At 52.5% G+C, this 66,962-nt stretch overlaps 9 protein-coding genes across 19 annotated transcripts in view; 4 read left to right on the top strand and 5 right to left on the bottom strand.

The window, feature by feature from the left end:
- Positions 1–6,339: 6,339 nt before the first annotated feature.
- GP1BA (glycoprotein Ib platelet subunit alpha) lies at positions 6,340–8,763 on the top strand (the record flags this gene model as incomplete). The annotated part of the gene is made up of 2 exons (XM_084239261.1): positions 6,340–6,511; positions 6,748–8,763. Exon 2 carries the CDS (start codon positions 6,754–6,756, stop codon positions 8,761–8,763), a length of 2,010 nt encoding a protein of 669 aa, XP_084095387.1. The 5' UTR covers positions 6,340–6,511; positions 6,748–6,753.
- Positions 8,764–11,608: 2,845 nt separating this feature from the next.
- On the bottom strand, positions 11,609–14,079 carry SLC25A11 (solute carrier family 25 member 11). Its single transcript, XM_084238513.1, has 9 exons — positions 13,877–14,079; positions 13,141–13,293; positions 12,845–13,051; positions 12,575–12,665; positions 12,409–12,499; positions 12,223–12,322; positions 12,083–12,134; positions 11,801–11,961; positions 11,609–11,682 (listed from the first exon to the last, which is right to left on the bottom strand). The coding sequence occupies exons 1-8, from the start codon at positions 13,969–13,971 to the stop codon at positions 11,806–11,808; spliced, it is 945 nt and encodes a 314-aa protein (XP_084094639.1). The 5' UTR covers positions 13,972–14,079; the 3' UTR covers positions 11,609–11,682; positions 11,801–11,805.
- An 894-nt stretch (positions 14,080–14,973) lies between these two features.
- RNF167 (ring finger protein 167) lies at positions 14,974–18,858 on the top strand (the record flags this gene model as incomplete). Of its 5 annotated transcripts, none has more annotated exons than XM_084238210.1 (9): positions 14,974–15,057; positions 15,142–15,222; positions 16,370–16,495; positions 16,601–16,688; positions 16,878–16,968; positions 17,166–17,271; positions 17,415–17,508; positions 18,137–18,214; positions 18,292–18,858. In XM_084238210.1, 9 exons carry the CDS (start codon positions 14,974–14,976, stop codon positions 18,591–18,593), a joined length of 1,050 nt encoding a protein of 349 aa, XP_084094336.1. In that variant the 3' UTR covers positions 18,594–18,858. The 5 variants fall into 5 exon arrangements, with proteins under 5 accessions (XP_084094336.1, XP_084094335.1, XP_084094333.1 ...); XM_084238209.1 differs by having other exon boundaries at positions 18,134–18,214; XM_084238207.1 differs by having other exon boundaries at positions 17,415–17,544; positions 18,113–18,214.
- Positions 18,859–19,263: 405 nt separating this feature from the next.
- PFN1 (profilin 1) lies at positions 19,264–22,123 on the bottom strand. Its single transcript, XM_084237528.1, has 3 exons — positions 21,881–22,123; positions 20,250–20,442; positions 19,264–19,628 (listed from the first exon to the last, which is right to left on the bottom strand). Exons 1-3 carry the CDS (start codon positions 22,010–22,012, stop codon positions 19,531–19,533), a joined length of 423 nt encoding a protein of 140 aa, XP_084093654.1. The 5' UTR covers positions 22,013–22,123; the 3' UTR covers positions 19,264–19,530.
- A 2,074-nt stretch (positions 22,124–24,197) lies between these two features.
- Positions 24,198–29,723, top strand: ENO3 (enolase 3; the record flags this gene model as incomplete). The annotated part of the gene is made up of 12 exons (XM_084237016.1): positions 24,198–24,213; positions 25,441–25,527; positions 25,797–25,892; positions 26,063–26,121; positions 26,283–26,352; positions 26,745–26,878; positions 27,824–28,046; positions 28,154–28,351; positions 28,559–28,760; positions 29,179–29,287; positions 29,443–29,501; positions 29,586–29,723. The coding sequence occupies 12 exons, from the start codon at positions 24,198–24,200 to the stop codon at positions 29,653–29,655; spliced, it is 1,323 nt and encodes a 440-aa protein (XP_084093142.1). The 3' UTR covers positions 29,656–29,723.
- Positions 29,724–31,239: 1,516 nt separating this feature from the next.
- Positions 31,240–35,803, bottom strand: SPAG7 (sperm associated antigen 7; the record flags this gene model as incomplete). Of its 2 annotated transcripts, none has more annotated exons than XM_084236440.1 (7): positions 31,240–31,349; positions 31,461–31,617; positions 31,703–31,792; positions 31,893–31,977; positions 32,103–32,191; positions 32,717–32,784; positions 35,719–35,803. In XM_084236440.1, the coding sequence occupies 7 exons, from the start codon at positions 35,801–35,803 to the stop codon at positions 31,240–31,242; spliced, it is 684 nt and encodes a 227-aa protein (XP_084092566.1). The 2 variants fall into 2 exon arrangements, with proteins under 2 accessions (XP_084092566.1, XP_084092567.1); XM_084236441.1 differs by having other exon boundaries at positions 32,103–32,161.
- Positions 35,804–36,760: 957 nt separating this feature from the next.
- On the bottom strand, positions 36,761–53,101 carry CAMTA2 (calmodulin binding transcription activator 2; the record flags this gene model as incomplete). 6 transcript variants are annotated; one of them, XM_084239062.1, is made up of 23 exons in its annotated part: positions 36,761–36,824; positions 36,940–37,014; positions 37,191–37,378; positions 37,541–37,561; positions 37,678–37,749; positions 37,952–38,135; positions 38,384–38,580; positions 39,613–39,917; positions 40,147–40,369; positions 40,554–40,632; positions 40,974–41,158; positions 41,803–41,918; positions 43,826–43,960; positions 45,798–45,924; positions 46,621–47,564; positions 48,136–48,270; positions 48,620–48,773; positions 49,030–49,116; positions 49,696–49,831; positions 49,904–49,971; positions 51,384–51,487; positions 51,689–51,778; positions 53,065–53,101. In XM_084239062.1, the coding sequence occupies 23 exons, from the start codon at positions 53,099–53,101 to the stop codon at positions 36,761–36,763; spliced, it is 3,726 nt and encodes a 1,241-aa protein (XP_084095188.1). The 6 variants fall into 6 exon arrangements, with proteins under 6 accessions (XP_084095188.1, XP_084095189.1, XP_084095190.1 ...); XM_084239063.1 differs by lacking the exon at positions 53,065–53,101 and having other exon boundaries at positions 49,030–49,101; positions 51,689–51,719; XM_084239064.1 differs by lacking the exons at positions 37,541–37,561; positions 51,689–51,778 and having other exon boundaries at positions 49,030–49,101.
- Positions 53,102–53,839: 738 nt separating this feature from the next.
- Positions 53,840–62,168, bottom strand: INCA1 (inhibitor of CDK, cyclin A1 interacting protein 1; the record flags this gene model as incomplete). The annotated part of the gene is made up of 6 exons (XM_084239259.1): positions 53,840–53,986; positions 54,206–54,371; positions 56,560–56,744; positions 57,019–57,058; positions 57,279–57,392; positions 62,086–62,168. The coding sequence occupies 6 exons, from the start codon at positions 62,166–62,168 to the stop codon at positions 53,840–53,842; spliced, it is 735 nt and encodes a 244-aa protein (XP_084095385.1).
- A 4,378-nt stretch (positions 62,169–66,546) lies between these two features.
- KIF1C (kinesin family member 1C) overlaps positions 66,547–66,962 on the top strand; it is a gene marked incomplete at its 5' end in the record, with an annotated part of 22,591 nt that continues 22,175 nt past the window's right edge. Inside the window, one exon of the mRNA XM_084238630.1 lies at positions 66,547–66,652. Within this exon, the coding sequence (XP_084094756.1) occupies positions 66,547–66,652 (106 nt within the window). The remainder of the gene's footprint in view (positions 66,653–66,962) is intronic.

Below are 66,962 nucleotides of genomic sequence, written 5' to 3'. Positions count from 1 at the left end.
AGAATGCCCATCCTCGCTCAGCAGTAAAGAGAAGGTTCCCCCAAACAGATGTCAACTGAGACTGGGGAACTTGAACACCTACCTCCCCCTGGATGTAAAGCCAGGCTGTACCTCCCCTTGCCCTGCTACGGCAGTGTCAGAAAAAGTCAGCTAAAACATATGGTCTAGATAAGATCCAGAAACTCACATATTCATACACAAATGTCTATATTTTCACAGAAAGCCATTCATCATACCAAGAACTAGGAAGGTGTCAAATTGAATTTTTTAAAAAAAAAGATTTATTTTTATTTATACAAGAGCTGGGGTACAGGCCAGAGTTGCGGGAGGGTGAGAGGATTCACCACAGACAGAGCGGAGAGCAGAACAGGCAGGTGGACCGAAGGCACTGCTGAGGGGAGCAGCAGGCAAGACAGTAGAGGTCTGCTGCGCCATGTGGTATTCTCCCTGGCCCGCCAGGAATCAAACCGGTGCTGTGGTTGCTGCGGACAGCTTCACAGCCTTGCGTTCAACCCGCTGAGCTACCGGGGAGCCCACAAATCAAATTTTAAAAAGACAATAACTCCCAACCCCTCAAGGGCAGAGATGTTAGAATTATCAAAAAATATTTTAAAGCAGTTAAGGTAAAAATGCCTTAATAGGAAACTATAAATATCTTCCAGATGAAAAAGTAGAACGCTTTAGCAAAGAAACAGAAGATCTAAAGAAGAACCAAATGGAAAATTTAGAGCTAAAAAATATAATAACTGAAATTAAAGCTCAGTGAATGGTCACCAAAAAAGAATGGAGGGAACAGAGAAAAGAATCGGTGAACTGGAAGAGAACAACAATATAAAGCACACATTCTGAACAACAGAGAGAAAACAGACTTAAAAAGTCTCAGGGATCTGTGGGACTGTAACAAAAGATCTGCCTTTGTGTTTGCAAAGACCCAGAAGAGAAAGAGGGTGGGGCTGAAAGAGTTCTCAAAGAATTGATGGCTGAAAAAATTAACCCCATTTGATAAGAGACATATGCTTAATAGAGAGAAATACACCCTTAAGAGGATGAAAAGACTAGTTACAGACTGGGAGAAAATATTTGCAGCCCACACATCTGACAAAGAACTAGTAACTAGAATAAAGAATTCTCCAAAATCATGCAAGAACCTGAACAAATCTCAAACAGAATAAACCCAAAGAAATCCATACTGAGATGCGTCGTAATTACACTTGAAAAACAGTCAGAGAAAAATGCCATCTTACTTATAGGGAGGAGAGCAATTCAAACAGATTTCTCACCAGAAACCATGTAAGCCAGAGGAAATGGCACAGTATGTTTCAAGTGCTAAAAGAAAAGAAAAGAACTGTCAACTGAGACTCCTATACCCCTCAAAATTTCCTCCAGGAAAATTAAGATTTATCACCAGCAGGTCAACCCTAAATAAATGAGTAAAGGCAGTTCTCTGAACAGAAAAGGAATGCTAAAAGAAGCTTACTGGAACAGGAGGAAGGGAGAAGGAACATCTAAGAGAAACTGGTACATACAACAAGTTTTTTTCCTTTTCTTGAGTTTTTGAAGTCATGTTTGATGTTTGATGCTGGAAGCAAAATTTATCTTCTGATATTGTTCTAAGTTTATCTAGAGAAGCTATGACAGCACTGTCTGACTGTGACAAGTTATGTATATATAATGTAATGTTTTGGGTTGTAATAAAAATGTTATGTAAAGAGGTATATTCAAGAACATGATCACGTGCTGCATAACATTCAGTCAATGATGAGCACACACACGAGGGCGGCCCGTCAGAGCCCAGGTGCGTGCAGGCTGTGCCAGCTGGGTCTGTGTGACGCCGCTCTGACATTTGCACAAGGAAGAAATGGTGACTCATTCCTCAGAACTTAATCCTATCCTACTAGTATCACATGACCGTGCTACAGCTCACTGAAAGTTGAATTCCAAGAGATGTTTAAGCAGGCCCCAAGAAGGTAGGAAAACAAAAACAGAGAAATGGAAAACCAAGAGAAAAAAAAAAACAGAGAACAAAATGCCAGACGTCAGTCCTAATATACCAACAATTCTCCTCCAAGTAAATGGTCCAATTGCATCAACCAAAAGACACAGATTGACAGAGCGGATTAAAAAAAACATGGAGACAACACATGCTGTCTCGAAGAAACTCACTTCCCCTGCACCTACACAGGCAAGCTAAAATTGAAAGGGTAGAAAAAAGATACAACAACTGAATAGGAATCAAAGGAAAAAAAGCATCTATTTTAATAACAGATTGACAGACTTCAGAGCAAAGAAAAGAACTAAATTACCAAAAACAAGGGGACATCATATAATAAAAGTTTCCATCCACCAATAAGACATTAGCAACCCCATAGTGTCTGTACTAGACAACAGAGATGCAAATCTAGAAAGCTAAAACTTTATAGTTTAGCTCCCCAGTGGCGCAGCGGGTTGAGCGCAGTGCTCTGAAGCTGTCCGCAGCCTCTGCAGTGCTGGTTCGATTCCCAGCCAGCAGGGAAGAAACCCACATGGAGCAGCAGGCCTCTCCTGCCTTGCCCGCTACTCCCTTCAGCAATGTCTTCAGTGCTCCCCGCTCTGTCTCTGGTGAGTTCTCTCACCCTCCCTCACATCTGGCCTGAACCTGAGTTCTTGTATAAATAAAAAAATCTTAGAAAAAAAAGAAAACTCTAGAAACAGAAATTACATTTGAACTTCAAACTTCAATGCTACTCTATCAACAATAGAACAACTAGCCCAAAAACTTACATAGAATGGAAAATTCCTATGATCTGTAAGTGGACCAGAAATATAAAACTTCCTACTTTATTTGATAAGCATAACTCTGATAACAAAACAAACAGAAAAACAGACAAAAAGAAATCCTTCAAAAGAAATCTATGGGCCACCCCTATTTTTTTTTAAGATTTATTTATGCATACAAGAACTGGGGTACAGGCCAGAGGTGCAGGGAGTGAGAGGATTCACCAGAGACAGAGTGGGGAGCAGAACAGGCAGTGACTGAATTACACTGTTGAGGGGAGCCACAGGCGAGACAGGAGAGGTCTGCTGCACCATGTGGGTTGCCCCCTGCCCGGGGATCAAACTCGTGCTTCAGTGGCTGCGGATAGTTTCATAGACCTGTGCTTAACCCCTTGTGCCACCAGGGAGGCCCGGGTCACCCCTATTTTCTAACTTAGATGTAAAAATTCTTACAAAAAATCTAAATAAAACCTGGAATTATTTTAAAAGAGTAATTCATAATTATGAATGTAATTCATAATAATTCACATTATGACCAGGTAAAGTGAATTCCAAGCACTCAAGATACAAAATCAGAAAATGTATTTTTTTAAAAAATATTTATTTTGTAGAAGAACTGGGGTGTAGACCAGAGGTGCAGGGGCTGAGAGGATTCACCAGAGACAGAGTGGGGACAGAATAGGTGGAACGACTGAAATACACTGCTGAGGGAAGCAGCAGGTGAGACAGGAGAGGTTTACTGTGGGTTAGCTCCCTGGCCAGGGATGGAACTCACTCAGTAGAGGTGATTGCACTGAGATGTAACCCTTAGGTCACTAAGAGGCCCCCAAATCAGGAAATGTATTTACATAATTCAGGACAGGGCCTCCCTGGTGGCTCAGCAGGTTGAGCGCAGCACTGTGAAGCTATCTGCAGCCTCTGCAGCGCAGGTTCGATTCCTAGCCGGCCAGGGCGATACCCACATGGCACGGCAGACCTCTCCTGTCTTGCCCCGCTGCTCCCCTCAGCAGTGTCTTCGGTCCATCCGCCTATTCTGCTTCCCCACTCTGTCTCTGGTGAATTCTCTCACCTTTCCATGCCTTTGGCCTGTACCCCAGTTCTTGTATAAAATAAATAAATCTTAAAAAAAAAAAAAACATGATTCAGGACATTTGAAGAAAGTAAAGCACGGGATCATTTCAGTAGGTACCAAAGTGTATGACTTCTACACTTTGTAAAATCCTTCACTCTGGATCTCATGCAGAATCTCCCTCCTGTTACAGAAGCCCCCCCCCCCCAAAAAAAAAAAAAAGCCAGATACCTGCTTTTCCTTTTTTTAATTCATGTGAGGCAGGGGCACAATCTAGCAAACCCTCACCTAGACCTTGAATCAGGAGCTGATGTTACAGAGGATCAGGGATGGTGCAGAATTCTCTCTGCCGGGGAGGTCATGGAAATGGAGTTCTTGGCTCAGCAGCCCAGAGGTGCAAACTTCATGACTCACCTGGTGCTGCCCAGACGCTGAGCTCTGCTTGCCAGACTGGTTCTGCAGCCTGGTTCTGAGCACTGGTCCTGGCTACACGGTTCCATACCTGGTTCACTAGCCCTCACTAGAAGGCTGTGAAGTAGACAGTGTATTTTCTTCTGTGTCTTTATTTTTTGATTAAGGACTCTCTGACATACAGCATTATATGGTTCCAGGTGCACACATAATGGTATATATTGTGAAATGATCACCACAATAAGTCTGGTTAACATCCATCACCATATGTAGATTTCTTTTTCTTGTGATAAGAACTTCAGATTCGGGCCTCCCTGGTGGTGCAAGGGGTTAAGACACAACCTATGAAGCTAACCGCAGCCTCTGCAACACCAGTCCGATCCCCCACCAGGAAGTTACCCACATGGCACAGCAGACCTCTCCTGTCTCGCCCGCTGCTCCCCTCAGCAGTGTATTTCAGTCAGTCTGCTTGTTCTGTTCCCCAATCTGTCTCTGTGAATCCTCTCACACACAACAACTTGTCCAACAATCCTCTCCCCACTCCTTGGATGGCCTGAGTCGTCTCCACAAGCTCTACCTGCGTGGCAATAAGCTGAGCACTCTGCCCCCTCGGCTGCTGGCGCCCAAGCACAGCACAGTTCTTTCTTCCTTTTTTAAAGATTTATTTATTTATGCATACAAGAACTGGGGTACAGGCCAGAGGTGTGGGAGGTGAGAGGATCCACCAGAGACAGAGTGGGGAACAGAACAGGCAGACTGACCGAAATACACTGCTGAGGGGAGCAGCGGGCAAGTCAAGAGAGATCTCCTGCGCCATATGGGAACTCCCTGGCCCGGAATTGAACTCATGCTGCAGTGGCTGTGGATAGCTCCATAGGTTGCATTTAACCCATTGCGCACCAGGGAGGCCCTGTACCCCAGTTCTTGCATAAGTAAATAAATCTTAAAAAGAACTTGACAATACTATCAGCAAACTTTCAAAAGGCAATACAGCATTTACTATGGACACCATGTTGTATTCCATGTATTTGTAACAAATTCCTTTCCATCCTAAACTTGCCAGACCATCTTCTGTTTACAACCATTACCTGAACTGATACCAACTCAGCAAAAACAACAGCCTCAGGGGCCCTGTCCCACATGGTGGCCTCTCTAGGCAACTTTCCACCGCACTTCCTGCTGCTATGGCCTCATTTTCTCCACATTTCCAGTCCTTTTTGCAGCTGGCAAATTATACAGACAAACAAACAAACAAAAAAAATGCAAACAGCAAGTCTGTGGATTACCTTCATCTGGCTCAAGTGCTACCCCTTGTCCAGTCACCACTGATGAGCTGAGGGGCCTACTTTTGTGGCTACAAGGTGCCCCTTCCGGGGGACAGCAGGTGGGATATTTTGTTATTAGAAGGTGCACTTGACCAATAGACACGTGGTTGACTTCTGAAATAGGCCCCTAACCTAGATTTGGGAAGTCCTAGAAGGTTTTCCCAAGGAAGAAATTCAGGGCTGGAAGTTCACAGATAAGTAAGAGTTAGGTAGAAAGGGATAAGAGGTGAGAAGAGAGTTCAGGCACAGGAAAGAGAATCATCGAGAGTGAAGAGTGGAGTGTAAAGAAATGTGGGTGGGCAAGGGTCAGATCACACAGGACCCTGCAGGCCATGTGAGAGACCTTAGACTTCCGAGCACCATAAGGAGCCACGGATGAGTTTCAGGCAATAGAAGAATATGGGTAAATTTCCACTTCCAAAAGGTGCTCCAGTGGGTGGGGAATAGGGAGAAGGGAAGTCAGAAATTTGGGAACAACTTGGGACATTATGAGAAAGATCACAATGGACATGTGTCCAGAGGGTGCAGAGGGCACTGGCCACCTTGTCAGTGGTGTCAGGGTGGGGTGGGAGGTTGCAGAAACCAGCCTAGAGCGGGGTGAGAAAGCAGAGGCAGGTGAGGTTTAAATTAGGCAACATCTGAGAATGTGGCTGTGAAGGGGAAGTGAACGTGTCAGCTGGAGGGGTTTATAGAGGCTGAGTGGGGATGGGGGTTAGAGTGGGAGAGAGAAGCGAGCCTAAAGGAGGGCTTGGGGGAAAGTGGTGGAAGGAGGTGATAAGGGCCTGTGTCCGGGAATTCCCGGGTCACAGGAGTCCCTATCAGGCTGGCACTTCCTCCCCATGCCCACCGCCTTCCTGCCCCAGACCAGGCCCTCCTCGAGAGCTGGAACAGAGAAGAACTGAGTCACACCCTGGAAGAAGCTCTGTGCCTGCGGAGGTCTTGCTGCCTGCCTGTAAGCTGAGTTTGGGGCTGGGGGAGGAGGGGGTTCTAAGGGTGGGATGGGAGCCAAGCAGTTGAGGAGCTAGCAGTTTAGAGGGGTGTGGAGAGCACTGGTGGGAGGTCAGTTTCTGGCAGGGATCCTGGAGGCTGCAGCAGAGTGGGTGGGCAGGGGGTAGGTTGGGGTCTGGGAAATAATGCCAGGGATGGGAGGGCGGGGGGGGGTGCCCACTCAAGCCCCCTCGCCCACAGGTCCCCATGCCTCTCCTGTTCTTGCTGCTCCTGCTGCCAAGCGCTTCACACCCCCACTCCATCTGTGAGGTCTCCAGAGTGGCCAGCCAGGTGGAAGTGAACTGTGAGAATCGGGGGTTGAAGGCCCTGCCTCCAGGCCTGCCAACTGACACAACCATCCTCCGCCTGGGTGAGAACGCCCTGGGCACCTTCTCCACGGCTTCCCTGTTGCCTCTGACTCGCCTCACTCAGCTGCACCTACGTGAGAGTCAGCTGGCCGAGCTGCAGACTGACGGGACCCTGCCACTGCTGGAGACCCTGGACATATCACACAATAAGCTGAAACGCCTGCCCCCGCTGGGACAGGCACTGCCAGCACTCACTACCCTGGACGCCTCCTTCAACCAGTTGGCCTCCTTGTCTCCCCACTCCCTGGATGGCCTGAGTGGGCTCCACGAGCTCTACCTGCGTGGCAATAAGCTGAGCACTCTGCCCCCTCCGCTGCTGGCGCCCACACCACAGCTCAGGAAGCTCAGTCTGGCTGATAACAAGTTGAAGGAGCTGCCCCCTGGGCTCCTGGATGGGTTGGAGGAACTCGACACACTCTACCTGCACCAGAACTGGCTGCGCACCATACCGAAGGGTTTCTTTGGGAATCTCCTCCTGCCTTTTGTTTTTCTACAAGGCAACCCCTGGTACTGTGACTGCGAGGTCCTCTATTTCCGTCGCTGGCTGCAGGACAATGCCAACAATGTCTATTTATGGCAGGAGGGTGTGGATGTCAAGGCCATGACCCCCAATGTGAAAAGTGTGCAGTGTGTGAATTTAATCAAAGTTCCTGTCTACCAGTACCCAGGGGAAGGGTGCCCCAGCCCCAATGATGGGGATGACACAGACTATGATGACTATTTAGAAGAGAAGCCTACCACAAGGGCTGTGAGCAGGTTCTCCACCATCACGGAAGCCCATACACCCCACCCGGGACTACTCTCCTCAGAATCAAGCAATATTCTAAACAGCCGAATGCCCTACTTGTCACCAACCCAAGAATCCACTGAGACACAGACCACATTCCCAATGACCACAGAAGCCCTCACACTCTCCACACCTCCGAGACCCACTACTGAACTCCCCACACCCCATATGACCCTAGAGCTTACAACCCCAGAGCCCAGCACCACCCCGACCACCCCAGAGCCCACCACCACCCGGACCCCCCCGAAGCCAACCACCACCCGGACCACCCCAGAGTCCACCACCACCCCGACCACCCCAGAGCCTACCACCACCCCGACCACCCCGGAGCCAACCACCACCCGGACCACCCCGGAGCCCACCACCACCCCGACCACCCCGGAGCCAATCACCACCCGGACCACACCAGAGCCCACCACCACCCCGACCCCCCCAGAGCCCACCACCACCCGGACCACCCCGGAGCCCACCACAACCTCGACCACCCCAGAACCTACAACTCTAACCATCCCAGGACCCACAACCACGCCTGAGCTCACAAGCCAGACCACCACACAACCTAGTTCTTTAGAATTCACAACAATCCTCTTTGAAGATATCAACTTCTCAAATGCCCGTGGGGTGATTCAAAGGAATTTTGACAGCTCTAGAAATGATCCTTTCCTCCAGCCTGACTTTTGCTGCCTCCTCCCGCTGGGCTTCTACATTTTGGGTCTCCTCTGGCTACTGGTTGCCTCCGTGGTCCTTATTCTGTTGCTGACCTGGGTCTGGCATGTGAAACCACAGGCCCTGAGCCTTGGTCAGTCTATTGCTCTGGCCACTGCCACGTACACCGCACATCTGGAGCTGCAGAGGGGAAGGCAAGTGACCATGCCTCGGGCCCGGCTGCTCTTCCTTCAAGGATCACTCCCCACTTTTCGCTCCAGCCTCTTCCTGTGGATACGGCCTAATGGCCGCATGGGGCCTTTGGTGGCAGGACGGCGGCCCTCAGCCCTGAGTCTAAGTCGTGGTCAGGACCTGCTGGGTACAGTAGGTGTGAGGTACAGTGGCCACAGCCTGTGAGGGTGGGTGGTTTGAGAGGCTCTCATGGGCTTTCCTACTGGGATTTAGCTGGGGGTGGGTGGGCAAGGAGTCAGTCAGGGGAGGTCTTTTTCTTTATCAGAAATCTCTTCACAACAGGGCCTCCTCTGGTGGCGCAGCGGTTGAGCGCTGGGTTGCGAGGCTGCCCGCAGCCTCTGCAGCGCCAGTTCAATCCCTGGCCACCCGCGAGGGTCCCACAAAAAAAAAAAAAGAAATCTCTTCACAACAGAGGCACACAATTTCAGACCCAGCAAATCAGGAGGGTGGGAAGATGGAGGAATTGGGTTATGGAGTGGGTCACAGAACAAAGTTCCTGTGCTGCAGGGGGTGGAGCTGGAAGGGCAGTTATTACCATACTTTTGGGGAAGTTTAAAGAAAATTTTAGCAGATAAAACAGAAAGAGCATGGCTTCTACATGTATCTATGTATTGAAAACAGATTTAGCAATACATGAGCCCTGATTATCTGTCATATAGATGCAGGTCGCTTTATCTTCTTTTCCTCTGCTTAGCATTTTCTAGTTTTCCATCACTGCCTGTTGTTTGTATATATATTTTTTTAATTTAGTTTTTTAGGCATGGCTGTCACTATCACTCTCAAATTCCAAGTGCCCTCCCCACCCAGTGGCACTACTCACCCAATAAAGCACCAATCTTAGCCTGTACTGCCTTGGTCTAGGGGTTCCCTTCTCTCCTCCAGGGGTGACCACCCAGCAGATAACCCCAAGCATCAGTTTCCAGTTCAAGAAACATCTCCCTGGATCTTAACGATAGTGCTGAGGCCTACCTGCCGGCACCCTGCAGAACTAAGTGCAAAAGTAGGTACATGTTCACCCCATGTGGCCTCAGAAACACACCGGTCAGGACAAGGGTAGGGGGCCTGTCAGCGTCCCACCTCGGTGGGTTTTGCTCAATAGTGTCTGGTTTCCCAGTCAAGTTAGGACACAGGCAAACAGAATCCACTTCTCTTCCCTGGTGCCACCAATTGTCCCAGTCCCCTGACCATGCTGGATGGGGCTCTCTCCTGCCTTGCCTCCAAGCAAACCAGAACTTTCAGCACAGAGAATGGGAAATGAAGGCTGAGACTTTCTGGCTCCAGGAGATGACCCCTCCAGAAGGTGTTAGAGAAGAATCAACTGGAGAACCTGATCGCATCTCTCTCCTGCTTTGAACTCCTCCACAGATAGAGAACAAACTCTTGAGTTGAGCAAGCAAGGACTGCTGCACACTGCCCCTATGCAACAGCCCAGCTTCCTCTCTCCCAAGGCACACTTCACAACCTGTGCTGGAGCTACTGCAAACTGCATAGATCACCTGATCCCTGTTTCTCCTCTAAACCTTTGCTCTTTTCAGCCAGGAGTGCTACCCATTTCCCGTCCCCCACTCATCTAACTGCCATACTGCACAGGTCTTTCCTCCCCAGGCTGGATCAGGTGCTCCAAGTTACCCTTTGATGCTCCCACTTTCCCAACTGCTCCTATGTCAACTTATTCTCTGGACTTGTAACTCCTTGCAGACAAGATGCAGGCTTCATGAGTCTCAAAGTGACCACTAAGGCCAGTACAGGCATGAAGGGGTTAAGAGAGGCAGAGGTGGGAGGGTCTAGAAGGGACACCTGACTACTGAGCTCCTCCTCTTCTACTGAAAGCCTCTGCCAAGAGGACAGCTCCCACCTGCTGCCTGCCTATCCCCTGGGCTGGCACGAAGCCCTCAAACTCACTGCCTAGGCCTCCTTCCAGTTGACCTTCTCATGCCTTTTTATGCACCAAGTGGTTTTTAGGTGCCTGCAAGTCACATAATCCTTCTAAAGAAATGAATAAATGGGCCTCCCTGGTGGCACAGGGGTTAAACTCTCAGCCCTATCAAGCTAGCCTCAGCCACTGCAGCAAGAGTTCGATCCCCGGCCAAGGAGCTGGCCCACATGGCAGCAGCAGAACTCTCCTGTCTCATCCATTGCTCCCATCAGCAGGGGATTTCAGTAGATCTGCCTGTTTTGCTCCCCATTCCTTCTTTGGTGAATCCTCTCACCCCCACACCTCTGGCCTACACCCCAGTTCTTGTATGCATAAATAAAAATAAATCTTAAAAAAAAAAAACAAAAACAGATAAAGCTGTCACTCTCTCTGATCCAGCCTGGAGCCCAGGTCCAGTCTGGCCAGCACCCTCCTAGTTCCCTCCATACTTATTCCCTCAAGCCCTACCTCCTTCACCATCCTCCAATCAAATTTACCTTCCCACAGACTCTATTCTCTCCCTCTTTAGGTTGCAGAAGCAGTCACCAGATCCCAGAGGATTTTCCTGGGGATTAGGTGAGATGACTCTGACTTGTGCATCTGTCATGGTTCTTGGCAAGTGGCTAGATGCAACACAAAGAGCCCAGAGTTTTGGTTTTCCTCACCCTGTCAGCTGCTGCAACAAGATTGACTTACAAAAGATTTGCATAAAACCAGCGGATGCTTTTTCTTTAATAATTTTTCTTAAAAACTCCAGTTCCTGTTCTCCAAGGGTATCCTCTTCTTTGTTCGGTCTCCGCCCCCTCCACACCTCCACAATTCTCCAGATTTGGGCGTGGTGTCATCAATCCGGTTTATTGATTATGTCCTCAGTGAGGTGGAAGGAGGAAGGGCCACATCCTCCCACTGAAGACCCTCTGACCATCTGGATAGCTTGTTCTCTCCTGTCCCCTCAGCTCTGCCTTGGAATCCCCACTGAGATGGGGGGGGGGTTCTTCTGCTGTCCTATGTGCCCTGAAACTAATACCCAAGAGAAGGTGGGAAATCCTCAGGGAGTTTCCCAGTTCCTCCCAAGGCACAGCCAGGGACAGAGAGGTGGAGGAGGAGGACAAGCAGGACAAGCTGGAACAAGGGCAGGACAGACCTTTACCGTGGAGCAGGGAGCCACACTGTGGAAGAAAAATAAATAGAGGGGCCTAGGGCAATAGAGTCCAGGCCCACAGGGACACACTGACTGTAGGAATAACAGGTGAGTGGGAGCCCCGCACACTGGCTCCAAATCCTCACCCGCCTCAGCCACTGAGGAAGAGACGCTTGTAGGCCTTGTTCATCTGCTCCAAGAAGATGAAGGTGAGGACGGTGTGGGGACCCAGGCGGGCATAGTACGGTGTGAAGCCCTTCCACAGGCTGAAGAAGCCCTCATAGCGGACGACCTTCATCAGCACATCCTAGACAGGCAGGCAGGCAGGGTGCTAGGGCTAGGACCTGGCTTTTGGGGTCCCGTGCCTCTTACCCAGCTACCCTCACAGCCTCCCAGGGCAACCCAAGCCCCGAGCCCTGCTTCCTCACCAGTCCGTTCTTGTATTCTGGTTTCCCATCAATCATTCGCATGTTCTGGATTCTAGAAAGGAGAAAGGGTCATTCTAGAGCGGAAGAGGCCACAAAGAGAGCCCGTCCATCCCTCTTCAGGCCCAGGTCTGCATACTCACCGAGTCTTGACAATGTCCACAGGCATAGAGGCGGCCGTGGTGACCAGGCCGCTGATCATGCTGGCACAGAAGTGGCACAGGATGTTATCAGAAAAGTAACCTGAGGGAGGCAGAGCAGGAGGTGACAGTCAGCTTGGAACTGGTCCTGGCCAGGCTAGGAGCTGAGGGCCCAGCTCCGGGTCTCACCTGAATCCAGTAAGAACTGCTTGGATTGGGAGTAAGAAGCGAGCTGAGCAGCATTGACGACGACAGCCCGAGCCATGGTAGGGATACAGCCCTGGGGGGTGGGGGTGGGGTGAGTGAGACATGCCCGAGACCCCCACACCCCCCAAATCTCCACCTCTTCACTCACCCTCCACAGTGTGGGAACACCCTCCTCTTGGGCGATTCGAACCAGGGCATTAAACACATTCTTGTAGCCACGGCGCTGGTCTGCTGGAAGCCTGGTGGGAAGGCAGGAAGGAGGGGCCAAGCTCAGGATAGACCACTCTGTCCCACAGGAGCAAAGAAAGGGAGGCCAGAACAGGTGAATGCTTTGCTCTAGATGTAGGATAAAAATTTAGTCCTTTCATTTTAGATTTCAGGGAACGGGGATGGGGGTAGGCTGAGACCTGGAACTCACCGGCCATCAGCAGTCATGCGAATAAGAGCCACCTCGGCTGGTGTTCCCACGAAGGCACCAGTTGCACCTGCTGTCATGCCAATCAGGGCCTTCAGCAGAAAGCCAGGGGGTGTTCCGTCAGCTCCAGTCAGGCGCTCAAAGAGCACGGTATAGATGCCAAGGCGGGTGGTGGTGTAGGTGGCCTGGCGCAGGAGGCCAGCTGACAGCCTGAGAGTGAAGGGGTCAGCGCATCAGGCCAAGCTCTGGAGCTGCCAACCCACGGCCTACCCCCCCCCCCCATTCTGTGACCCCAATACCCAGTATAAATGCCCCTCAGTCCTTCTGTTTTCAGGATGCTAGTGAGGGCGTGGAAGCTGGTTTTGTATTCTCGAGTCTTGGCCCCTTCTCCACTCAGCTGCATACGATTCTTCACCAGGTCCAGGGGCTGCACAAAAACTGTAGCTCCCATCCTGTGAGATGAGAGAGATGGAGTCAAGGACCAGGTATGCCAAATCTACCAATGACCATTGAAGCCTGGCCTTAAGGTGTCACAGAGGGCTGGGTCTGTCGTGCAAATGACTGTTCAGGAAGCTGGTAGGCATGTGCATGAGTCACTGTGTGAACCAAAAGCAACCAGCCTAAAAAGTTCAATAGTCCAATAGGGGCCATGCAATCAAAGTATTCTAAGCAATTCCATGGGGGTCAAGCAGTGTCGGGACAAGCAAGGAGGGGAGGGAGGCGTTCATGACCTAGGACACCAGGTATCCTGGCAGGAGTCATGCAGTGACTCAGAAGCCCACACAACCCAGCAGAGCCAATGGGTTGGGAAACTGAGGTAGCCCAGTGGAGGCCATACAATGACCCTGAACTCAGCAGGGCCCCTGCAATGGGTGAAAAGACCCTGGCAGCCCATCAAGGACCTCGCTAGACGCTGGGAACCCCGCTGACCCTGTCTCAGCTCGGTTCACAGCAACAGACCCAAAGATGAGCCTGGCCCGGTTCCTTGCACCCGTCCCTTCCTCCTCCTCTCCCATTCCTGGGGCCTGAGCTTACCCGGCCAGGCCCCCAAACAGGAACTTGACGGACTTAGGGGAGGTACGGGGTTTCCCGTCCACCCCGCCGGCCCCAGGACTCGCTGTCGCCGCCATCGCCACTCAATGGCCCTCTGCTCCCGCTCCCGTGCGCGCGCGGCCCCGCTCGCGCCCAAGGTGACACCGCGCGCGCAACAGGGGCGAGGGCGCGCGCACGCCCCTCCAGCTCTTAGGTCCAGCACTAGCTGGAAGGTGGCGCAGACGCAGACGCAGGCGCGCAGCGCAAAGGTGGCCGGGAGTAAGGCGGAGCTAAAGGATGTGTTGCGAGAAGGGGTGTGGCTGAGTTGGGAAGCCAGAGCGTACGTTCAGTTTTTACCAAATTGGAATCGCGGGAAAAGGAGAGGAGGTGGTTTGAAGGTATCGCGAGATCGAGGGAGCAAGGCAGGCCAGAGTTGGGTTTCTCGCGATAGATTCAGCAAGCGTTCAGCTGGTGGGAAGGAAGTGTGTGGAGAATTCTCGCGAGACTTGAAGGTACCGCAGCGGCTGTGGCGACGGCGGCCCGAGGAAATAAGAGGTTTGTAAGCCCGCAGCTCCTGGGTACCGGCACTAAAGCGCAAACAGCGAGGGTCTCTCCTAGGGGATCGATGCGCCCTCCATCTCCACAGTTACTCTCTCCACTGCTAACCTTTCTTTTAACCGGCCTTTTAGGACCGGAAGTCCTTCATCTTGAGCGTCCAATGCTGGAAGCGGCCTGACTTTCTTTGCCGGAAACCCTCTTCCTGGGAATAGGAAGACGGGCCACCTGGCCGGAAGTCCCACCTCCCTGAGTTCCCCCACCCTTCCAGAAGTTTTTCTGTCACCTGTGCTTGCCTTCATCCCTTTTCCCCATTTCATCCACATACCAAAAAAGGATACATTCAGTGTCTGCCTCCCAACTCCACTAAGCGGGTTGGATCGCTCACTCCCCAAGTTGGGGCGCTTTCCCCGCGCCCCCATGTAGCTGGGAAGTAGGACCTGGGGGTAATTAAGCCCCTGGGATCCTGAAGGAGAGGACACAGAACTACGCTTCTGCTCCTGCTGCCAAGACGAGGCCTCCTCAGCCTCTCCCCTCCCGCTGCCATGCACCCTGCGGCTTTCCCGCTTCCTGTGGTGATGGCCACTGTGCTGTGGGGAGCGGCCCCCATCCGTGGGCTCATTCGAGCGGTGAGTCTGCGGGGCAGATGGGGGGTGGGGGCACAGAAGGGAGAGGTTGCAAGCTGAAAGGCATTGTTGCTCTTCTGTCCGCAGACGGTGGACCACAATATTAGCATGGACTTTGAAGACCTCCCAGCTCTCTTTGGGGCTGCCTTGAGCCAGGAGGGGCTTCAGGTGATTTTCTTCCTTTTATCCTGTTTTCCCAAACCCTTCACCCTGGTTATGGGTTGAGGAACCTTGCTCTTGGGTGAAGCTGGAATTTAGGAATTAAATGCACATCTAATGTGAAATCCAAAACCTAGAGGAAAAGACAAAGTGCTCACCCTTAGACCTGTGAGCCTTAGGAAGGAGACCAAAAGTGGACTAAATGAAGGGGAGGGTGAAGTGCTTATCAGTAGGGCATTAGAGCCAATTAATTGGTTTTATCGCCTTACACAAGACACAAGTTTGTATTTTCTGTCAACCTAATTGTAATGTAAAATGGAGTAATAGACGTTATCTCAGGGATAGTGTGAAGATCAACTTTTGTAGTACTTCATCATAAAGTCTGTTGCATAGCAGGAACTCACGTGTGGTGTACATATCAGTATAGTTGCTTGTGAGCTGTAATTGGAAAATTAAAGGGAGGAGAGTGTGTGTACTGGAAAAGGGAACATGAAACAGAACTTGAGGAGAAGTGATAGGGATGGGTAAATCGAATTGCAATCAGTGGGAAACTGGAAGGCAGAATTTGAATTAACTTGGAATATTGGGTGTGGGTTAGCTCATCTGGGACTGCAAGAAGGATCATAGGTGGGTCTTGTAAAATTTGATATGTTGTAGTCCCCCCTTGTCTGTGGTTTCACTTTCCTGGTTTCATTACCTGTGGTTAACCACAGTCCAAAAATATTTGCTACATTTTGAGCTATTATTACCGTATAACTAATATTACAGTATTAGCTATTTTGAGATCACATTTATATTACTTTTATTACAGTATATTGTTATAATTACTGCATTTGTTAGTCTTTGCTGTGACTGATTTATAAACTTTATCATGAGTAATTTATATAGAGAAAAACAGTATAGGGCTCCATACAATTTCAGGCCTCTATGGAGGCTTTTGGAATGCACCCCCTGGTAAGGGAGAACCACCATAACTGCCTCTTCAACAGACTAAGAGAAAAGGTAGATTCTGACTCGGACAGGACGTTCAGAGGCCAGGAATGATGCGTGGGGACAGAGGAAGTGCAGCATTTGGGGGCTAGTGTGCGTGGTGGGCCCTTTGGGGAGTAGATCCTAGGTGGATGAAATCCAACTGTTGTTTGCTTCTCTCCCGCAGGGGTTCCTCGTGGAGGCTCACCCAGCCAATGCCTGCAGCCCCATCGCCCCGCCACCCCTGGCCCCGGTCAATGGGTCAGTCTTCATTGCACTGCTTCGCCGATACGACTGCAACTTTGACGTCAAGGTTGCTGATTGTGGAGTGGGAACTGGGACGCTGAGGGTAAAATAGGCACCAGAAATGAAGGGAGGCAAAACTGGTGATGGCTTATTCCCTACCTCGTCCTCCTAGGTTCTGAATGCTCAGAAGGCTGGGTATGGTGCTGCAGTGGTACACAATGTGCATTCCGATGAACTTCTGAACATGGTGTGGAATAGTGGTAAGTTGGGGAATCTAGAAAGCCAAGTTTTCAGCAGCGCTCAGGCAGAGATGGTGGGCAGGCTGCAGGCTGAGGGGAAAAGCAGCCATTCCTTTGGTGGGATGGGGTAAAGAGATCCAAATTCCAGAGTTACCAAAGGATTTGAGGAGTGGAGGTTTGGGTCCTGGTATAATGCCCTGATCCCTGCAGAGGAAATCCAGCAGCAGATCTGGATCCCATCTGTGTTCATTGGGGAGACGAGCTCCGAGTACCTGCGTAAGCGCTACGTCTACGAGAAGGGGTAGGATGTGTGCCTCCTTCCCATTCCTCTTCAGCACTACCATCCTTACCTGAACCCAAAGCCTCAGTGTCCCAACCATTTAGCCTCAGGCCCTCTGTTTTCTTCCCACCCCCTTTCCCATTCATGGGCCTCCTCTGGAGCAAGTTACTTTGTCCCTTTGCTTTTCCTTCCCTTGACACTAGTCTTCCTTTTCCCAGGGCTCAGGTGCTTCTGGTCCCAGACAATAGCTTTCCCTTGGGCTATTACCTCATCCCTTTCACGGGGATCGTGGGACTGCTGGTTTTGGCCATGGGAGTAGTGATGGTAAGTAGCTCAGGGAGCATGATGGAAGAGCTGAGGTTTTTCAAGCCACACTGGATCTGGGATTGGGAGGTGGGTATGGCTTGTACTAGCTTGTCCAGTTTTGTTCATAACTGGCCTGACCCATCTATTTCTCCTTCCCCCAGATAGTTCGTTGTATCCAGCACCGGAAAAGGCTTCAGAGGAATCGACTGACCAAAGAACAACTGAAACAGATTCCTACCCATGACTATCAGAAGGGTGAGGGGAAGAGGGCCTTCTCTTACAGCTTACCTGGTTCTGAGGGAGTTTGAACGGTGGAAATAAGGGGCAGAGAAAGATGGCTAAGAGGCATCAGCCCGGGGTGCCACCTTCTCTCTTTTTTACCCGTATATACAATACAGGAGAGTACAGAGGGGTGGAGAGAGCAAGAGGTGGAAAGCAGAGATGATTAAATGGAAGACTTGGGGGTGGGGGCAGTGAGAAGGTGGTAAGAGCAGAAGAGTGAAATGAGTGGGAAGGATTAGGTCCAAGGTTGTATATAACAGGTGAGGGGCTGGGTTTTTAGGCCTTGGAGCCTCCAGTGCCCATATAAGGTTATGACTGCCCTGCCCCCCCCCCACTTCCGCTCCTCCTACTCCCTCTATCTCTACTCTCACACCTCCCCCTCAGAAAACCCACTTCCCTTACCTCTGCTGCTTTCGCCGGTCCCATTTTCATGTTATGCCTTGGCCTTACCCTGCTCTAGTTTTAGTTGTTTAACTAGCTCTGTAGAACCAGAGAAAGTAACTTTTGCAGGGTTTAGCTCCACTATAGGCCTCCCAGAATCCTTGTGAGGCCTGGTCCAGGATGGCTCAGTAAATAGACCTCTTTCTTCCTTTCCCAGGAGACCAGTATGATGTCTGTGCCATCTGTCTGGATGAATATGAGGATGGGGATAAATTGAGGGTGCTTCCCTGTGCTCATGGTGAGGTCCTCAATTCCTGTGCCCAAACCTCCATCCCATCCCCAGGCACTTAGTGCTTCACCTCATTCCTTTCACAGCCTACCACTGCCGCTGCGTGGACCCCTGGCTCACTCAGACCCGGAAGACCTGCCCCATCTGCAAGCAGCCTGTTCATCGGGGTCCTGGGGATGAAGAGCAGGAGGAAGAAACTCAGGGGCAAGGGGGTGATGAGGAAGGGGAACCAAGTGACCACCCTGTTTCAGAACGGACCCCACTTCTGGGCTCCAGCCCCACTCTCCCCACCTCTTTCGGCTCTCTAGCCCCAACTCCACTTGCTTTTCCTGGGTCTTCAACAGATCCCCCACCCTCTCCTTCCACCTCATCTGCCATCATAATCTGATGCGCCTCTTTCCCCCCTCCAGTGAACTCTTTGCACAGCCCCTCTTCTTCCGTCTAGTCTCTTATGTTGAGGGCTGGGGGACATTTCTGCCCCAGGCTTATTCCTTAGCCAACCCCATTCTTTTTGAGGGGGTTGGGAGTGTAAAGGGACTGGATCTTCACTTAACTGGGTAAATAAAATTGTTTTTGTGGACTAAGGAAAGATGAGGTCATTATACAGGTAAATTCCTTCTCTTTTTGGGAAACTGCCCCCTTATTTGCCAGAAAGGGGCAGGGGAATGCTTGGAGAGTAACCTGTAGTCATGGGGACAGCCCCAGCAGGCAATTGTTGTGACTCAGAGGGGGAGCCCCACCCACACATGAGGATGACTCAACTGGCCCTGCCTTGCCCGCAGGCCTGGACCCATTCTCTGGTCTGGGTGGCTCTAGTCCATTATCTACCAATTCAGCTACTGCACTGAAGATCTAGGGCTAGAAATGCTCTGTGGAAGGGCTAGGCAGGCCACCCAGCCAGGTAGACCTGCAGCAGATGCTTAGTCCAGCATACGGAGCCAAGAACCTCAAATTCCTAAATGTGCAGCCTTCCTGCTCCTAACCCCAAGCTAGTATAAAGAAGACAAGTCTCCTTAACTACTCTGCATCCTGACTGCCAGGCTAAAACCACACAGCACTTGTTAGACTCTTTTTTTATTCAGAAAAAAACAAAACAAAACAAAACAAAAGAAAACCAAAAAAAAATTGTTTTTCCAGCCACACATAGGTAGGGAATGGGTAGGGGGAGGCTTGACCAAATAGTCCTAGCCCCCAACCTTTGTGGTTTTGGCAGCAATGAGGGGTGTGGGGCAATGGCCCCAAAATAAAAATGGTGGGTGGGCGTGTGTATGGGAAGGAGGGGTGCAAAGCAGCGGGGAGTGGTGGAGGGGAAGGGACAGACGAGGTCAGTACTGGGCACGCCGCAGGTGAGAGGCCATTTCATAACATTTCTTGTTGATCATACCACCGTGGACACCTTCTTTACCCATCAGCAGGACTAGCGCTGGAGAAAAGAGAAAGGAGGCTAGGACCCAGGTGTCAAAATCCCACCCCCTGCCAGCTGTTCAGCAGCTGTCTAGCCCTGGGGGCTGTAACCCAACCTCATCTCTCCCAACCCCCCACACACAGGCAGGCTGTCAGTCACCCTAAAACAATAGGGCTTTTCAAGAGGGGGGAAAAAAAAATCAAGTTTAAAAGGCTGGAAAGGAACACACTAAAAATTTAGGGGTCAAAAACTCATAGACTGTTGACTCCTGTTTAGACTAGAAATGGCGGTGGATGCGCCTGCTATCTCCAACTTTTAACAAAGGCACCCAAAAGACAAAAGTTTACTGCAGATTTGTAATAGTCTACCTCCTTCAAAGAAAATCAGGAGTTCTCATCTGAAAAGACTCAAGGTAGGAAGGAACTTAAGTAATACAGTTCAACTTCTTTATATTACAAGAGGAACTGAGACAACTAGAGGGATTGTCCAATGTACCAATATCCAGCAGACAATGGAGTAGAAAGTTGTTCTGACTCCCTTGCTTTCAGGGAACCACACAGAAAAAGAACCCAAAAGATTACTGAGGAGGTAAATTGTAGACCTTGGAAGCTAAAGGAAGGGTAAGATTCAGAAACTCACTCTTGGCAGTCATGGTGACAGTGATGTTGAAGGTGGGGGCTCCACCAGTGCTCTTGGTGCGAAGATCCATGGTAAATTCCCCATCCTGCAGCAGTGAGTCCCGGATCACAGAACATTTCTGGCCCCCAAGTGTCAGCCCATTCACGAAAAAACTTGACCGGTCTTTGCCAACCAAGACACCAACCTCAGCTGGCTGGAAGGGGAAACCAAGCACCAGTCAAGTTAGTATACCAAGGCTCCCACCTTCTCCAAGGATGGGCCCACTCGCCCCTTCTTAGGGATCTAGAACCCCTAGGAGGTGAGATGTACGTTGTACATAATCCATGAAAATGGAGCGACTTAGAAGCTAGTGCACCAAAAGATCTCCTCAAATCCAGAGAATGGTAGTAGCAAAGAACTACATATTCCTCTGGAGACTTCGATCTCATTTAATACGGAACGCAAACCCAGGAAAACGGAGGGGGTCAAAAGTCAGAGAGGAGAGGGGAGTAGAATGGAATGGAGTGGGAGCCTTTGGATGCTCAGAACTCTCCTTCAGGAAAAGCAGAAGCGAAGAGGGGAAGGGAGGGGGCGGGCAAGGCAGGAGAAGCAACTTTGCCCTTATTTGGTCAAAGGTTCTGCAGGAGTTGTTAGGAACCCGGACGCCTGGGTCTCCAAGTAACCTAGAGTTTAGGTCCAGGTATCTACGTCCCAAGATGAAGCAGCAGATCCCTGGGGGCTTTCCAGGGAAAGTTAGAAAACTTCTGAAGGCTGCCAGGGCTTGCCACACCAAGCCAGCTCTCTCGAGTCTAGATACCCCCGGGACCATTTCTCCCCCTCCCCCTTGCACCCCAAATCCCCACATCCGGTCCCCTCCCGCCCGGAAACCCCCTTCCCCCCTTTAGAACTTCCGCTCCCCCTCCCCACTTCCGGGCAGTGTGGACAGGGGAGGTGATGATGGGGACAGCAGTGGGCACCCCTTATTCCTTCATTTACACCGTCCTAGAACTTCTCACAAAGTTCACTGGTCCAGGCCCCGCCGGAAGGCGGGAAGGGAGGGTGAGGGGACTTCCGGGATCGCTCTCAGGAATGTTGAGTCCAACGTACAGACTTAGGGGGGGCGTGGGGAGGCCTCGCCCTCTCTAACGGAGTTGGGAGGGGCACGGAATCCACAGATGACGGGCATGGGATCAGGCCACGCGACTGGGGCTCCCTTCCGCATAAGCGGGAACAATGGTGGAGGGGGCGCGAGATGAAGGGAGTAAGTGGAGCTGGGGGTCCAGGGGTCCCCAAGTCCCCGCTCAATCACAATCCCGGCTAGAGATTGCAACGCGTGCCCGCCCCGCCCTGGAGGAGGCGGAAGTGGGCCGCCGCACCGGGCGGCGCGCCCCTCCCCGCCCTGTGCCCCGGATGTAACGCCCCGTCGCGGAAAGCGGGGCGGCGGGCGGGATGGGAGCCGCCGGCTGGGGCGTAGGGCTTACGGGGCAATGGAGGGACGCGCTCACGTGCAGCCGCCATTCACGCAGCTTCCAGGGAAAGGACCGGGTCACGGCCTTTCGCTGCCCTCCCCAGACCGCGCCCACCCCCACCCAAGTCCCTCCCTAAGGGTCCAAGTCGGGACAGTGACCCGGACCGCGCAGGCCTCGCTGTACCGTGATGTTGCCGAAGGTTTTCCCGGGCACGGAGGCCCAGACAGAGGGCGAGTCCTTATAGCCCACGATGGCCGCGTCCTGACAGGTCCCGTCCGCCATGAGGTTGTCGATATAGGCGTTCCACCCGGCCATGGCGCTGCTACTAGGGCTGCTCTCGGCGCTGCTGCTGGGGCCGCGGACTGGGCTCGGGCTGCCTCGGGCTGGCGGGCGGGGGGAGGCGGAGAGCTTGGGGCACGCGCTGCCGTCCGGACCGCGGCTCTGCTAGCTGTGCAGCAGCCCTCGCACCGCCACTTCCTGCTCCTCCCCCCCCCTTCCACTAGATTTTTATTTGCAAAGGGCGGTAGGGGCGGGGCCAGTGCCATTCCCTCCCTCCCCCCAACCCCCCGCCTGTTCAGATACCGAACTTTGCAAATGCAATTTTTTAAAAATCCCTCCCCCCATTGCAAAATTTGCCGAGTTCGATGGAAAGCAACGTAAAAGAATGGGGGGTGAGTAGAAGAAGATTAGGGTTAAGCTTCGCCCACTTCGTATTTAATAGAAGCCAGACTTCGGTATAGGGGAAAGAAGTGGACCAGAAGAGGGAAGGAAACTGAAAAGAGAAAGAACTGGCAAGCTGCACGCTGAGCGAATTCAAGACAGCTCGGGGAACTCAGGGTTAAACGGAACCACCCCCCACCCCTCCGCGGGAGGGAAGGAGCGGCGGGCGGCGGCGGCGCGTGCGCCTGCGCCGGGAGCGAGAGCGCGTGGGGCGGTTGGTGCCGGCGGACGGCTTCGGGCGCGCGCCCCGCCGCGCCGCTCGGGATCCCCCTGCTGGGGCCGGCGGGCCGGGGACGTGTCTCCTGCCGGGCGGAAGGGGCGGGGGCGCGGCGTGCGCGTTGGCGCTTCTGCACTTTGGATTTTATTTATTCTAGAAAGGAGGAATTTGATAAACACCCAGGCCGCTTCCAGGGTGGAAGGCGCCTCCTGGAGACGCTCGCCTCTCCCGGTGCCTGCCGGGTCGGCGCAAGTCGGCCTCACGAGCCCACCCCCACTTCACGGGGATGACCCCCGCGTTGGACTCGCTGCAGCCCAAGGCCTCACCCCCACGTCTCAGCCCCGCCCGTCCCCAGACAGCAGTTCGAAGCCCGGCCGCGGCCCGTCGCCAGTCTCCGCAGAGGGCACGGCGCGTGGGCGGCCGCGGGCCGGGCGCGCGGGACTACTTCCCAATGCGGAAGAACACTAAGAAGTTTCAAGATTTGTAACTTTTTCAAGAAAGAAAAAGTCCCTTTTACTTTGGGCCCGTTGGGTTTTTTTCCTTCTTTTTCAGTAAAACTTAGATACTAAGAACTCGTGCAAGACCAGTTCGGCCGCCGCCACCTGGGAAGGGGGTGGGGCAGCGCCCCCGCGGGTTTGGGTGACCGGCCGCCCCTCCCGCCGCTCGCGCCCCCGAGGGGCTTGGCCGCTTCCGGTCCCTGGGGGAGGGGCGCGCGCTGGGCGGGAAGGGTCCCTCGTCCCGCCGAGCGGGCGCGGCTCCCTGGGACCCCTCTGAGCCCGATGGGCGCCCAACGCCCCCCGAACCCGTGTTCCTCGACAGCCGCCGCGACTGAGTCACCGGCTCGCTCGGGCGGGGCCGCACTCGGGCACGTGGCGGCCTCCCCGCCCGCCATAACCTGACCTCCTCCGGCCGCGCCCCCCACCCCAGGGTGGAGAATTCCCTGGAGGGAGAGGCCGGAGATAAGGCGGGAGGGGAGATGGAAGATGAGGTGTAGGGATTCCTGGGTGGGGGCTGGCGGAGCAGGCACCGCGGGGCAGACGGGGAGGGGGAGCGAGGGAGCGGGCCGCCGGGGTGAGTCACCGGGCGCGGGCCGCTCGGGCGCCGGCAGGAGGGGCCGTGTGACCTCGGCGCGCCTCCCTCCCGGCCCGGCCCGCGGCGGACTCGGGGCCGGCGCTGCCCGAGGCCCGCCGCGGCGGAGCGAGTGCCCAAAGGCAGAGACCCACTTCCCCGGCGGACCTCCGTCTGGCCCCGGGCGCTCGGCTGTTACAGAGCAGCCGGGTGGACAGCCTTTCCCCCTAGCGAGGCCATCCTCATTCACTTTTGCATTGCGGAGTCCACATCATTCCGTGATGGGCTGGGGTCGTGCCCCGAGGCGCCCGCAGTCCTTTGGAAAAGAGGCTCCTAACGGATGGGCACCCCGCAGTGCGATAAGTGCTGCACCAGCGCTATCGGCGGGGCGCCGGGCCAACTCCGAGGGCGCGTCTAAATTCGTCTTCCCACCCCCCTCCACCTCCCTTACTGGCCCAGAGAGGGTAGGGTGAGGTGGAGCCGAGAAGGGCCGCTATGAGGACCCTGAGAGGTGAGGCCCTCTCGCTTTCTGAGTAGGGGGTTCAATTTTAGACTTCAGCGCTTGCCCGGAGTCCCCGGCCCCCTCCCCTACTGAGGGCAGTTGCAGCCTCCGCACCGCCTTGTGAGAGGAGCATGTGTGGACGTCAATCCTGCAGCCCCTCTTCCAGTCCCCTTCCAGCCCTACGGGGCTCGGGTTACCCCTGGCCTTTCCCAAAGGGCGCTAGCTCCTTTTTTAACCTTTGCAAAAGGGGAATCTAATCCTGTGGAGGGGCGAGACACCCCAATTTGGAATCTCCTTTACTCCTCCCCAGGACTAGAATTTAAAATAGGGCCTTTTACTGGGGGGACAGAAAAGAGGAGTCGTTATTAACCTTTAGGAAGGAGGGCTGGTAGCCAGGGCCAAAGGCTTCTTTAGGCTGTAGTGGGCACTTGGCTGCCAGCCAGGGCAGGGGGGAGGATAGAGAGAGGGAAAGAGGCGGGGCTGGCTAGGGGACAGGGTGGCTCGGGGATAAATGCCCAGACTGCGAGGGGGTGAGCTGACACTGTCCCAGCTGCCACCTAGACTCGGAGCTCACCCAAACCCCCAGCGAAGACATCACAGGTCTGGTGAATCTTTTAGTGTGCCAGGATGGGGATGGTAAAGGGTGCTGGTGGTGCTGGCTTGAAAAAAGTACGGGAAACATCATGTTTTTTTCCTTCCGGGACTGGGTGTGCTTGAGAAAGACTGGAGGGGTTGGTGCAGCAGCATGGGGGTACCCAAGAATAGAGAAATGAGGAGGCTCTAAGGAGAGGCAAGCAGAGATGCATTGAAACTGGCAGAGTTGGAGCCAGGTAGGGGGTTTGGGCCCCTGAGGATTTTGAGAAGACTGAGGAGCAGGAAAATGAGAACCAAAGTAACAGGAGAGGATTTGAGAGCTAGGACGCCATAGAAAACAGATTGCTTGCCCAGAAGGGTGAAGGGAGAGGCATTCATGCAGCTTTGTGGGAGATGGGGGTTCAGGAAGTGGTGGAATTTGGAGTTAGAAAGAAGAGGCCCCTGGAGGATGGGAGGATGCAATAGGAGCTATTCTGAGTGGGGGAGGGGGCTGTGCCTGCCTCTGGTCTGTGACCTTTTTGTGGGCTATTTTTAGCTCCAGCACCTGCCTTCTTGGGGTGGGGAAGACTCTTAAAGGGCAAGGGATTTGGGGTTCCTTATGAGATCAGCTGTCCCCACTCATTCACACCCCTTGTCATGCAGCCATGGCCATGCAGAAAATCTTGGCCCGGGAAATCCTGGACTCCAGAGGGAACCCCACAGTGGAGGTGGACCTATATACTGCCAAGGGTACAGGCCCATTGAATTCGATTGCTTCAGAAAACCCCAACCCCTTCTGCCCTTTGTCTCCAAACTCTGTGCCACAACTTGTCCTTTCTCTGGGATCCCCTTCCCCAGATTTCTCCGCCCTCCTTCCCTCCCACCCTGGTTAGAGATCTGCCAGCCTGGTCTCTAACTCTCAGAAGCAGAAGACTCTGCATTGTTCCTCACCCCTGGGGACCTCTGCCCTTGAGGGATGGGTAGGACTCTGGGTGATTTAACAATTCCTCCTGCCCCAGGCCGATTCCGAGCAGCTGTGCCCAGCGGAGCTTCCACTGGGATATATGAAGCTCTTGAACTAAGAGATGGAGATAAATCTCGCTACCTGGGGAAAGGTGAGGAAAGACCAATACTGTAGGAATCTGGGGGTGGGGGTGTTTTCAGGATGTGGGCACACAACAACTGTGTGGGGTAGAGGACTGGAACCCAAAGGTTTTGAGGAACAGGGGCCTGGGAAGAGATCTTATGGAATTGGGGATCTGGACCCTTCCTCTGACCTCTGTAGGAGTCCTGAAAGCCGTGGAACACATCAACAAGACTCTAGGCCCAGCTCTGCTGGAAAAGGCAAGTGGAGCCCCTGCCCCCCCCCCATACCTCTGTGCCTCACCCCAGGCAACCCATGCTTAGGAGAAGCCAACCATGCCTCTCCTCTAAATACCTGCCTTCCTGTGTCTTTGACACATGCCTAACTCTACTCTCTCCCTTCCTCAAATCTGTCCTTCCAGAAACTAAGTGTTGTGGATCAAGAAAAAGTTGACAAATTTATGATTGAGCTGGATGGGACAGAGAATAAGTGTGAGTGACGTACTAGGGCTAGGGGAAGAGATGCATGCATGCAGGGGAGGGACCACTGGGCTGAGGTCTGGTTAGGATTATTTCTGTGTCCCTCATTTTGGGGCACATTGTAGCTGGATGGATTTTTATTCATTCCACAGGCATTTCCTGATGCCTGTCCTCTGCCAGGCCTGGGCCAGGCTGTGGACACAGATATGAAGCTGACACATCCCCCTGGGGTGAGGGCTCCCAGAGCACCTTAGGCTGCTGGGGAAAGATCTTTTAACAAACTCAATGCCCAGTAGTCTGGAGTTTTGGCTTCTTCCTAGAGTGGCCAGTGGGGATGTTCATGAAGCTGACCTCAAACATTGAGGGAGAAGTGCTCACCCTTTCTGTGTGCTTGCTTCCTCTAGCCAAGTTTGGGGCCAATGCCATCCTGGGCGTTTCCCTGGCTGTGTGCAAGGCTGGAGCAGCCGAGAAGGGGGTGCCCCTCTATAGACACATCGCAGATCTTGCAGGGAACCCAGACCTGGTTCTCCCAGTCCCTGTGAGTATAGCTGCCCCTGCCAGTTCCCCGTGGCAAAGGTGCCCTGCCCAGTGAGGAGTGCAGAAGCAGCCATGGGAAAGTCCACCTTCCAGACCTAGCTCCAAAGAAACTCCTGAAATGGAACCTCTCCTGCTGCGGTTCAGTCCCTCCCTCTTTCCCACAATCCAAACCTTCCCTTAAGCCTCTCTGCTGCTTTCCCTTGACGAAACCCTGTTCCTTCACATTCCATTCTCAGGCTCAGTAACAACAGCCTCTCCTTCTGCTCTGTACCCCAACCTCCAAGTTAGATCCAGAGTTGGGTTTTTTGTTTTTTTTTTTTTTTTTTTTTTGAGGCAAGGATCTTGGCATTTCTTTGTATCTTCTTTAATCTTTATTCAACCAAATTCCCACTTCACTGAAACCTTTTGAATTTAATGTCAATAATAATGTTACCATTTATTGTTACTTACTAGGCAGATTGTATAAGAGGCTGAGTTCTGGAGACCTGCTGCTTGCCTCAAATCCTGGTTTTGCCCTTTAGTTGTGTGATCTGAAGCAAGTTGTTTAACCTTCTATGCCTCAGTTTCTTCATCTGTAAAGTGGGACATAATAATTTCCCCTGATTAGTAAGGTTGTTTGAGAATGAGATGGGCTGATTGAATACATGTAATGCAGTCAGAACAGTGCCTGCCCTGCGGTGATTAGTGCCAGCGTTAGCTGTTATATACCAGGCACATGAGAAGAACTTTATATTTTTATCTCTCGTTTTCAACATAAAATCGTGCAGGTAAGCAGGCAGCATCCCCTTTATATAGAAATGAGAAAAGAGGCTCTGAGGTGTAAAATTACACATCCTAGACAACTCAGCTAGTAAGTAGGGAAACCAGGACTCCATGTCCCCACCCCACATCCTTTTTTGACCCCTCACAACATGGCCCTGATCTGAGCACCTTCTCCTTGTCTCAGGCCTTCAATGTGATCAACGGGGGCTCCCATGCTGGTAACAAGCTGGCCATGCAGGAGTTCATGATTCTGCCCGTGGGCGCCAGCTCTTTCAAAGAAGCCATGCGCATTGGTGCCGAGGTCTACCACCACCTCAAGGGGGTCATTAAGGCCAAGTATGGGAAGGACGCCACCAATGTGGGTGATGAGGGAGGTTTCGCACCCAACATCCTGGAGAACAATGAGGGTCAGTGCTGAGCAAGCTGGGGGCAGAACCCCGGGGTTCCCACAAAGGAGGGGGATGCAGAGAAAGGGTGTGCTAGAGCCTCAGATTATCTCTTGCCTCTCTTCCAGCCCTGGAGCTGCTGAAGACGGCCATCCAGGCGGCTGGGTACCCGGACAAGGTGGTGATTGGTATGGACGTGGCAGCATCTGAGTTCTTTCGAAATGGGAAGTACGATCTTGACTTTAAATCACCTGATGACCCTTCACGGCACATCTCTGGGGAGAAGCTGGGAGAATTGTACAAGAGCTTCATCAAGAACTATCCTGGTGAGAACCCCCACCCCCACCCCCCACAGGTGTCCTGTCACTCCTGCCTGAGTCTCTGGAACTGCCCAATACAGTCCCTGAATTCAGCGCCTCCATTGCTGTCAACCCTTACTGCCATTGAGGTCTCCATTCAAGTGCTTCTGCTCTGTTTCCCTTCCATGAGGCCCTTCTGACCTTTAACTTGACTCTGCTCCTACCCCCCACCAGTGGTCTCCATTGAGGACCCCTTTGACCAGGATGACTGGGCCACCTGGACCTCATTCCTTTCGGGGGTCGACATCCAGATTGTGGGGGATGACCTCACAGTCACCAACCCCAAGAGGATTGCCCAGGCCGTTGAGAAGAAGGCTTGCAACTGCTTGCTGCTGAAGGTCAACCAAATTGGCTCGGTGACTGAGTCTATCCAGGCGTGAGTGCCCCTGGTGCAGGGGCTCACCATCTCCTCACTATGCCCTAGCTTACCCGCTCCAGCTGCAGTCCTGCTCACTAATTCTAGATCTGCCTTTTCTCTGACTCTTAACCCACCCCCACCTCTGACTTCAAGATTTTACTACCCCTCGATTGACCCCAAGATCTTTGCCGTTGTGACTCTGCAGAGCCCCATCCCCACCCCATGACATTCCTTTCTCCCAGATTATGCCCTGCTTCCCACCTAGATCTCAGCATTCCAGATTTGAGATCAGATAATCTCCCCATCTCCTACTTCCCAAAGAACTCTCCCTGCAAGGTGCCCACTACCCCAAACAGAAGGGAAAAGCTCCACTCAGCCTCAGGCTCTCCCACTGAGGAGGTCCCTTTAGACCTTATTGAGTGTCCTCTCTACCTAGCTGCAAACTGGCTCAGTCTAATGGCTGGGGGGTGATGGTGAGCCACCGATCCGGAGAGACTGAGGACACCTTCATTGCCGACCTTGTGGTGGGACTCTGCACAGGACAGGTACTTGTGACCCTCTCTGGCAGTGTCTAACTAAATTTTCTTTGGGTTTGTGGTCTCCTGTCCCTGAAGGCCACAACAGGCTGCTCCCTTAGGGGTAGGCCCCGTTCCTCCTCTCCAGCCTCATCCAACCCTTGGAATCCCTCTTCCTTCCTCAGATCAAGACTGGTGCCCCCTGCCGATCAGAGCGTCTGGCCAAATATAACCAACTCATGAGGTACGGTGGGTGAAGTACCTGAGGGTGTGGAGCTGAGGGCTGTTGGACTGGAAGGGGGCAACTCTGATTTTGTCTACCTTCTAGGATTGAGGAGGCTCTTGGGGACAAGGCTGTCTTTGCTGGACGCAAATTCCGTAACCCGAAGGCCAAGTGAGAAGCTGGAGGCTTCAGGACCCCACAGGCCTTTAAGCCCTTCCATCTGAAATAAACAATGGTGCCAACCATGACAGTGGCGTGCTCCTTTGTGCAAGGGAGGCGATGCCAGTCTCTGGGCTGGTAAGACGAGAGGCAGAGAGGTGGGCACAGCAGGGGAGAAAAGACATGTGACCTGCTGGGACAAAGAAGTGAGGGGATTGGTCAAAGAGGAAGTTGGGTTGGATCTAGAATAACAAAGTTCACATTTTGGAAGGAGGTTGGGGGAAGCAGGTGCCCTCTGTGAACTGAAGCTAAAGCACTGATGGAACAAGTGCTAGAGGGATGTAGGTCAGGGGCCATGGGTCTGACATCACCATGAGGGGATGCTGGTCATGTGTGCCCACAAGTTGAAGTACAAGGTCTGCAGAGAGCACTGCAGTGTTGAAGTCTCAGTGTTTCCTGAGGATGAGCCCCGCTGCAGTCCCCCTCCAAATTCTCCTGACCTGCTGCCCTCCATGAGGCCCTTCAACCATTAATCCAATTCTGCCTCCATCCCCCATCAGTGGTCTCCACCAAGGACCCCTCTGACCAGATGACTTGGACTGCTTGGATCTCCTTTCTCCTGGGGTCAACTTCCAGACTGTGGGGTCACCAACCCCTACAGACAGATTAGACTACAAGAGTAATAAGGAGAGCAACTTTCATGGAGCTCTGAGGACCCGAACTGCCCTAAATATCTAACATATGTAGACCTGTGTAATCTTTGAAATAGTCCTAGCAGATGGCTACCAATGCTATCCCCATTTTACAGGTGAAGAGGCACAAATGTAAGATACCCAGGGTTACACAAAGCTAAGCCATTTGACTCCAGTGATTGTGTTCTTAAAATACTTTCTCTTATAAATCTCTATGAAAGTACCAGTATTTGGAACATAAGGTAACTAATCTAATTAATAGTCATATAAAGACGAGCTTAAAAACTAATGCTTAATAGCTGACTATGGAACTGAAGCGCCAAGGGGGGAGGGGCAGGGGTAAGAGCAAAGAGGGAAGGAAGCACAATGGTCTGTGGTGGTGGAATATAAGTGAGTGGTGCGGGGTGCACTGTGGTGTTAATGCCTGATGGGAGTACCTGAATATAACCTCAGTTAAAAAGCAATTAATCAAACAATCAACCAATAAAAAGTACCAGTATTTGGCCATATTTGATCTATAGACAATTTATACTGTTCAACTTAAAATTATTTCTCTTTATCTCCAGGACCCATCCTTCTCTGTTCAAACAAACCAAGACATTGAGTCAAACAGTGTTTATTGAATGTAGCCCCAGCCTCATGGGGAAGAAAATTCCAAGAAGAATGGAGACTAATACAGATTAAATACCCACCTGTGCATTCACACTTTCTCACACACACGCACACACAAGCACACACAAGTTCCAACAGTGACAAACACCTCCTTCCCCCAGCCCGAGAGACAGCTGTTGGGAGGTGGTTCAGAGGTGGGGATCCAGGATGGATTCTAATAGCAGCAGCCTTGTCCCTCCCTGCCCCCTGCCCTGCCCTGCCCTGCCCCAAAGGGTCGAAGGGAGCTGAGGGGAGGCCTAGGAGGTAGGTGGCAACTCTTCCCTGCTCTGCCGCAGACGCTTCTTGGCTCGGATCTCATTCATGGCCTCTTCAATGGAGCGTGTGTCCCTCTTGTTGGCCACAGGTACTGGGGGCAGAGGAGGTAGTGGGGAGGCCTAGGAATCCTGTGCCATGGCCTCCCCTCCCCTCTATCCTGTACTCCTCCCCCCACCCTCCCCAGCCCCCACTATGGCCTCACCACAGCCGTAGGTCTTGTTGGCCTGTAGCATGTGGGCCGCATCCTTGGCTGCCCCCTTGCCGATGAGGTGGCTGTACTTGTCCTTGTAGTCACTGGCAGGGCTCACTACCACAGGTCCCTGCCGGGCCGCCTCCTCCTCCTGCCGCTGGGCCAGTTCCTAGGGGAGCAGAGGTGGAGCACGGGTGCTCAGGGGTGCAAGGCTTCCCTAGTGCTGGGCTATAGGGATTGCCAGGCAAACTCACCTTCAGCTTCCGTTTCTCCTCAGCCTTCTGGGGGTCCCACTCCTCACCACGACGGTAGGAGTCCAGCTCTTCATCTGAGGGTGCAAACTCCTGGGGAAGAAGGGAATGGATACATGTTTTCTCTCATTCCTCTCCCCAGGGGCTATAGGCTAAAAAGGAAAGAGAAGAGTTAGGAACGCAGGTCTCTCACCTTTTTGAAGATCATGACATAGCGACAGTCATCATCTTCCCCAAAGGAGAAGGATGTCAGGCCAGCCACCTCTACTACATCGTGGCTGGGAAAGGAGGGAGAATGGGAAAGAATATGTAGAGCCATGAGGGGCTTCATGCCCTCCTCTTAAGGATTCCCCCTGCATGCCACCTTGGCCCATTTTTTGTCCTCCCCAATCCAGACACTCACAGTATGCTCCTCTCTATTTTGTTCATTGGCTGAAACTTTTTCTTGGTCTGCCCACTGTCTTGGATGAAATCTGATACCTCTTTCTCCATCTTGGGAAAGGGAAAAGGGAAGAATACATGAGATGATGGCTCCTCCCCAATATCCCTCTGCCCAGCTGGGTCAATGGGTCTTCGCCTCCCTGAATTTCCCAGCCTCTATGCCATTAGCTTCCAGGCTTCACCTTTTTTTTTTTTTTTTTAAGATTTATTTATTTATGCATACAAGAACTGGGGTACAGGCCAGAGGTGCAGAGGGTGAGAGGATTCACCAGAGACAGAGTGGGTAACAGAACAGACGAATATACTGAAATACACTGCTGAGGGGAGCAGCGGGCGAATCAGGCGAGGTCTGCCGCGCCATGTGGGTAGCTCCCTGGCTGGGGATGGAACTTGTGCTGCAGTGGCTGCGGATAGCTTCATAGGCTGCATCTTAACCCCTTGTGCCACCAGGAAAGGCCCCAGGCTTTACCTTTCTTGAGATATTTAAAACAAAACAAAACTCTGCCCTCAGACTTCCAATTCTAGCTTATTTGAATCCTTCCTGAAGGTGCCTTTGATCTCTCCAATTGTTCTCACCCTTTTTCGAAACTCCACTTTCTGTTGTTTGTCTTGCTCCTGTAGTTTCTTCAGGCGGGCAGCCTGCTCTGAGGGTTAGAAATGACAACATGAGGCCAGAGATGAGAGCATGGGTGGGGAGAGCTTAATAAGGCTTCAGAGGTCTAGTGTCGTCTGGGAGGTATCAGGCTAGGAAGATAGGATTAATCTGCTCATCAAGCATTTACTGATATTTACTGTACCTGGCACTGTGCTAGGCCCTGGAGTACAAAAATGATTGACGCAGCTTAGCCCTTCAAGAGTTCATAGTTTAATGGGAGTAACAAAGACTAGAATCATATATCCCATTTCCCAACCCCACTGGCAAAAACAACTAACAAACATTTATTTAATGACCACAACATACTAAGAGCGTGGGAATGTGAGGAGAACAGACTAAGTCTCAGGACATCACCTCACTGTCTTTCTCAGAGAAGAAAGGGGAACTTATTTAACTTCCTATATTTTGTAACGCCCCCACTTCTCACTTGTACAGACAGAATGAAGTTGAGGTGGCTAATCTGACACCCTTCTCCTTTGGGAGTATAGGTGTTCAAGGTTAGCTGCAATGAAGCTCCTCACCTCGGGTCTTAATGCCCTCTCCTTGCTTTTGCCATTTTAAATCCTTTATATCCTTAAGGTCCACTTCTTCCCCAGGATCTGAATCCCTCTAGCTGCAATGAAACTTTTCCCATTTTCCTAATCACTCCATGCTTTGCACATGTTGTTCCTTTTGCTTGGAATGCTTTTCCTCCTGCAAACTGTGAGATCCATGACGATTCAGAGTTTCTCACTTCTTCCTCTGGGCCCCAACCACATTTGGTTAAGACACCCCCTACATTATGACCTGAGAACTATCAGAATGTAATTTTTCACTTGTGTCCCCTCCCATCTGAACTTCTAAGGAGGCAGGGACCCTGTTCATCATCTATCCAGTTATTCTTTTTTTTTTTTTTCATTTCACCCATTTTATTTTTTTTTTACTTTTTTTTAAAATAAATTTTATTTTTATATTCCCCATACAATTGCAACCCCCTTATTTTGACCCCAATCCCTCCCCTCCCCGCCCCCCACCCCCCATAGAGAGTCTCTGGTTCATAGTTTATCCAGTTATTCTTTTTTTTTTTATATATATATTTTTTTAATAGAGGCATTTTTATTTATTTGTTTGTTTGTTTGTTTGTTTATACAAGCACTGGGTACAGTCAGAAGCACGGGAGGGTGAGAGAATTCACCAGAGCCAGAGCGGGGAGCAGAGCAGGCAGAAGGACTGAGTACACTGCTGAGGGGAGCAGCGGGAGGCAGGAGAGGTCTGCGCACCATGTGGGACCCTCCTCTGGTGGCCGGGGAGCAGCCGGGGATTGAACCGGCGCTGCGGAGACTGCGGTCAGCTTCGCAACCCAGCGCTCAACCGCTGCGCCACCGGGGAGGCCCCTATCCAGTTATTCTTAGGGACCCAGTGTCTGAGAGCTCAGGGGCTCTCATCTCTCTGCCCTTAAGAGCTCTGACCATGGGTACGACTCAGCCTGGCAGCTAACTGCTCTCTAACTGGATTGTGAGTCATCCCTTTGCACTGAGAAGATCCCATAAGATTATGGTTAGAAACATAGGCTTAAAAGGCACACCTGGGTATGGAACCTTGCCACTCATACACAAGTCTCAGACAAGTGACTCAACTCTGAACTTCAGATGCCTAGTCTGTGACCTGCTGCCGGTGAACCCCACCATGACGTCTAATGGCGGGCATTAAATGATTTCAATTCCCATTACGTTCCTTCCTGCCTCAGATCTTTCAAATTCACATACATCTATGCCTGTAACATTTAGCACCAGCTCTTACTTTCTTCGGATCTTAGCTTACTACAGACGAGGCTAGGGCGCTCAAGTAGCCACTCTCCTTCCTTCGGAGGACTGTTCAGATTGATCATTAAACTTCTATGGGATCATTTCCTCAATGCTCCAGACCGTGGGCTCTTCAGAGTGCCCCCGGCCCTAGTAACCACTTAGAAAATAACGATAGTTGGATATTAAGCAGCACTTGAGCACTTTCAAGGCATTCAGCTTGGCCTGACCCACCTCAAGCGGGTGGGGAGCAGATGCCCAGAATGTCCCCGCGAGGGATGCACCCAGGCTCCTCCCCAGTCAATCTGCTGCTGGACTTGTTCGCGCGCTGCCTAAGGAGAAGCCGCGAAGCCCGCACTACCCCGCTGGCCGCGCCCTCGGCAGGCAGCCCGACTTGAGCACGCCCTCGGGGAAGTTACTCGAGAACAGCGGCCGGTAACTATGGCCATCCAGCCAGGGCACTCCCACGCCTCCAATCAGCTACACGATCTTCTCCGACCGCTCGGGAATTTAAGGCTACAGACCCAGGGGAGGTTGGAGGGGGCTCAGGAGGGACCACGTTAAGTCAAAAGGGCGGGGCTTAAGCGCACCAAAGGACCCAGCAACCAATTGGAAGTGCCGAGGGTGAGGCGGGACAGAGGAAGGCCGAACAAGACTTAATAGGCAGCCCTTTAAGTTGAGATAACCAATAAAGGTAAAAGGATTGCGGATGGACGCGTCCTGCACCCAATCGGAATGGAGGTAAGATGTGGAGGGCGGGGCCAGCGGACGAATCTGCCCACTTCCAATCCGGGGGCGGGCCGCAGGGCTCAGGAACACCAGGGGGTTGGGTGCGGTCGGGGCAGCCTACCAATCAGAGCACGCCAACAGCGGACGGGCCAGCCCGTGAGCTAATTGAATGCAAGGACTGCGGAAGGCCGAGGTAGGGAAGGCGGCAGGAGGCTGGAGCCAGGCTTCCTTAGCCAATCACCGTCCGCTAAGAAGAGCGGGCGGGTCGGCAGCCCTTTTAGGGACTCTGGGGGGTCTCTGAAAGGGCCTGTGAGGGGTCTTTCAAGGTTGAGGAGGCGGCAGCGTCCAGAGAGGTTAAAGTGCGTTCCTGAGAACCGGGCGAAGGAAGGCGGTTGTGAATTTGGGATCCTCACCTCGGGCCTTGCGCCGAGTCTCCTGGTCACCGAGGCTAGGTGGCTTCTCCATGGAGCTCAGGATGGAGCCCAGTAGGTCCGCCATCTTGGGAGTGACTGAGAGGGGGCGGTGCGTCTTAAAGGGAAGGGCGAAATGCCTTTAAGGCCGGAAAGACGTCGGAGGCGGAAAACTAACACCCGCCCTGTTCCAGCTCACGGTGGCTGAGGCCCCGCCCCCCTCCCTCCCTCGTCTCCCGTAGTCAGAGGCCGGAGGCTTGGCTGGTGCAGCGATGTTTAATGGCAATTCGTAGAAACCAAGCCCATGCACAAGTAGAAAGTGCTCGTGGAGCCGGCAGGAGGTCCCCGCCGCGCCAGGGAACCACAAGCCCGGCCGTGCAGCCCTCCCCAAGGCGCCTTAAATAAATTCTTCACTATACTCTGTATGTTACATTATGTACAAGCCCCCTCCCCCCTGGGGACGGGGGCGGGACTCCGCAACGCGTTCCTATATACACTTCCCCCCTTTGGCCCCAAAGTTGGTGGCCAGAGTCGGGGTGACGGGGTAAGACAGGGCCAGAAAGGGAGGAAACAGACGCAAACATGCGGAGTCAGGGTGGGGGCAGTCAGCCCTGAAACACGAGGGGCGCGCGCAGCGAAGGCAGAAGTGGGGCCGAGGCGGATACATTCAGAGACGCTTCGAACAAATAAATAAGGCAAGTCGGGAAGGGGCTGTGTCAAGTGCAGGCAGGGAGGGCGTTGTGGAGAAGGGGCAGGCAGGGCTCCGTAGGTCACAGCTGAAGATGCAGGTATGTGGGGTGTGGGTTCTGGAGCCAGGGACCAAAAAAGAGGGGGTTCGACCAAGAGGAAAGTGGACTGAGGTGGAGTTGAGGATGGGGAGAGGGAGTTCAGCACTTCAGAGGGGGAGGATGGAGTCTTATGAAAGGCTCCAACAAAAGTGATGGGGAAAGCTGCCGACAGGGGGGCTTCCTCCTCCCCCTAAAGTCCTCTCCCAGTTAAGACTGCAAGAAGCGGCCCCCCAGCTGGTGAGCAAGGCGTGGAGAGGTCAGGTGGCCAGTCCAGGTTGGGGAAGCCCTTCCAGCTCCTGGTTTTGCTTCAATTCCCTCATCCTGCAGAGAAACAAGGAAGGAGTCAGAGGAGACCAGCGGGCTGGAGGTGAGCCTGTGGTGGGAGGTGGGATGGGGAAAGTGGCAGGGCAAAATCCAGCCAGAGAAAAGAGACTACCTGTGTCGACAGCGCCGCAGGAATCTCATAATCTTCCGGGCTGCCTGGTCCTGCTTCTTGGTGAGAAAGGAGCCTCTGGTGGAAGAAAGAAATGATAAGGAAACCTCACGCAATACTCAGGCATCCCATACTGCAGCCCCTTAGGAACCCCTTGCAGGAAGGGCAACTAGGGACAGGAATATGAGCTGGGAGTTGGGGGTCTATGGGCAATGGGCATAAAGGGTTTAGGGGCTGAAGGGCTGGGGTCATACTTGTTTCGGGTAGGCAGGCTGCCAGTGGGCCTATGGGGAGGCCCAGGCCGGCGGCGGTAGGAGCGATAGTGTTGCTGGATGAGCACAGCCGCTCGGCGACTTTGCTGAAATCGCTTCTGTTCATAGTAGCTTCGGAACTTGCTCTGGATCAGGATGGCCGCCTGGGTCATCTTCTTATAGAGCGCAAACTGCAGGGATGGGAAGGGGTTGCAGGGGCTTAAATGGAGGAGCAGAGACCCAAACCCAAGAATCACCCCCCGGTTTACACAAATCTCTTCTCTAATCCACACGCTCATGGAAAGGCTGATTCATCACAGACAACCTCATACCCAGGGTCTCATGCCTAATACCTTAAGCGCAATCCAGGTCAGCTTGTGGAAAGAGAAGGGGAGTTAGGGCTCTGGCAGCATTCTGGGCGCTCTGGGCTGGAATGCGTGTGTGGAGGTGTGTGTGTGTTGGAGTAGCTTTCCAGAGAGAAGGGTCTCACCTGCTTGTACTTTCGGTAACAGCGCTGGATCACAGCTGCTGCTACCTCCTGTTGCTCCTTCAACCTCCGGCCCTGAAGGAAGAAAAGGAAGTCTCAGCACCTCATGACCTACTATTAGATACCTGACCTGTCCTTCTAATTTGCTTGGGGTCCCCTGACCCTTCTTCATGTCCCATTTGAGAGCTGTCTAGATGACTGTTCTCCCCTCTTAAGCTCCTAGTATCCCACAGTCTCCTTGACTCTATCGTCCGGAGACCCCCCCTAGTCCTCTGACCTTGTACTTTCGGAAGGCTGTCTGGATGACTCGGGCTGCCTCATACAGTTCCCGCTGCTCATGATCCGATAGTGTCAGTAGGGCAAAATCACTCTCCATCTTGCCGCTGGCAGATGCAGAGAGAAACTCTGCCCAGGAAGGTGCTGGAGGGATAGCCAGACGACCCCTCTCAAAGGGTAATTCACTGTAGAGGGTAGAGAGAAGGGATGTCATGAGGTATCTGCAGTCCCTCTTCTCAAACCTAAGCATCTCAGTGAAAGGAGACACCCAGCAATAGTCCAGGGTGATTTCAGAGCTCATCAGCCAGTTCCAATTCCCTTCTCACAGGCCCCGGGGCTTCAGCCAGAATGGAGCTTGGCCTATGGGGACGCCTCATTCCTCCCTCCCTCTTTCTTTGAAGAAGAATCTGGAGTTTTGTCCTGAGCTGGTCACCTGGGAGGGGCTGAGTTGGGGAAATGGTCCACATTCTCCAAGTAGCTGGCCAGCCAGGACATGGTCTCGCTGAGCCCCAGAGCCCCTGTCCGCTCCCGCATGGGGGCTCCAGCCTCAGGCAGTCCTGCAAAGTTCTCTCGTTTAATCCGTTCTGGTGTGGCTTCAATGATCTGCTTGGCCAGTGAGATCATGTCCACCTAGATGAAGGGGAAACTGGATGAATTTTGAGGGGCCCCAACTGTCATATGTTCCTGCCCTGCCAAAACTGTAGTTTCAGTTCACTTCTTGCTATACCACCTGATGATGAGGACTTGGGGATTGCTGTCCCTGCTAATCCCATCTTTCTTGGCTACTATTCCAGACTCTAAACTCATTTGTGTTTTCTGGGCTCACACTTAAGGTTCTGTGTTGAGATGTTCTAGAGAATAAGCTAGGAAGGACATACTCCAAAGGGGTATTCAGGAGCTGAGCAAATGAAGGACTTACTCTCCTAGGGCTGCTGCCCACTGTCCCCCCAGACCTGCTCCAAGCCAGCCGACCAGCACATCCTCCCCACAGACTTGGCCATGCCTACCACCCACTTCCCCACCCCCTCCCTTAGCTCTCCAAGAACCAGCTTAGTGCTTGTGGACCACATGGCACTTATTGTGAGACTCCAGTCTTGCATTTGCTCCAGCCTTGAAGCTTGCAGTACTTCCTGTTGGACACATGCTACACAGCCTACTATCCAGGAGTTTGCCGAATTATTTTGTACTTAGAGTACCAACCATTGAGTTCATTCACTCTAAAGCAGGTATGTCCCCAGGTTATGGCAGAGAAGTATGTTGCCACACTTGAAGATTCTCCCTTATTCATTCATATATTAATTTTACCATTCATACCTCCATCTTGTCAACCTCTCTGTTTCATATACCTCCCGAATTTCCTCCATCACCCTGGTTCTCCAATTTTGCCTCTCTGTGTATTAACAGGTAACTGCTACAACCCAAATCAAATTGAGATATGCCCCAGAATTGTTAACCTCTGACGCCTTATGACTTATTAAGTCAGAAGCTCTAACAAGAGCTAAACCAGCCAGTTACCTTGTCCCCAAATAGGGTAAAAGGCCCCTGCTTTCCTAACTGAAGGCAGACTGACTCTTTTTCATGGAGTAGTCAGCCTTACCCCTCACCCACTTCTGTACCCTATTCTATTTCTAGCCCGCATAGTTCCATCAACATAAGCAGTACCGGGATCACATCCACACATGGTGGGCTGTCAGCTTCCTCTGGAGCAGCCGCACCATCTGAGGCCAGTGGGAGGGGAGGTGATGAGGGTGGGGGCCCTTTGAGGTTGGTGGCTTCATAGTCCATGAGGAGGAAGGTGGCCTCCTGGGCACCAGAGGAGAGCTGGCCTGGGACCACCTCCTCCATTGTAATCTCAGAGACTGGTAACGGAGCAGGGGGAGGACTCCCATCTGGGGCACTAGAATAGGCTGATGTGACGGAGAAAGTGCCATCCGATAGCTCTGAGGGCGAGGAGACACTGCTCAGACCTGTAAGGTGAAGGAAAGGGTGAGGGGAGTAGAAGCGGTCTGCCACCTCTCGAGCTGGCTATCTGCCTTCATACTTGTCCTCCACCTCCTTGTCTGTTCTTGCTATTCTTATCTTCCCATCCCTGCCTCTGCCTCAGTTTCCCTCCTCTCCCTCTCTTGCCCTTTGACTTCCCCCTGGCTAGCTTCCTACCCACATCTCTCTCTGAAAAAGATTAGGTGCACCCCTTACCAGTGTCTGGACTGGATGAGGGTGGTGATAGGGCAAGTGGGAGCTCAGCAGAAGCTTCCTGTCTCTGTAGTTCTTCAAGGCAGCGGGCAAGGCGCACGTGACCCCGGGAATGAGCCACAGAAAGGGGTAGACGGCCCAGAGAATCAGGAATGCTCAATGCCTGTCGGTTCCAACGGAAAAGGAGCACAGCAGCTTCCAGGTGTCCCAGGGCACAAGCCCACATCTGAGGCATGGAGAGACAGAGGAGGGATGGAGGTGAAGCCTGAGGCCCTTCCTCTGGCGACCAGGTCTGCAGTCTCTAGCCCTCCCCTCTCCTTCCCTGCATCCCTTAAGGGACCTTCCCTAGGAGGCATGGGCCCATTTCCTCTCCCATTGCCCACAGGCACTCAGGAATCCAGTATCCTCACCAGAGGGGTGCATGAGAAATGATCCACATTGAGAGGGTCAACCTCTTGCTCTAAGTCCAAGCTTCCAGTCTCCACACTCCTGGAGGGTTCGGGAGAGGGACAACAGCGCAGTCAGGGGAACAGTGGGCAGAGTAGGGACATCAGAACTGAAGAGGTCTGGGAAGCAAGCTGTCTAGAAGCACTGAGGTCAGTGGGAGGAGGCAGTCGGGTGAATAAACGCAAGGATGCGAAGAAGTCAATGTCCTAAGTCAGGGAATATGGAAATTCCCCCAAATGGAAGTCCTCTTACAGCTCCTCTGTTTTTCCCTTAGTGACCCCGGCTTCCTCTTGGCAGGGCTCCAGGCCCTCCAGTTCCTCCTCCGTCCCCTAGCACATCTGTTCCAGTGGCTGCCCAGCCCCCTCCCTGCCACCCCTGCTCACCGCCACTGGCTCAGGGTCTCGATGAGGCGGGCGTAGCCTTGGGCAGCAGCCAGGTGCAGAAGGCTCATGCCCCGGAAGGGGCTTCCGTGGGCCAGGCGTTCAGGACCCCTCCAGGTGGAGCGTGGGATCATGTTCTCTACCAGGACCACCACCCGTGCCTCGAACCCGGGCCCCTGGCCTTCATCCTGTGGTACATACACATCATGATGCAGAGACATGAGTATCCAGTCCCCTCGCTTGGGGATAGCCTTGGCCACTCCACACTTGTCCTTTCGACTTCTAATTCTGCCTCCTCCCACTTCCCACTCCAGGTTGCCACCTCCCAGACCCTGAAGGCCCATCAAGTCTCCCAGCTGAGTTGTGTGGCCACCCCCACAGCCAACTTTCTCCAGCCCCTCTAGTAGCCAGACCCCACACACCCTTGCCAGGTTGTGCTTTCCCGTCAGTTCACATCAGTGCCATGTCACAGATGGCCTCTCCCCCTTAGAACCCAGAATCCCCTCCCAGTCTTCTTCCTTCAGAGACTTGGGACCCATGAGGGCTGAGCCCCAACTCTCCCGAGCTCCTCCCCCACTCTCTCCTTCACCTCCACCCTTCTCCAGACCAGAAATAGTCTGAAGCCTGTCATGCCAAGAGGGTGCCCAGAATAGCCACTCTTGCCACAGGGTGGGGGTGGGAACAGGGTGACGTCAGGGAGGAGGACTGGCTGAGGAGGCTAGGGACAGCAGAGTGAGGAGAATCACACAGGAGTCGTTTTCTTTAGGATGACACCCCCACCACCCGCCACCACCACCCGTTCTGCAGTGTAGACCTCTCTTCATGGAAGTACCTGAATTGGAGGTGTGTCAGGACCCTGGCAAGGAGCCTGCCCGGCTGCTGCAATCTCTGCCATCCGCTTCTCCATCTGCTCCAGCCGCTCCAGTATGGACATCCGGAACTGGTTGTCTGAGGGGGAATGGACATGGGAGGCTGAATGGGCAGGATCTAAGTAATGTCCTGGACACCAAAACTGGACCCTCCCTAGGATGTCAGAGGTGATTACACAGACTCATATTCTTTCCCTTCTTCAAAACTACAGCCCTTTCCCACCCACCTTCTAAATACAGCCCACCAGGGCTCAGTCCTTAAACTATGGCTGTTAACAGTAACTACTGACCTAGGACCTGAATCCAGAACCTGAATCCTACTGACTTAGGACCTGTATCAGACATAAACAGGAATTTCCAAATGGCCACCCAGTCCCCAGCTGCCCCAGATCGCACATAGACACATACTCTCCTCCCCCTTCTCCTAGGTGAACTGTGCCGTCAGTTCCCCATGTCCCAGATACTACCTTTGTCCCCCATGCTGGGCCTGAAGGACTTCAGGGTCCCTCCTCTCTGTTAACCACTGCCCAAAAGAGCTCAAGGACTGGTTTGAAAGGCACCGCCCCCTCCTCCCGGCCCCCCGCAGCTGTCCACAAAGAGGATGGCAGGGAGGGAAGGTGACAGAGATGGATAGCCATGTTCATTCCTCCTCCTCCTTCCCCCACCCCATGCACAAATATACACGCACAAGTATGCGTGCATGCACGCACATGCACACACACACACACACACCCCCCAAGCTATATCTGTTCCCTTCTGAGATCACACAAGGACAAGGAGGGGTGGCAGAAGGGGATCAGAGGCATGGGAAAACGGGCAGAGAAACAGGGTGGAAGTTGGGGATGTTCTGAGATGCCAGGACAGAGGGGATGAAGGTATAGAGGTGATGGCAGGGGAGGAGGATAGAGAATGATGAGCAGAAATCCAGGTCTTAACAGCAAGGAGAGCAGGAAAGATAAACAAGGTGAAGGAGAGGAGAGAGAGGACAAAAGAAGCTGGAGGACATGCCAAACAAGCAATAAGGGACAGGAAGAAAAGAGCAAGTCAAGACACTCGGCCAAGAAGAAATGGAAAAAAAGGAACAAACCTAAAGGAGAGATGGTAAAGCAAAGATTAGACAGAACAGGAAAATAAGTGAGGAACAGTCGTATAGAGCAGGACAGAGAGAACGCGACTGGGAAACCTGGCAAGCTCCCAAGGTAGGCAGATTCCAAAGACAGGCGACCTAACACACACTCGGGGCTTTGTGAGAGGGACAGCTCCAAGAGTGAGGCACGCCAGGGGTGAGGGCCACTGGGAGAAAAGTAGGGATGAAGGAAGACAGACAAACTGGACTAGGGTGGCAGTAGACCTGAGAGAAACCAATAGATAACAGACTCCCAGGAGTCTGGACATGCAAAAACAAACCTCCAGAAAGAAGCAGGTGCAGCTAGAAACAATTCTCAAAGCCACCAAGGGGTAACCAGTGAAAAGGAAAACCCAATTCTAGATTTAAATAAACACACACATACACACATATACACTCTGTGCAAGAAAGTGCAGCACCATGTTAAAGGTGGTAGATCTCAATGAGTGGATATTAGAGGCAATTTACATTTCCTATGTTGTGCTTTTTTTGTGATATAATTAGAGGGGAAAAAATACGAAAACTTAAGTACATGTATAAATATATGTACCCATGCCTATCCATTTTGGTTCTACATCCTCTCCCTGTCCTTGCCTCTTGGCCTCCCTTGCCTAGATTCCATCCTTTGGGATGGCGTGGACAGGGCAAGAGCTGGAACAGAGCAGGCTCCAAGCTTACTATGTGGGAAGAGGTGGTGATGGAAGGTGGATGCTACATTTAGAAATGACTGATGAAGCAGAAATTAAGAAAAGAGTGGTAAAGTGGGGCCAGGCAGTGACCACCTGACTGAGGGCCTGAGAAGCATGTCATGCTCAAAGGCTGTAGGACCCAGAACTGGACGTCAGAGAGCTGATACTCACCGTCCAGTGACAACCAGTCAAGCTGAGTACTAGGCAGTGATAAGAATCGTCGGGCTCGATACTCAAAGAGCACAGAAGCAGAAAGGGGTCCCTCTCGTCCTGCCACCTGCAGAGATACCAGCCCAACTTCATGGGCTGGGGAGGGTAAGATCAATGAGAAGGGTTCCCAGGCTCCTCCTCTGGCCACCTGTGTCAGAACCACAGATGATCACGTCATATGCTTCCCTGCTGTGGAAGAGGAGGCTCCTGGCTTCAGTGGCCTTGGCACTAAGAAGGGAGTCCATTTATTTGAGAATTTAATATCTACTATGGGCCAGAGACCCCTGGAATGCTAGACTCTGTAGTTAAGTATGTGGTTATTCAGCACCAAGGCCTGGAAGCTGAGGGTTAAGAGACCTCTACTTACAAATGATTTGATGGTAGTTAAGTCCCTCGATCCCCCAAGATCAGAGTCCAGAGGTCATGACCCTGTTACTAAAATGGGGGAAAGAGAGCTGGCTGCTGACCAACAGAGTCTAGTGAGAGTTGTGTCCAGGATCTCAATGTCTATAGCCTTGAGAAAGAAACCACCAGGTCCTAGTCCCAAGAGGAGCAGTTGAGACTTCTCCCCAAGGCCAGTTTCTCTGATCTCATCCCCTTTCCTTCTATGCATCATTGATCAGGGTGCTTGAGATTGGGGGAGAAAGCACTCACAGACAGGAAAACTGTCACCCTGTACTCTGACACTTTGGTGGTCCTTGGGATCCCACAGTAAGGCAGTACAATGGGCAAGGGTGGTGACAAAAGGGCAGAGATGAGCCTTATCACTGATAACTAGACCAGTGCTGCCCAATAAGACTTTCCTCAGTGATGGAAGTGTTTGGTATCTGCCCTGTTCAATAGGGTAGTACTGTCCATGTGTGGCTACTGAGCATTCAAAATATGGTTAATGGAGCTGAGCAACTGAATTTTATTTTTTTTAAAGGATTTATTTATTTATGCATAGAACTGGGGTGTAGGCCAGACATGCGGGGGCGAGAAGATTCACCAGAGACAGAGTGGGGAGCAGAACAGGTGGAGTTACTGAAATATATAGCTGAGGGGAGCAGCAGGCGAGACAGGGGAAGTCTGCTGCGCCATGTGGTTTAGCTCCCAGGCTGGGGATCTAACTCAGGCTGTAGTGGTGGTAATGCTGAGACTTAACCCCTAGGTCACCAGGGAGGCCCTGAATTTTAAATTTTATTGAGTTTCAATTAATTTCAACAGGCACTTGTGACTAATGGCCATCATACTGGACAGCACACGTCTAGAAGCCAGTGCTCTTCTGTCCTAAGACAAGATCGGAAGAGACCAACATCTCTCCCTTTTCTTTTTCGAAGAGCTCCCCAGAGACTGACTCTGGGCTTGCCAGAGAGCCTGGACAGACATTAAAGATCCCTTGGGTCAAATGCCTGACCCTTACGGGGGTGGGGGGGGTCAAAGAAAGCAAGAAAGAAACAGACTTACCCAAGGTCACTAGACAATTCATGAGTAGATTTCTTAGACTAGGGGTTAAGTCTCAGTGCTACCACTGTGACAGCTGGGTTCGATCCCCAGCCAGGGAGCTGACCCACATGGCACAGCAGACCTCTCCTGTCTCGCCCGCTGCTCCTCTAGCAGTATATTTCAGTAGATCTGCCTGTTATACTCCTCACTCTGTCTCTGGTGAATCCTCTCACCCCACACATCTGGCCTACACCCCAGTTTTTCTACACAAAAATAAATAAAATTTGAAAAAAAAAACGTATTTAAAGAAAAAAAAAAAAAGGAACCCAGACTTTCCGACACCTAGGGCCAGGCTCATCTGTCTGCTGGGGGAACATGGGGCTCTGTCTTAACCCTGATGAGATCCTTGTGCTCTTGGGAAAATCCCAACCCATTTGTTCCCAGTGCTTCCTGGGAGTCCTAATGCCCATATATTAGTCCCTTCCCATGCCGTCCCCAATCCCCGTACCCGGACAGTAGCAGCGTAAGACACCAGGCTGGACAAGTGAGGCTGGCACTGCGATGTGATCAAAGACGCAGGAGTAATGCTCCGCGGCCTCCGTCCAAGGACCTGTGATGAGCACCTTGACCCCACCCTGCCGACAGAAGCCAGAGAGCCATGTGACTGGAGTTCTGTGGGTGTTCACTCACTCAACTCATTCTGACCCTGAAACAGTGTCCACTGGGTGGCAAGCCCTGTGCTAGAGTGTGGGGCCCAGGGATTGGACAGGACCCTGAGGGGTAAGGTCAGCTAATCTGTCCCTCCTCCTCAGCATTCCTGCCCCTACCTAACCTTCCAGAAATGGGCAGCTCACTGCTCCCCCCAACTATTTCACTATTTCATTTGTAGATAGTGGTCACAGGGAAGAGTCCTCTTCTTAGATCCCCTCTGCACCGCCAGTGTAGTTCCGCCTTTACTTCTCTAGGGCAGCATAAAGCAGAACTTCTTTTCTGCTGAAGATAGTCTTTCAGCGTCCCAAAGTCTGCAATCACTTTCCAACTGCATTTTCTCTTCTTCAGGCTGGGTCACCTCAGTTCCCTCCCCGTGAAATAGTCACCAAGGGAATGAAGTCCCCTGGGGCACTTGGAGGACTCACACAACCATGACTAACACAAGGAAGGAGGAAGAAGGGAGAATGGGTTAGTTGAGGGGACTGTGGGAATAGGAAATAACCTAGACGCTACATAAAAATAGAGGTTGGGAAGAGAACCAATCAGCTATGAAAAGTGAGGGCAACTTAGTCACAGACCATGAGGTGAGAGGAACAGAAAGAGAAAAGCCTGAGACTCACCTCTGGGTAGGACCACTCTGGGGAGAAGTCTGTGATGGTGCTAAGAGCAGGAGAAAGCTGAGGGGCTGGGGCAGGGATGCTTGGAGCTTCATCACTGATGAGTTCTCCCATAAGGTCTGGGAATGATGAAAGACTGAAGGGCTCCAGTTCGTTGGCCCCACCAGGTCCTCCGAACAAGGCCTCCCCTCTTCCAACCCTGCCTGGTGGCTCCAATGGGGCAGGTGAGGGTGCGGGTGAGGGAGGGGGTGAAGGAACAGGTGGGGCAGGCCCTGGGGCCTTCAGCTCCTCCCCATCGTCATCATCTTGAATGAAGAAACAGTTTCCTCTTCTCCCACCTGCTCCTGACAGTGGAGGGGGACCCCGAGCAGCTACCTGGGGCTCCAAGGCAGCAGCAGGCTCTAGGGCAGGACAGGGGGTATGGGCAGCTTCTGCCTCGGGGAAATCTGGGCTCACCCCTTGCCCCCCACCATATGTCTGGCCCCTCTGGGGGCTGTTGAGAAAACGATCAGGGTCAAAGGCAGGGCTGGGAGGAGCTGGTGGGGCAGAGGGCTCAGAGCCTACTACCACAGCCAAGCTCATGGGAGGTCTTGGATCAGCCTGGGGAGCCAAGTGTCTGGTGGGCGTCAAGCCCCCAGTACGCTGCTCCAGTCCCGTCAGGAGGAGGATAGCGGTGCCTCCTCTTGAGGAACCCCCTCGAGAGCTGGGTGGGCTAGGTCTTATCTCTAGGGGTTCTGCAAAGCCTGAGGAAGAGGAAGAAGAGGAGGAGGAAGATGATGGGGAGGTATGTGCCTTGGTGAGCTCTGCGGGAAGTGGAGCTATCAGTGGAGGTGGCTCTGGGGGGTGGGGATGGGGGATAGAGGTCAGGGTTAAAGCTCGGGGCTCCACTTTAGGAGAGATGATGCGGTGTTTCGTGCTGCTGCATTTGTGAGTAAGGCTCCCAGAACCTGGAGAGGGATGAGGTGGGGAGGAGAAAAGGGTTACGATACATCTTCCTCCAGCCTTCCCTTAGGCATAGGCCTTAGAGTACATTCCCTGGAACGTCCCCAAATATGGAAGATGTAATGCTGATTTTGGCCACTAGGAGGCAGCAGAAATGTTTCTTCTCCTCCTCCCCCCACTTCCTTCCACCCAGCAAATTAAACAGGACTTGGAGCACTGAAGGGGAGGATTAAAGGCATAGGGAAGTAGCTGAGAGGCAATGCAAACAGGCATAGAAAAGGACAAAAGAACAGAACCAAGGGGGTACAGAACCAAGCGAGACTTAATTCCCACTGAAGGGTGTGAGTGGTACTGCTGGGACGGCAAAGAATTATTATGAGTTGAAAGATAAAGAACATGGGGTGCCAGAACGCAAGTAAAAGGAACTGGAGTCAGATGGGAAGGCTCTGTTCACTTGGCCCATCTTTCTGGGATATGCAAAAGACTTGCAAATCAGATGAAAATTCCCAAACAGACAGATATCCCCTTCACTTGAGCAGGAGAGTGAAAAGAACTGCGAAGTCAGGGGTTACTAACCAAGGCCCCCACTGCAGAGACAGGCATGGGTTCGGGGTGCAGGCTTGGTCGGGTGGGTGTCTAGGATCTGCTGCACCAGCTGCTCCACAGAGAACTCCTCTGCCCCATTTCCACAGCTCCACTTGATGCCATGAACTAGAGGAGAATTGGGGGTGAGTGCTGTGGAGGCCCACTAAACAATCCCCAGAGTACCTTGATGGTTCCTCCAAGCATCTGATATGTTCTAAGACTTCTGGCCAGGTGAGCAGAGGCTAGCAGCCTCAAGAGTGCACATGCACGTAGTTCTCAGGAGACCTTGAATTCCTTCTCCATATTCCGACACCTTAGAGTGCACCAGGAAGCCTTACGCCCCTCCAAAAAGCCTGCTCCCAGCTTCGAGGGAAATGGTCACCCCACAGGCTTCTTTGTATAGACACCTGGCCCTTTTGGGAGGTCCTGCTGTGACTCTTCCCTTGGAACACCGTCCCCCAGCCCTGCTGCTTACACATGGGCTTCAGCTGTCCCAGCAGCTCCTCCCGGGACCACTTCAGCCACTCTCGACGGTCGCTGCTGATGGAACAAAAGATGGGGCTGCAGCCCTTTCCACAATCCTCCAGGGCTGGGACGTTCAGGTAGTGCACAAGGACGATGTCAGGGTTCTGAGAGCACAAGGGTACATACACAGAGGGCCGTGGGGTCCTGAGGTCCAAGGGCTCAGCTACCTAATACTTGCTTCCTGGGCATCCCCCAACCTCACCCCGAAGTTCTGCTCTTTCCATGCCCACCGCCCTCTTACTTCTCCCCAGAATCCCTTTCCCACTCAGAACCTAGTCATCCTTCCACTTCATTCTTTCAGGCCCCACCTCCCTCAAAGAGTCAGGAAGAGTCTGGCTTCCTGAGCTCTTCTGTCCTTACCTGGAGCAGCCAGTAGCAGCGCCGATGGAATGTGGGGACGATGGAAGAGTGAACGTAGCAGCCATAGAGACACTGCCAGGAGACAGGCTGGGGTGGGGGGAGGGCTAGTCTGCTCCCCAACTCTTCCTCTGTTCAGTCCCTTTGCAGGAATCCCAATCTTTCCACCAGTTCCTCTTCAACCCTCACCCACCCTCATCTATTCCCCACACCTTTCAAATCCTAGTACCCGAGTCATAGGTTAGGGACAGGAGAAGCAAATTGGCTAGGGTCTTACATCAAGGACAGGATTTGAGGTTTGAGGCTACCAAGATATCAGAGGGCAGTGCAAGAAAGTATCTGGGCTCAGGGCAATGATTTGGGGGAAGAGAGACCTGTGCTCAGAGGTTTAGTACTTGGACCTGAGGGAAATACAAGAGAGGTGAGGGAACTGAGCATGGGTGTCCCCGAGGGGAAGGCATGGCCTAAGGCCTGGACAGTTGGGTCATGGGGGAAATGGGAAGTGGAGAGTGGGCTAAGCCACCAATCAGCTGATCCAAGGTGAGTGAGAAGGGAAGAGTGACTGGGAGGGTGGTAGGCAGATGATGCCACCATGTCCTGGAAGGGCTGGAACCCAGCTAAGCGTGGAGAAGGGTAGGCCAGGGCAGATTAGCTGGATGCAGCGCTTACCTCCATGCCCTGGACCTTCAGCTTCATGTGATCCTCTCGGGTGGTCTTCCCATCCTTCCGCTTCTTCCAGAGGTAACCATCCTTCCGGTATTTCACCTTCTTGCGGTTGTAGAGGATAATGGAGCCATTCTGAGGCCTGCAGAGGGAAGGGTTGGTCTTGAGTTCTGTTCACAGAACCCGGGACCCCTGCTACTCTCTGCCTTCTCACCTTGTCTTTGGGGCACAGGATAGCCACTCATCGTGCTTCTCAAAGGTGATCAAGTAGGATGCAATCTCCTATAAGAGAGGAGGCACTCAAGTGGGTGTTCCCTTCACACAGTCTCTTCATGGCCTCTCAGTCATCCCCTCAGCCTCACTCTTTGCTGAGTTGCGGCAAATAGTGAAGGCTGGCCAGGTATCTGCATCCAGTAAGGCCCACTGTCCTCCTAAGAATTCCAGGTTCCATCTTAGATGAAAGTCTAACCTCTCCTCCCCTCCCTCCCAATCGGGGCCTTTATTTTAGGGCCAAGAGTTCAAGCTCTTCATCATCCATTCTTCATGCTTCATACTGTTTACTCTTGCCCAAATTCCATTTCTGTGCCATTTCCTGACTCAAAAAAACTTCAGTGTTTGATACTGCCAGGAATTCCAGAGTCCTCAGCCTAACCCCAGTTCTCCCTGAGCTGGGGTCAAATTGTAGTTCCCACTATTTACCCATATTGCACCTATCTTTCCTGCCAGATTAGTCCATTTGAACATGCTCCTGAACATGCCCTGAGCAGTCACCTCCTAAATATTAGTGCCACGTGAACCCAAAGTACCCAGGTGCACATTTCTGAATCTGGCACTCTTGGCCATCCTATAGCCCAGCTCCCTCCCCAGATGTCCATCAAGCCCTGCTAACCACCCTGGGCTTTCTGAGAGGCTCCACAGTACTGACAACAGCACACAGCACACGTACCCTGGTACTGAGGATTCTAATCAAATAAGTCAATACACACAAAGCAGTGTGTGGGGAGTACAGAGGTGGGTAACACAAGGACTCTGCCCTCCAGGAGCCAAAACCAGTTATGGTTAAAAGGAGGGGTTCTGGAGTGAGTGAGATAAACTAGATGAGGTATGTGAGTTTCCTCATCTGCACCACAAAAATAATAACAGTGCCTGCTTAACAGTGTCCTTAAATGACTAAATGAGATAATACAGGGTCTCCCTGGTAACTGAAGGGTAATTCTCAGCTCTATCACTATGGCCTGAGTTCGATCCCCAGCCAGGGAGCTAACCCACATATAGTGAAGCAGATCTCTCCTGTCTCACCTGCTGCTCCCTTTAGCAGTGTATTTCAGTAAATCCTCTCTTTTCTTTTCCCCACTCTGTCTTTTGTGAATCCTCTCACCCCCAGCACTTCTGGTCTATAGCCTAGTTTTTCTACTAAATAAATATTTTTTTTAAATGAGATAATACAGGTCCTAATGCCTGGTTTGTAAGAAATACTTTTGTAGGTGGTAGCTATTATTTTTAGCTGGGCGGGAATGCCAAGGAGAAATGAGCTCCTATAAGATGCAGTCTTTAGAACTCTCCTATGATCCCCAAAGAGCTCACAGCAGTACTCTGCAGTACTTGGACATGTTAACAGACAGGAAGACCCCCATTTGCCCTCCTCCAGCCCACCAGGACTTGTTAGGCCCTAAACCCCAGGCTCCCTAAAAAACCTCATTTGTATTCCACCGTAACCGCTCTGGAGGCAGCAGTGGACAGCGAGGAAGACACTCCAGCAGCTTCTTGGGGAGAAAGATCTTCAGGTGGTGGCTGTTTTCTAGAGGGAATTAGAAGGGAGAGCTTAGTGTGCTGCTCCCAACATCCCTGTGATAACCCTGGGAGAAAGGGCTGAATCCAGACAATTGGGAGAAACTGAAACAATGATAAGGAGAGCAGGGAATCCAAGAATTACGGGGTCACCACAGCATGGGGAGAAAAGAGGCTATGCCCATACTGGGAACCTGGATTGTGAACTCACCAGCAACCTCGGTGGTGTCCTTGGTATTCATGGTGAGGGCTCCAGGGGGTAAGGTCACCCCCGGCCTGAGGGGCCGGGGGGAGGGGGAGTCTGTGCTGGGAAAGGAGAGAACAAGGTCATAGCAGATATCCCCACACTAGTCCAGCAGGAGGAAGAGATGGGAGAGAGGGTGGAGAACTAGGTGGTAATAACTAGGAAAGATGAGGAAGTGAGCAGAAGGGGCTGGGCTGGACTATGACTGAGAGCAGAGCTAGGGAATGGTGAGGGAGAACCCAGATGTGCCAGGAACCAACATGAATGGGGAGGCACCAGCGAAGAGAGTAATCAGGAAGAGACTGGGTGGGGGGGGAGGGGCGAAGGTTGGCAGGGCTGTTACTTCAGAAGCCCTACGGTGTGGGCTTTTGGGGAGGTTAAAGTGGGGTCAGGTGCTGGGTGTGGGGTCTCAGGACTTCTAGACCTTGGAGGATGGTTTGGCAAAAGCCTGCAAGGACCCTGGAGGAAGGGCAAGAGGTCCAAGTCCGGCTGGAGAGCAAGGCCTTAGAAGACACACCCTGAGTTCCTTCTCTGATTTTTCCAAGGGGAAGGGCAGATCTGATAACCGATTCTAACCTACTCCTTCTGCTCCAGTTGGTAAAGGCCTTGTAGAATCTGGGCTAGACACTCAGGACCCAGCTTCCCACCCTCAGGAAAACCCATCCTCCACCCCAGACTGACAGTCCACCCCCTAACCCCCGCCCCACACCTTTTTCCCCAAACCCCTCTAGCCTTCGGGCCTATCCTACCCCCTCATCACTCCGGCTCCAGCCCGAGCCCACACCCTCTTGGGGGAACAGATGGAAGGTGGAGGAGGCTCTCAGCTAGGGCTCCGCCAGGAGGCCGGGGATGGAGAGGGGGAGGAGGCCCGTCCGAGCTCGGCTGTGTGCAGTGTAGCCGGGGTTGGGGTTAAGGAATCCGCCCCACAGCGCAGGTGCGCGGTCGGGGCTAGGCAGCCTGCCAGGGTGCGGAGCTGGCCCGGGGCGGCCCCCCACGGTGAGGCGGTGGTCCCAGGGGAAGGTCCCAGATGGGAGGGTCCTGCCTCCCGTCCGCCCAGAGGGATGTTCTGGAGGAGCTGCGGCGCAGAGACCGTGGGCGGGCAAAGGGCAGTGGGGGTTCCGGGGTACGGGGGTCCCTGGGACAGTCCAGGCACTCCAGGTCCGCTGTCGGGCCCTGCGCCGAGCGGCGCCCCCTGGCGCGGGGGAGGAGGACGGAAGCGGGCAGTGGGGGCGAACAGGGAGGAGGGACGGTGGTCCCCCGCGCGGAGCGCCGCGTCTGGGCCGGGTGGAGTTGCGCCCCCTGGCGCGGGGGCGGAGAGGCAGGTGAGAGGCCCTGGCTCTTACCTCCCGGGGTCCCGCGGGTGACGGCGGCGGCGGCCATTCTACCCCACACCGACCCCCCCTCCAGCGCCGGCTGACAGCAGCGTCCGACGTCACTGCGCACGGGGCGGGGCCTCCCAATTAAGGGGATGAGGGTCCGGACGCGAACTTGGGGTCAGCACACGTGGGTCTCTGGGTGGGGCGCTGGGCGGAGGGACTCGGCTTTCAGGGCCCTGAGTCAGGCCGAGGGACAGACTGGCGGCAAGTCCCTGAAGGAGCAGCAGTGCCGCGGGCAGGACTCCGGGGTCCCGGAGGCGGTGCCGGCTGACAGATGTGACTCCCTGGCCGAGAGAGTGGGGCACCCGCGGCTGTCCAGCGCTGGGAGGCATACTGGACTGGTCGAAGGACCTCCTCCTCCTCGGGCAAGAGGAGGAACTTCGGGAACCCAGCCCGATTTCGTTTTCGTTGGGTCTTAAGGTTGAAAGGAGCGCTCCTTCCCCACGAGCCATTCCATCACCGTTTCACGGAGAGAAGGACAACTCTGGACTCAACTTGCTTGCTCTTTAATAACAGAACAAAAAACAAATGCCAGGCAGTGGGGCCTAAGGAACAGGAGGACTTGGGGAGCTCCTGTGAGAGGGATGGGTTGAGGGGGCTGTTAATGCCTAATTCGGAGAACAGGAGAGGAAGTAGGAGAGGCTATGAAAAGGAAAATGCCTTGATGCCAGAAATGGGGGAGGTTCCAGTGATGAGAACTGGACTTGGGTCCCTGAAGCAGTGCTAGCCTCTTGGTTTCTCCTTACTCCTCAGGCTGCAGTTCCATCCCCCAGGGACTGTGAAGGGGGTTCCTACTGGCTGTGGCAGTGCTGTAGGGAGCCAGGGAGCTCGGTTGCCTGAAGAAACTAGACCCCTCCTGGCCGAGGGGACTCCAGGGAGACCAAAGCAGCTGTAAGAAGAGAGGAATTGAAGAATGAAATAATGGAAAAGTAGGTCTCTAGAGCTTCTAGACCCCAGGCCTATGTACCCCAAAGTCCTTGGCTCTCACCTACTTTGTTTTGTTCCTCTCAAGTTAATTTGGCTCTTGGCTTCCACTATCTCTCCATGCAAGACCAAAAATCCACATCACCCTCTACTACCAACCCACCAAGTTCCTCTCTAAAGGTACCTGGGCCCTGCCAAGAGTGAGAAAACGGTCCTCTTCCCCTGGATAGGTTACCCTCTTCTCTTCCAGGTCAGGGCATTGGGAGGTGGTGGGAACTCCACAGCCATCTTCACCAAGCACGGGATGCTCAGAAGCAGCCCCAGAGCTGCCCCATTGGGTCTTCTTCATTCTGTGGGGACTTTAGGCTTAGGAAAGAGGTACCTGGAGACCAGGCTTCCTGTCTTCTCCATTCTTCATTTTTACCCTGAAATACTTCCAATGATCCAAGGGTATCATCACTTAATTTCTAACTCTCCACTCCCAACTTTCTGCCTCTACAAACTGAAATATTTTCAATCCAGGGACTCAGAGGTGATCCTGTTAGGGGGAAAAGGATGTCCCAAAGCTAATTCCATATAGGCTTTGTGGACTCCACCCCCACCCCAGATCAAAGCCAAAGACACTGGGAACTCCAAATCCCATCACCACCAAAGGGAAGGTGGCTGGGACCTGAGGGTGGGGTTAAGCAGCCAGGTGGATACAAAAAGGCAGACACGTGGGCTTTGAGGGTCTCTCCATTTTTGGGCTCTCAGCCAGCTCGCAGCGTCCGGCCAGCTCTGAGAGTGACTTTGGGTTTCCAGGTCGTCGGATCGGGTAGGACGCATTAAAGACTTTATTTCCCTATTTTCTCCCTGAGTTGTACATTTTCCTTATTTCCTTTTCTCTTGTAAATAAACCTTTTATTAACCTTTTGTGTGTGTCTGTAGTAGAGTATTCATAAGTCCCTTTAAAGCGCGCGGGTGAGGACCCACAGCCAGGAACCCGTTTAATATCGGGGTTGCCCTATAACAGCTGCTGAAGGAGATAATTCCTCGCTTTGGGTTGCCGGATTCTATCCAGAGTGATAATGGGCTGGCATTTGTCTCTGATGTTACTCGTGCAGTAAGCAGTGCGTTACAGATCAACTGGAAATTGCATGCTGCATGGAGACCGCAGTCTTCTGGACAAACGGAGAAAATGAACCACACCTTAAAGAAAACCTTGGCAAAACTGTGCCAAGAAACACAGCTTCGTTGGGACCAGGTACTATCCCTTGCCCTCCTCCGCATAAGAGTGGCACCTAGAAGTGGGCTACAATTAAGCCCCTTTGAAATTGTGTTCGGAAGACCCTTCCAGGCCTCAGTTTTGAAAGCCAGTCCAGAAATAGCTCAAGATTGCCGGATCACACAATATGTGAAACACATCCAGGAGGTTCTGGCAGTAATTCATAACTTTGCAACCTCGAGAATCTCTATGCCTCCTGATTAACCATTGCATCCCTTCAAACCTGGAGATCAGGTCTTACTGAAGACCTGGCAGAGCGGGGATGCCCAAAACCAGCTGTCAGAAAAATGGACTGGTCCATATGACGTTTTGCTAAGCACACATACTTCTCTGAAACTTGTAGGTATAAAACCCTGGGTACATCATTCCAGAGTTAAGAAAGTGCCAGAAGGAACTGACCCAGAGACAAAGTCCCATTGGTCTTGTGAACCCATTGAAGACTTAAGATATTTGTTTAAGAAACAGAAAAAAACTTGAATGTTACTGACTTCTTTTCCAGTTATTGTTGCAAGATACCCAAGAACTCGTTTTTTTTTTTTTTCTGAAGAAACCCTGGCACCCCATGTTGGGCGCCAAGCTGTTATAGGCAACCCCGATATTAAACGGGTTCCTGGCTGTGGGTCCTCACCCGCGCGCTTTAAAGGGACTTATGAATACTCTACTACAGACACACACAAAAGGTTAATAAAAGGTTTATTTACAAGAGAAAAGGAAATAAGGAAAATGTACAACTCAGGGAGAAAATAGGGAAATAAAGTCTTTAATGCGTCCTACCCGATCCGAGGACCTGGAAACCCAAAGGCAGACCTGGAGCCAAAAATGGGGGAACCCCAAAGCCCACGTGTCTGCCTTTTATATCCACCTGGCTGCTTAACCCCACCCTCAGGTCCCAGCCACCTTCCCTTTGGTGGTGATGGGATTTGGAGTTCCCAGTGTCTTTGGCTTTGATCTGGAGTGGGGGTGGAGTCCACAAAGCCTATATGGAATTAGCTTTGGGACATCCTTTTCCCCCTAACAATCCCTCTATCCCAGTGCTATGGAGTACTTTCCTGTCCCCAAATGCTTTCCTGCAGTTTCCACTCCTTCCAGCTCATGTGATTGTCCTCCATTCCTCCATTCCCCCCCTCCTGAAAATTCTCTTCTTCAGTGGCATTAAGTCCTTGGTTCAAACAACCTCCAACTTCCTCAAAGCTCTCCACTGTGTCCTTGGTTCAAACCACCCTGCCCCCAAACCCCCACTTGGCTCCCAAAGCCCAGCCCTTGTGTCTCCTTACTCATTGATGATTCTCTGCCGCCTCCTTAGATCCTCTAGATGATAAGTGACAGCCCTTACCCGGGCTGGGATCCCCTCAGGTCCCTGATGCAAATGTGTCCTCCTTCTCTTTCTTCTGCAAAGCATCTCAGGGGGTGGGAGCCCCTCTGGGCGGTACAGGCCAGACTGGGAGCAACCAGTGGCTCTCTGTTCCAGGGAATGGAGAAAAGGAGCTAACAGGCAAAACTGGATCTTTCAGGGAGCTTGGACTAAAATACAAAGTCAGGGGTCTTGGGAAGACCAGATCATAAAAAGATAATTGTGATCTGGAAAACATGATGAATGATTAATAGGAAAGAGGGTTTGGTCAGTGCACTGGATGGGGAATAACAGAGGAATGTGATAATAAGGAGCTAGAGAGAGAATGACTGTGGGTACAGTTTTAACAGAGAAGTGCTAAAGGGAAGAAAATTTGCCATACCAGCTGCGATGGGATGTATTGTTCCTCCATCCAAGTGGGGCTGTGAAGCACAAAAAGGGGGCTAAATGCATCCATATTGTTTCTTTTTAAAGATTTTTCCCAACCACCTATCTATCGGATGTTAGGAACTCTACCGTCAGTCAGCGGGGACAATTATCTCCAGACTAAAGGTTATTGTTATAAGGCTTTGTGGAAATTGAAAACTGTAGAGCTTCACCATCCCACTCCAGTTAGTCCCCATTTTTTCCAGTTCTACCCACCTGGGCCTTTGACTAAGTTTCTCCCAGAAGAAGTCCCCATAACGCTGGGGAGTCAGTCTGAGGCTCTGGGAAGGCAAGTTGAGGGGTGGAGATCTCCTGACCACCTTTGAACACCTGAGGTGACAAGACAGGTTCAGGTCTGGCTCTCCCCTTACAGCAGCTACATGCCCCAGGGATTCAGGGGTCTTATCTTTCCACGGGACCACACAGTTGCTGAGGATCCCTCAGGCTGCATGATCTCTTACCCATTTTAGCTAAGGAAGGAAGATGGTGAGGCCTCTGATTTGAAAGGAGATTGGAGCTGGGTTGAGGGTGGAGTCTGGCAATTGCCTAAGCCTTAGATTTCACTGAATCTCAAGTTTCTATGAATAGAAAAATTCATATTTAGCAAGCAGAGCTATTATAGAGGAAGGCCTTGGCTACTCAGGTGATGAGACAGCCAGGGTTTCTTTTAGTTAATGCTAAGATCCAGGACAGCAACATTTCTCTCTATCCCTGTCTTTCTTCCCTATGTCAGAAGGACTAGTATTGTTAGGGAGAAATGATGTCCTGAGCTAATCTCATACAGGCTTTGTGGACTCCACTCTCAGTCCAGACTAAAGCCATCAAGACATTGGGAAAGACAAATCCCATCACCACCAAGGGAGGGTGGCTGGGACCTGAGGGTGGAGTTAAGCAGCCAGGTTGGGTATAAAAACCAAACACGTGGGCCTTGGGGTGGCTCGCTGTTGCTCACCTCCTGGCTTCACGGCTCCTGGCTTGCGGCCAGTTCTCAGAGCGCCATTTGGGATTTCTGATCAGCGGATCAGGTAGGACTCATTTAAAACTTTGTCTCCCACTTTTCTCCCTGAGCTGTACATTTGCTCATTTCCCCTTCCCTTGTAAATAAACCTTTTATTAACCTTTTGTGTGTGCCTGCAGTAAAGCATTGATAAGTCCTTTTAAGCGCGCGGGTGAGGACTCACAGTCAGGCACGCCATTTTGTATCGGGGTTACTCTACAACAGTATCTTAGAGGTAGGGAGAGCAGAGCTGTTTGAGAAGAGTACTTATCACTTCTAAGCTCCAAGATTGAGAGAGGACTTCCTTCTGATCTCTGGAGGGAGAGTGTCCTAGGGCTTAGGCCTGGACTCTATGTTCTCCATTTCTCCTTAGGTGATCTCATCCAGACCTTCGCTTTATTTTTTTTAAGATTTATTATTTTTTTAAAAAAAGATTTATTTATTTATGCATACCAAAACTGGGGTACAGGCCAGAGGTACAGGAGTGAGAGGATTCACCAGAGACAGAGTGGGGAACAGAACAGGCGGATTGACCGAAATAAACTGCTGAGGGGAGCAGCAGGTGAGACGGGGAGGTCTGCTGCACCATGTGGGTAGTTCCCTGGCTGGGGATCCAACTCATGCTGCAGTGGCTGCGGATAGCTTCACAGTGATGAGACTTAACCCCTTGTGCCACCAGGGAGGCTCCCCAGTTCCAGGCTACCTTCAGAGGAACACCACCATCTTGCACAAGTAGCTTTCAGTCTGGACTATTGGACATTGTGGACACTATTGGGATAGGACATCAAACCACTTGTGGCCCTGATCTCCCTTTTTAAATAAACCCTATGGTGGTTGCAACTTGAGACTGAGCCATGCCTTGCAATTGTGAGAGCATGGGTGAAGAGCCCACAAATGTGAAATCCCCCACCTTGGCACACTTTCAATACTGATGGAGGACAGGAATAGAAAAAAACTGAAAGGGAGGTGCCACAAGACCAGAAATCTGGCTCACACAAGGAGGTGGGGGTAGAAGAGATAAGCATAGCCATTGATACAGCTAAGGAAACTAAGCTCCTTAGGTGCCAATGCCTAGATTACAAAGCATAACATTCAAGCAGGTATCAGAGCACACATCCAAGGGTAAAGATATGGAGACTGAGCCCATTGTAGACTCTCCCATCCCTTTCAGATATCCAAAATCAGTAACCAACTGATGGCTCAGAGATGAGCCCCTCCCTACTAAACGAAGATAATAAAACCTAATGCTGCCCCCACAAAGAGGCTGCTCTTTCTGCCTGCTTGTGCCTATGCAAGTTTCTTTTATTCCTCTGTCCCTTTCCCTTTTAAACGTGCTCTTTAAATATAATTAATATTGTCATTTTTGGAGACTGGGTTTGCAGTGCGGGGTCCTTGGGTTCACTCTGGGAAAGGTTTCACAAGAGCTCCTGTTTCAGCGACATGCAGTGAGTTTCCCAGGAGAGTTTCTCCACGAGACAGAGACGCTAGTTATATTTAAAGAACAGGTTTATTAGGGAAAGGGACAGAAGAATAAAGGACACTTGTATAGACACCAGCAGGCATGAAGAGCTGCCCGGAAAGGGGGACAGGTTTGCTGAGAGGCCTGCATGGTTGCAGGCGGGCGGCCTTGAGGAGAGCGGCTTCTGCTGAGGGAGGTCAGTGAAGAGAAGTCCTGATATGGTACAGGTGACGGGCAGGCAGGAAGCTGCTGCCCTGCAGAGGGAGAGAGTTGGTGAAAAGAAGCACCTGCATAGGCACAGGTGGCAGAGGGATTGCTGTCCAGAGCCTGTGCAGAGACTGCACTGATATAGTCTTCTTCTGTTTGGGAGGGGCTCACTCCTTGTGTGCCTCCGGGTTAGTTGCTGATTTTGGATAACTATGTAGAATCTGAAAGAGACTGGAGATTCCACAATGGGCTCAATCTCCATATCTTTACCTTTGGATGTGTGCTCAGATACCTGCTTGAATGTTATGCTTTGTAATCTAGGCATTGGTGCCTAAGGATCTTGGTGTCCATAGCTGTGTCAATGGCTATGCTAATCCCTTCTACCCCCACCTGCTTGTGTGTGCCAGGTTTCTGGTCTTGTGGCACCTCCTTTTCAGTTTTTTCTATTCTGGTCCACCATCAACTAATGTGTCTGTCTGATGGAGAAACTCGCCTGGGAGACTCACCGCGTGCCACTGAAAGGGGAGCTCTGGTGAAACCTTTTCCAGAGTAAACCCAAGGACACCGCACTACAAACCCACTGACTTCAAAAACATGACAACAATACCACCAATGTGTTGAAGACTCCCAAGTCATATTTCTAGTCCTTGCTTCTCCTGGGGCTTCAGACTCATAGGTTCAACTGCTCTCTCAATATCTCCTTTCCAGCATTTCCCATCTCATTGAAAAGTACCTTAAATGCCCAGTTATAGAGCCAAAAATTTGGTATGGCTAACTTTCCTTCACTTCCCATAGCCAATCTCTCAGCAAGTGCAGTCTACATCTAAAATATATGCAAAGTCAGGGCCTCCCTGGTGGCACAGGGGTTAAAGTCTCAGTGCTATCAAGCTAACACCAGCCACTGCAGCAAGAGTTAGATCCCCGGCCCGGGAGCCAACCCACATAGAGCCTAGCACAGTGCCCAAACTGTGTAGTTGAAGATAGTTCAAATACTATTTACTGAATAAATTAATGAATCATCAATTTTCTGACACTAGACACTCTCCTGTCTCACCCACTGTGCCCCTCAGCAGTGTATTTCAATAGATCCACCTGTTCTGCTCCCCATTCTGTCTCTGGTGAATCCTCACTCTCCCCATCCCCCTGCCCCCCTTGGCCTGCACCCCTGCTCTTGTATGCACAAATAAATACATCTTTTAAAAAAAAAGAGTAGTAAGGGGCTGGAAATATAAAAGGAAAAATTATCCATGTAATGTTGAAGCTGACTGAAAAGGGTACATCAGGTTCAAGATACTATTTTCCTTATATATGTATTTTTATGAAATTTTCCATAATAAAAAAGTTGAAGAGATAATAAAAAGAAAAAAAGAAAAAAAAACTTGAAGAAAAAAAGTGATTTGTGGGCCTCCCTGGCAGCGCAGCGGGTTGAGCTCAGCGCTGTGAAGCTGTCTGCAGCCTTTGCAGCACCGGTTCGATTCCCCGCTGGCCAGGGAGATTCCCACATGCCATGGTACACTTCTCCTGTCTCGCCTGCTGCTCCTCTCAGCAGTGTATTTTGGTCAACAATCTGTTCTGCTCCCCACACTGTCTCTGGTGAATCCTCTCACCCTTCCACATCTCTGGCCTGTACCCCAGCTCTTGTATAAAAATAAATAAATCTTTAAAAAAAAAAGTGATTTGTCATTCTCTCACTTAAAACCTTCCACTGATTTCTGCTGCCCTCTGAATAAAATTCAAACTTTTTTCAGTGGCCCATTGGCTCCTATATGATCTGTTCTCTCCCCAACTCATTGACTTTGCCCTCCACTTTTCCCTTGATTACGAAGTTTCTGTTACACTGGCCTCCTTCCTTATCCTAGAACACACCAAGCTTGTTTCCTTACTGGGGCTTTTTAACCAACTATTCCTTCTTCTCTTCCCTGGTTCTTATCAAACTGACATCTTCTCATTTTTCAGATATCAATTCACTCTCCCAGAATAGTCTTCATTAATCACTCTATTTAGCCTTGTGTTTCTAAGACATCCTGTTTTCATTGTTACATTCCCATTTTATTTTTTCACGATACTTATCACTAGCTGAAATTCTACTTACTGGTTTACAAATTCTGTTTCCTCCCTCTAGAATATAAGCTCTATGAACAAGACTCTATCTAATTGCTAAATCCTGAGTGCCTAGCACAGTGCCCAAACTATGTAGTTGAAAATAGTTTAAATACTATTTACTGAATAAATTAATGAATCATCAATTTTTTGACACTAGACATTGTTCCTTATTCCTTACTCCTCTCCAGGAAGAACCCAGGCATGCAATCCTCCCTCCATCGCACCCCCATCCTCCCCACCAGGTGGAGAGGACTCACTTTGCAAAGGGAATGAGATTGTTGTCATCTTCCTGCACCTGCATAACTGCACTGGGCTGAGTAGCTGGACTGAGTCTCCTCATACGTGCTGGGAGGAAAGTGGAAAATGAATTATTTACTCATGTAATGGCTGACTGGATGAGATTGGTAATAGATCTAGATAGAGATTGGATCGCTTCTCGGCCTTTTGGCTAAGATCAAGTGTAGATAGAGATTGGAAAAGGAGACGTGTGAGAACTTAAAAAGGAAAGAGAGCTTCAAAGTTATTTTTAATGCTGGTTATTTCTATTAGGTGAACACACAGGTTGGAGATGGTAAGCACAGGAAATGTGAATGTGGCAAAAGGAGAAAATAAAGTTTCTGAAGCCAAATGTATGGAGTAATTGAATTTTGAGATGGTAGTTAAGTGAGAGATGATGATATGAAAAAGTCACATGGGGCAGAGGTATTTGAGGAATTTGGGGTAGCTGGTATAAAATTGGTGGTTGGGGCATTTTGAAAGTGGCATAATTGAGGATTGGTAATAATTCAGGTATGAATGGTTAGTGAAAGTTAAGTATGGACAGAATGGTCAACTGGTGACAGGAGGAGGAGGTAGGTAGGTAGGAATATTTATAGGAAAAGAAGGTGAGCAGAGAGGTAAGTTACACAGAGAAGTAGGGACATCCTAACATGATCTGAGAGCCAGTTGGGGTGCTCAGAAAAGTCAGATAAGAATACAAGATAAGTTAGTTGGGGGCCATAGGCAGCATAAAGGACAGAAAAGACCAATTGGGCAATGTTAGAGGTAAACAAGTATTTATCCAAGGGCAACTAAGGATGGGCTGAGAAAGCAGATGAGATAAAAAGAAAAATGGAGCGAGGAGTTACGTAGGGTTGAAGTGGCAAATAGGATGGTTAATGCTGGGATGAAAAAGCAGAGGGTGTCTAAGTGGGACATCCAGGGCCAGAAGGGTTAAATTGAACTCAGGTGGGCAGTTGGGAGCAGAGGGACATTTGGATCTCAGGTAGTTGGGTCCACCTGAGGGTAACCTAAGGGGTAAGATGGGGCTAAAGGAAGCTATACGGGGTAATGAACAATTGACTGGGGGAAGCAAAGGTATTGAAGAGCAACAGCAACCGCGCATCACAGGGCAGATGAGGGAGGGTGTCTGTGTGTGTCAGGCTGGGGCTGAAGAGTTTGGCCTGAGTCTAGGGGTGGCGGTGGTGGTGGTGGTGGTGGTTGTGGTGGTGTGTGGGGGTAAACCCTGTCTGGAGGGAAGGTCCAGGTTTGGGCCTAAAGGGGTAACTGGAGGCTTGCAGGTGGACTGGGGCGTGGTTACTCCTAGAGCAGCCAAGCCTGAGGGTATAACAAGGAACTTGAGGAATCCAAGTCCTGACCCCTTTCCCCCCCCTCCCTCCCCCTCCCCGTCTCGCCCCGCAGGTGGTGGATCCATTCCCCGGGGGACAGTCTGCGGCCAGGCTGGGTCTCGAGGGGTGGTCTGGGCCCGAGCGGGCACGCAGGCCTGAGGGGTGGCCTGGGCCTGAGGCGGCGGCCGGGTCCCGTCGGGCCGACCAAATTTAAGGGCCGGGCGAGGCGAGGGCGCCTGGATGGCAATGCCGTCGCTGGCTGCGCTTGGCCGGAGCACCTGAGAGAGTCGCGCGGCGAATTCTAGAACCACCCGCCGGGCGGGGAGGAGAGCGGCGCTGACTGGAGCGAGGGAGGAGCCGGCCGCCGCCGCGCGCCCGTGGGCGGGGCTTGGGCCGAGCCACCTCCTGGGCGGGGCCCGGCAAGAGGCTCCGCCCCCACGCGCGCCTCCGACTGCGGCGCCGTGCGCGCGTCGGGGGGCCCGGGTCCGCTCCAGGGGCCTCCCCCACCTTTCCCTGCTCCGTGGCGCTTGCAGCCCTCCCGGGTCGCGACGTCGGGGTTACCTTTGCGCGTCCGCACCTCGGTTCCCTGTCCCCTCACAGTGACCCCCACAGTCCGGGGGCCTTGCCCCTTTAATAGGAGCAGTCCCGGGCCCTTCTCGGGACGGCGCGCGCCCGCCGCCCGCGTGCGCGCGCCCGCCCGCCCCCCGCGGCTCCCCCGCCCGTCGCTCCCGCCCCAGCTCGCGCTGCCCGGGCGGGCGCCGGCCGCTGGCGCCGCTACTGCTGCCGCCCCCGGGGCGCGAGTCGGCCGCCCGCCGCCCGGGGACCCGGCGAGGGGCGGGGGCAGCGCCCGACAGGTCCCGGGTCTCCCCCACTCCCGTCTCACGCTTTCCGGAAAGTTTGTCCCTTTGCGTTCTGCCGATCCGCCCCGGGAACCCCGCCGCGACGAGGTGAGAGCCGGGGGCGGGGGGGCGAGGGTGGGGACGCCCGCGGAGGAATGTGCCGGGCTGGGGGGCGGGGAGCCCAGCCCGGTCTGTGAGACCCGGAGCCCGGGTTTGCGAGACCCGGCGGGGGCCGGCATAGCGCGAGAGCCGGGATCATGTGCTGTTTGTCCCGTGGAGGCGCAGAGAGGTGCCAGGCCCGGGCGGCCGTGGGTTGGCCGGCCAGGACAGGGTCCGCATGGCCGCCCAAGGAGGCCAGGGCGGGGGCCTGTCCGAGAACGCCGGGTGGGCAAGTTGCAGGTGGCCCGAGGCCCTCTTTCAGGCCCCTAGGCTCCCGCCCCAGTCGCCGCTCCTCCCTGAACAACACTACTCTACACTGCCCCGGCCGACCCCTGTACCTGCCCCCCAGTTCTTTACTCCGCTATCCCCGGGTCGTGCCTCCCTTCCCTGCACCATTTGCCCCAGCGGCATCACCATTGTGTGTCCCCATCATTGTCCCTTTCCTCCCCTGGTCAGGGCCTGGGGGGTCAGGGCTGTTCTTCCTGAGACAGCCTGTGTGATTTCAGCTACTCCCTTCCTGTCCTGGGATAGACCAGCCCTCACACCCCTCCCATGCCCTGCCTAGTAACGCTGGTGAGGGGAGGCATGAGTGATAAGAGTTTGAGATCCTTTGGGACCACAGAAGGGGGGCGGGCAACTCTGATTTCTCTTCACAATCCTCCACCCTGCTGTCCGTGGGCGTGGGCTGCTCAGCCTCTCCTCACAGGGTGTGGGCACCCGATCACCCACATTCCTGGGCTCCTGCCTGGCACCTTCCCCAGGGCAGTGGACGCCATAGCACTAGCCCCAGGCTGGGCTGGGATCTGCCTGCTTCCTTTCCCTCCTCTCCTGTTTCAAGGAGTCCCCAGTGCTGCCTGTCCTCCCCAGAAAGACAGGTATTCTGGATCCTCCAACAGAGGAGCCCTGGGGGGTTGGTGGGTACAGGATGACCCCACCCTGCCCTGCCCATTGTCTTGGATCCTGAGGAGGAAGTGCTGGGGGCTGGGCAAGGGGTTTGGGGCCCACAGGCAGGCCCTGTGGATCCCAGTCCCGGACTGTACCTGCAGCCCTTAGACTTTGCCCATCAGCAATCTCTCCTTCATGTGTGTGCGTGTGTGTGTGTGTGTGTGTGTGTGTAGATTGTGAGCCCTAGCAATCTCTCCTCTGCTTCGTATATGTGTGTGTGTGTGTGTGTGTGTGTGTGTGTGTAGATTGTGAGCCCTAGGTAGGAGCAGGTATGTTTGGGTCTTTCTTCTCCTTATCTCTCTTCTGAACTCCTAGTTTTTGCTTTTGTCCCAAAGCTCCCTTCCCTGTCCAACATTTCTGTGTTAACGTCTGTGTCTCCTTCCTTTCCTCCTTCCATTATTTCCTTTATAGCATGACCTCAATCTTGCCTTCTCTCCTCTGTCTGGTTTTCTTGGTGTCTGACTGTCTTCCCCTTCCTGCTACTCTCAGTGTCTCTGCCCATGTGTCCCTCTCTCTGAATTGTCCTCTGTCCAGTCTCCCTCTTTCTCTCTCTCTCTCTTCTCTATCTAAATGTTCAGTACACTCAAGAGTGACGAGAAATAAAAATATCACTGTCCCTGTCCTTGGATTCACATTGCATTTCCACTCCAGAGGAACAACCATCCTTACCTTTTCTAACATTATCCCCAACCTCTTGCCCTTCAACCTTGGAACCCCAGACACATCTCTGGAGCCATAGGTGCCTCCTAACCACTCTTCCCCCACAACCAGGGTTTCCCCCACAGCCCCAGCTGGTGTGGCCAGGCCCCAAGTGTAGGATGGGGCTCCCCCTACGAGGGCCGGTGGCAGCCAGAACTGATACAGCCCCCCTGGTCTGGGGCCAGGACGCCAGGTAACTCTGGGGTGATGGCCCAGGTCCCTGAAAGCTGGGATATGCCTGGGGAGAGAAGCAGGAACACCTTTGGGAGTCCCTGAGGAGAGTGACATTTGGGAGGAAGGCCAGGGGACTAGGAACTGGGTTCTTGAGGGACTGGGTAGCTGGGGAAAGGGTAATGGAGAAATTGATTCCTGGGAGAAGCTGGGAGGCAAGGTCTGGTTTCGCCCAGTGGAACTGATCACCTCTGTTCTCTCTGTCCTTCAGCTGAGGAGGGTGGGAGCATCTGGAGCTATGGCTGGCGCCTCGGTGAAAGTGGCAGTGAGGGTTCGGCCCTTCAACGCCCGTGAGACCAGCCAGGATGCCAAGTGTGTGGTCAGCATGCAGGGCAGCACCACCTGTGAGTGAGTCCCTGGAGCCTGGCTGGGCACAGGCGAGACCATGTAGTCCAGTCCTGCTGGACTGAATAGGGAGGAAGACTGTGCTGGGCACAGAGCAGGTGCTAATTGTAAGGGCGGGGGCTGGGGCAGAATGGCCTTTCAGTGTTCCAGTCCCTGGGAAGGGGGAATGTTGGCTTGGAGCCCTCCATTGCCCAATCTAGGGAGGCAGCCCAGTGGGGGGGGCGGGTCTTAGGAGCCAAAATTAGCTTTGGTGCCTGGAGGGGGTTGGGAATATTAAAGGGGAGAGATGAACTAGGACAGGGATGGGGA

This window comes from Talpa europaea (genome assembly GCF_964194135.1).
Source record: "Talpa europaea genome assembly, chromosome: 7".
Taxonomy (NCBI): Eukaryota; Metazoa; Chordata; class Mammalia; order Eulipotyphla; family Talpidae; genus Talpa; species Talpa europaea.
The sequence above is the reverse complement of the archived record's forward strand: the minus strand, read 5'-3'. Positions and strand labels throughout refer to the sequence as shown.

What these genes read in the sequence shown, in the direction of transcription:
- SLC25A11 (XM_084238513.1), bottom strand. Translation starts at nt 13,971, where the DNA reads ATGGCGGCGACAGCGAGTCCTGGGGCCGGCGGGGTGGACGGGAAACCC. An exon ending in CGCATGACTGCTGATGGCCG is followed by an intron (nt 12,666 to 12,844) that starts GTGAGTTCCAGG and finishes CCTTCCCACCAG; the next exon opens with GCTTCCAGCAGACCAGCGCC. An exon ending in GTGTTCCCACACTGTGGAGG is followed by an intron (nt 12,500 to 12,574) that starts GTGAGTGAAGAG and finishes CCCACCCCCCAG; the next exon opens with GGCTGTATCCCTACCATGGC.
- PFN1 (XM_084237528.1), bottom strand. Translation starts at nt 22,012, where the DNA reads ATGGCCGGGTGGAACGCCTATATCGACAACCTCATGGCGGACGGGACC. An exon ending in AAACCTTCGGCAACATCACG is followed by an intron (nt 20,443 to 21,880) that starts GTACAGCGAGGC and finishes TTCCCCTTCCAG; the next exon opens with CCAGCTGAGGTTGGTGTCTT. An exon ending in TGTCACCATGACTGCCAAGA is followed by an intron (nt 19,629 to 20,249) that starts GTGAGTTTCTGA and finishes TCTTTTCTCCAG; the next exon opens with CGCTAGTCCTGCTGATGGGT.